Here is a 72,089-nt window from a genome sequence, read left to right as displayed (position 1 = left end):
AAAAGAAAAAGACAAAAAGATTTTTTTTGTAGGTAGAGTAGTAATTTCCCCTTGGTTTTTCTTTGTGCCGCGGTTCTTTTCCAAGGATTTTGTTTGAACCGGGTGTAGCTAGTTTTATTTTTTTAGGAATAGGAGCTATTGTGTTGTGTTTTGAATTGAAGCAATATCTCTTGCCTTTGTTATGCCTTGAGAATAATGAGTACTTTGGTTGTGACGCTTAGGCTCAGTTCTTGACTCTTGTATAAGTACCTTAAATTGTATGATTTTAAATTTGCTTAACTGCTTTGACTAGAGTGTCTTGATGAATCCAATCATGAGTGAGTTATGTGCCATGTGTGTGTGAGGTTTGGGTGTTATTCTGTGCATTACATTTGATGCCTAGAACTTGCCCCGTGTGTTTGTAAAGCGAAATAGTAGTTTTGTTCAGTCTTGGAAGTGATATAGGCATTTCTTTGTTGAACCATATATATATTGTACCCGCCTAATTGTTATGTATCGTAGTTAACCTATTTGAGCATGTAATCCTTTTTCTTTGGCAACCACATTACAAGCCTTATTCATTTGTTTGAATTAACCATATATTTGAACCTTCTAACCTCTCATGAGCACTTGAATTATTATGAACTGTGTAAAAGTTAAAGTGTGGGGTGGATGGTTTAGCTTTTGAGTGGAACTAATGAAATAAGGAGAAAGGTACACTGTTTTGAAAAAGTAAGAGCCACTTGAATTGAAAAAGAAAGAAAAGGAAAAAAAATAGTTGTATTGCTGTGAAAAAAAAAATATTCCTTGATAAGTGGTGACTCTTGATGTAATTGTGCTTAAAGAAGTATGTGGTAATATACATTAATGTGGAGGTGGAGTTTGGTTTGACATAAGTATGGGGTTTGCATGTTAAAGTATATGCATTAAAGTGCTTAGGGAGGTGTAGTCACTCTTATATCTAAATGTATCCTACCCATCCCGCAGCCTACATTACAACCAAATAAAGTCCTACTTGATCCTAGACTGAATGAGCTCGATTAGTAGAGTAGTATACTACGGGTAAGCCTATGGTGCATCTTTTGTGGCATATGAATGTTATTTTTGAGAGTGAGCGAATTCTTTCTATCTTGAGTCCTAAGTGTTCTTAAATTTTATTGTGTGGAACTACTCTCTTTTGTTGTGTGAGGGCACTTGATTCATGAAGGAAAGGTAATATCAATGACCTCTATGTTAGAGTAAGTGGGTGAGTTTTGAATAATGCGTGGTACTTGTAAATCAAATCTTGAGGTGAAGATGTTACGCTTTTGTGCTTTGTCTATTTTAAGTATTCTTGGTGTGATGAGTTCGGAGAATTATTTAAAAAAGGTCGTGTCTATATAAAGTGTTGTTCGATTACTCGAGGACGAGCAATGGTTTAAGTGTGGGGTGTTGATGATAGATAATAATTACGTATTTTAGTTGTTTATTACACTCTAATTTACTGCACTTTAATTGAGTTTGAACTTTAATTGCTAGTGTTTTGCACTAATTGTGTATTTTATGCCTTGTAGGAGTGGTTACGAGCTATATAGATGTTATGGAATGAATTCAAGTGATTTGGAGCTTTGAAGTCTGAGTAAAAGCCCAATGAATTAAGTCGGGATCGTGTTCGGGGATCAACGGATGATAGTTAAGGACGAACGAAGAAACGAGTAGACATATTGCGCACTGTCTAGTAAACTGCACATAACTTTTCGTTCCAACTCCTTTTGGGCTACACAATATATTGTTGGAAAGCTAATTCAAAGGGTTACAACGTTTATGTTTTACATTTTTCCAAATGTCAAACAGAATAGGGTGAAAAACGCGGTCGAATCCGCGGCCGCGGATCTGGCCGCGGATGTGAGGCAGAACACTGGGTAAAATCCGCGGTTGAATCCGCGGCCGCGAACGTCCTGACCTTGAAAAGTTCGCATAGGAGAAGGTATAATTGTTTGGGCCCGACCCTACTTGGTATATATACATGAAAAAATAGTATTTTGAGTATTTTTGACATATCTTTGAAATACCTTTGACATACTTTTGACATAGTTTTAACACAATTTAGACCTAATGAGGCTAAGGAGACTCGGGATTCGACTTAAGGAGGCAAGAACACACTAGGAGTAAGGCGAAGAATTCTTCTACAAGTTTCTCACGTCCTTCTTCCTATTTCTATTATTGGTTATGAATTCTAGTATTGTAGTTATGCATACTATTATGAATAGCTAATTTGTTATCTAGGGTTTTGATGGAACCTTTTGTAGGATGAATTCTTGTTATGTTTTAATATAATTTAGCCTTTGAATTTATCTATTTGTTCAACTACGTGTTTATTTCAGTTGATTGAATGGCCATCGATTGACTGTGCCTATTTATTATGTATTTCTTGAGAAAGGATACATATTTAGGTGGTTGTTGAACAACGTCACTCCTAACGTATGTGAGAAATCAATACTGCGGGTTTAAAGGTAGGTTTAGAAATAACAAAGCCTTGACGTGGTCATAGTGAGCGGTTCGATGAAGCCAACTAGCGTAATTTGAGAGAATATGTCTAGTAAATTATTGTAGTTGCTCGAGAGAGAATTACGGTACCTAAAGTGCTCATGATCAGTAGAGAATACATCGGCAAAATTGTTGGGAATATAGCTGGAAGGATTCCGACAATTAAGAAAATCATAACTCTAGACCTCCTTAATTTAGTCTCCAACCCTTTGTCTCGTTAGTTGATAATTTTACCGCTTTTTAGTATTTGCTAGTTAATTCGTTAGAAATATAAATCTCAATATTTATAATTTTTAAAATTATTCAAACTTGTCTTCTTAGTGATATTAAAAAGCTATAGCTAAGCCTTAGTTCTCTTTGGGATTCGACTCCGGACTTTTAGACCGGATTATATTTACAGCGATTACTTATCCTTTTTAGGACTAGAGTTGGGCATGATCATCTCATCATAATTGATCTAGGATGTTCCAATCGATTATGCCAAAGTACAAAAGTATTGGAATCAATTAGCTTTTGGTTTACGGTAGAATGTGCCTAAATAGCACTAATTCTTGTCCAATACAGGCTACAAGATAAAGATGAGAGTTTCTCAATAACCCTTTTCTGGACAGAGACATTCTTGGTAACGATGAGATATTCAAGATTATTCTTATCTATTATCTCAATATGATATCCATTTCGGCGGATATCTTTAAAACTCAACAAGTTCCTCTTGGGACTTGGAGGAGAACATTACACTCTCTATGATATGTATTGGTCCCCTAGGTAGAGTTATAGTAGTCTTCCAGAGCATTCAATTAGATTACTACTACTAAAAATTGTAGTAACATCTGCCTTACACATACTTACACTACTAAAAATCTGCTAAAAATCGACCAAATATTTTCGACCAACGTTGGTCGGTCAAAAATTGTAGAATAAACTAATTTGTTCTTGTGAATCGAACTTTTAGGGTATGGGTTGAATTTCTTTAGTTTAGTTAGTTTATGTTTAAACTCGTAGTATATGAATTGAAATTTTAGTTTTTAGGATTTGTTCTTGTGAATTGAACTTTTAGGATATGAATTGAACTTTTAAGATATAAATTGGACCTTTTGGATATGAATTGAACTTTTAGGATATAAATTGGTGTAATTAGGAAAAAATAATTATCTTGAATTAACTAAAAAATATATAATTAATTTATAATTGTAGAATAAATTAATTTGTTCTTGTGAATCGAACTTTTAGGGTATGGGTTGAATTTCTTTAGTTTAGTTAGTTTATGTTTAAACTCGTATGATATGAATTGAAATTTTAGTTTTTAGGATTTGTTCCTCTGAATTGAACTTTTAGGATATGAATTGAACTTTTAAGATATGAATTGGACCTTTTGGATATGAATCGAACTTTTAGGATATAAATTGGTGTAATTAGGAAAAAATAATTATCTTGAATTAACTAAAAAAGATATAATTAATTTATAATTGTAGAATAAATTAATTTGTTCTTGTGAATCGAACTTTTAGGGTATGGGTTGAATTTCTTTAGTTTAAATCGTTTATATTTAAAGTCGTAGGATATGAATTGAAATTTTAGTTTTTAGGATTTGTTCTTGTGAATTGAACTTTTAGGATATGAATTGAACTTTTAAGATATGAATTGGACCTTTTGGATATGAATTGAACTTTTAGGATACAAATTGGTGTAATTAGGAAAAAATAATTATCTTAAATTAAGTAAAAAAGATATAATTAATTTATAATTATAGAATAAATTAATTTGTTCTTGTTTTATTTGTATAGATGGAACATCGTACTTGGATGTACAATAGGAATTATCCTAATCGGCGAGGATTGCGGGAGGATTTTGTAGAAGGGGTTGATGACTTTATTAGACATGCAATGTCACTTCCACCATACCAAAGTAAAGGAGTAATTAGGTGCCCTTGTGTCAGGTGCGATTGTATGAAGTTTAAAACACCGGAGGAAGTTAAGCTTCATCTTTATAGGAAGGAGTTTATAGAGAATTACTTTATGTGGACTAATCATGGAGAGATCGATAGTAACAGTGGGATATTTCATAATATGGTTGTTGGTGAAAGTAGTAGGTCGGTGGAGAATACAAATCTTGATTCTAGAATTCAGGATATGGTTGCGGATGCTTTTGGGATGCACTTCGCGGGTGAACCCAATGAAAATGTTGAACAAACTCCTAATGATGACGCAAAACGTTTTTATAAACAGTTAGAGGAAGCTAGTCGTCCACTACGTGAAGGAAGTCCGCACTCTGAGCTGTCTGTTGCAGTTAGATGGATCATATCCATCCATGTCACAGCCACTCAGGTCACAGCCATCAGTATCACATCCACTTGGGTCGCATCCAGCTATGTCGCAGTCACAGGGATCGCAACCATCTTCATCATCGACTCCATCTATTGCAGGCCTTCGCCTGCGAGGCAGTAGCTCTGACCCGCCTACACCGTCTTCACATGCCTCTGATACACATGCTTCGGATGGTGATGACGAGGTAGTACATTATGATCGATATGGCAGGATCATCATAGTCCCTGAGGGAGATGGGTAAGTGTTATTCATTATTTTTGCGTCTATTGATTTGTAACATTTTTACTAAGATATTAATGTATTTTTATTGTTAAATTGCAGGTTCAGGCCGAGTAATAAGACAACGAAAATAATCACCAATGCCATCAGAAAGCTTTATGATGGCCCTTATGCGACTTGGACTGATTGCCCATTCTCATTGAAGGAGCAAATTTTCAATCAATTTAAGGTATAAATGTTCTTTTAAACAGTTTAATAATTTATATTTATGATGTTTTCATCTAATATTTAACTTTTGAAATACAGAGCAAATGTGTATGGGAAGACCGCTATAGTGCGAAAGTGGCTGTAAATTTTCATCATAAAGCTCGTAAGAGATTGGCGGATGGTTTCTCGGATGCTAGAAAGAGGAACAAGAGGCCTGGCTGGTTACTTGAGAATTTATGGAATGATTTGCAAAGGCAATGGCTTACCGAGGAGTTCTTAGAGAGGAGCGAAAAAGGAAAGAAAGCTCGCGCATCCGAGAAGGGAGGCTCCTTGCACATTAGAGGTGCGATCAGCCTAGGTACAATAAAAAGAAGATTGGTACGTAATTGCTTAAATTATTTTACTTTTCTAAGTATATCTATTCTGTTTATTAACTAAATTAATTTATTTTCAAGAAAAGAAGTATGGGCGTCTAATGAGTCATGATGAGCTATTCAAGGAGACGCATATTATGAAGAAGAAGAAAGAGGGGGATCAAGATAGGTGGATCGAGGACCGGGCCTCGATTGCATATGTAAGCTTTCAATTTTCTTTAAGTATTATAATTTACTTTTATAAAAATTTTGAAATACTAATTTAATTTAAAATAATATAGGGTCGCTACCAAAGTAACGTGGAGGAATTCATCCGTAGTCATCCAGCTAGTGAATCGGGTTAGCCAACTCAACCTTCGGACGAGGATGCTGAAAGAATATGGTTGGAGTCTGTTGGCGGTCCAAAATGGGGGAAGGTATACGGGCTTCCTACTAAAAACTTCCATCGCTATAAGTGTGGAATGCGAGGAATAGGGACTTCCTCGCAAGGCGAGCAACTTAATAGGGAGAGCCTCTCCGCTATGCGGGAGATAGTGACAAAGGTCACATCCGAGCTAGAAGCGGCCAAGGAAAGAGAAAGGCTTAGAGATGCTCAATTCCTTGGCATGCAAGCTCAGATCAGAACTCTCCTATCTAGTGGAGCTTTTCTATTGCCCCGATCTCGTGAGTCATCTCCAGAGAGTCGACCCCCACGTGATCGTTCCTCCCGTCCTCCCCGTGATCGTTCTTCCCGTCCTCCCCGTGATCGTTCTTCCCGTCCTCCACAAGACCGTTCTCTATACCGTCTTGTAAATGAAAGTTCATCAGACGGTGATGATGATGTTGTAGAAAACACCCTTTAACTTGGTTTTGAATTTTTATATTCAATTGAACTTTAATTTGTTAGTTTTAAAGTATTTATTGAATGTTTTGGTTGTTGTTGTGTTGTTGTTGTTATTGTTATTAGGTGTATTGGTATGCTGGCAGGTGGTGTAGCTGCTAAAACAGGCATTTTATGCCAAAATTAAACCCAGAAAAACCGACCAAAGTTGGTCGGTTTTTAATAAAATAAAAAAATATTCCAAAATACCGACCAAAGTTGGTCGGTTAATGAACATTGAATTCCCAGAATTCAACATTACCGACCAACTTTGGTCGGTATTTTGCCTGCACTGTTGAGGTTACCGACCATAGTTGGTCGGTAATGTTTAATTTTAGTTATTTAAAAAATATATATTTTTTCAATTACCGACCAAAATTGGTCGGTTTTTTTAAATTTTAATAATTAATAAAAAAATATAATTAATTAAATCGACCAACTTTCGTCGGTAAAATTAAATTAATAAAATATGTTTCCGACCAAAGTTGGTCGGTAAGTACTTAAACTTGTCAGATGGTCGTTTTAAGCTACCGACCAAAGTTGGTCGGTAAGCCATTTCGACTATCAAAATACCGTCCACACTCTAATAATCGCATTTTGGTCGGTAATTGGCCATAACCGACCAACTTTGGTCGATTTTTTTGGTCGGTTTTTAGCGAATTTCTAGTAGTGTTAAATTCGAAAAATATTTCTTTTCTTTGAATATTGTATGAGACATACATGAATCAATTAAAACAAATACTTTTACAATTGAATTTTGATTCTGCTTCGAGAAAATTCCATATTTGCCGCAAACGTAAATAAAGTAGGCAGTTTATTATGCATAAATGAACAAGGAATTGCTATTAAATTCCCTCAAGGCAAAGATCATGTTCTCGTACACTTTATAACCCACAATCTGGTAGGATCAATATCACCTTGACGTCGTTGGAGTAATAAATATTAATTAAAAATTTAATAGTACACGACATTTGTATTCTTACGTATGTGTTCTTAAACACAAATATTTACAAAATGTGCTGCATTATATTTGCCCAATACCATAATTAATTACCAGTTCAAACACCACAATCACAATAGTACATCAATGATAATCACCTTGCTCAAAACAAATACGGTTTCATCTAAGCTTAGCATACCACAACGTTGATGTTGTATCAGCAGCCACTTAATTAAGTAATATCAAATAATAGTAATTATTTACAACGAATACTAGAACTATATTTAATCAAAATGAACTAACACTATCCCATAAAATAAATAATACTAATTGATACTAATAACTACTACTCATGTAAAGAACTATGATTACATGGTGTTTATTCACTAGCTACTACGAATAGGCAAAAATAAAAATCAAATTACTCAATCATTTTTAACCACAGATCCATCACCGATCAAGTGGTTTATTTTTTTTATCAGGGTGCTCAAAGAAGTTTGCCATATCCAAGTGGGTGATGTCAAATTCATTGTTAGAGACAAAATTAGCTTCAGGGCCTTTATTCTTTAGAGATGCTTGATAAAGCTCAACCGAATGTCTTAGTGTACGATAAATATTTGCCCAATGCCCTTTTCTACCGCAACGATAGCATTCAGTTTCTGAACCCTTTGCCTTTCGCTTATCATCTTTCACTTTCCACTTTTGGAGATTATTTTTCTTTGGAGGATGATTAACACCAGAAAAATATCTTCCTTGGCCACGACCACGAACAGAGCCACGACCTTTTTCACGCTTAGCATAATGGGAATACACCTCATCCACTTCAGGCAATGGTGTAGACCCATTGGGTCAATTTTCATGATTTCTCATGAGCAAGTCGTTGTTTCGTTCAGCCACAAGGAGAAGAGAAATCTACTCAGAGTATTTCTTGAAACCTTTCTCTCGGTACTGCTGTTGCAAGACCATATTGGAGGCATGAAACATTGTGAACATTTTTTCAAACATATCATAATCAGTGATACTAACTCCATAGAGTTTCAATTTAGAAGTAATTCTGCACACCGCATAATTGTATTCAGAAACAGACTTAAAATCTTAGAGCCTCAAATAAGAACAATCATATCGTACTTGTGAAAGTGTGACCAACTTTAAGTTGTCATATCTTTCCTTTAAGTCATTCCACAAAACTAGTGGATCTTTGACTGTAAGATATTATGTTTTCAACCCTTCATTAAAGTAATGGCACAAGAAAATTAAGGCCTTAGCACAGTCTTGGCTAGATGCTTTATTTTTATCTTTAATGGCGTCTCTAAGACCCATTGCATCTAAATGGATTTCAGCATCCAACACCCATGTCATATAGTTCTTGCCCTAAATTTCAAGTTCAACGAACTTTCGTTTCATAATATCAATCATAATTAAAAGACAAGAAAAATTAAATCGTAGTCTTCTCAAAGAGTTTCTTGAGACGATAAAGTCTCATGTTGGTAACGTGTAATGAAACATTAAAGAAGAATATTGCAAAGAAAGAGAGAGAATTCTTATTGATTTGGGATGAATTACAATGGAATAGAACCGCTCTATTTATAGGGAAAGAGTGACTTAGCCACCAAGTAATAATCCCTAAAATCTCTCTAAAATATAGATATTCACCTTAAATACAATTCTATTTATAACATCGTTTGTCACAACCTGAAATTTTCCACCGGCGGGACCGTGATGGCGCCTAACATTTCACTTGCTAGGCAAACCAACATTAGAAAATCGTTAAACCAATTCCTTATTTCCATTGAATAAATAACAATAATTAACTAAGATGAAATATAAGAGGTGCGGAATTTTATAAAACTGTATTAATTACTAACACCCGGATCTGGAGTCACAATTCATGAGTATTCTAGAATTTACTACAAGTAATAGTCTGGAAGAAATACAACTGTGTGAATGAAAGAAAATAACAGTGACATAAAAAGTAAACGGGGACTTCAAGGTCTGTGAACGCCGACAGATCTACCTTGAGTCTCCGGACAGCGGACCAATAGTAAAATCTCGATCAACCTGAGCCGGTATCAAATTCATCACCAGAAAGTGCAGAGTGCAACATCGGTACAACCGACCCCATATACAGATAAGTGTCGAGCCTAACCTCGGCGAAGTAGTGACGAGGCTAGGACAAGACACCCACATATAACCTAAACAGTATAATCATGCTAGTGGCAACAACAGTAAATAAAGAAATAATGTAGAAATAATGGGAGGGGAACATGCAGTGGGGGAATACAACATAAAGAGTGAGAATAATGAAAAGACAGAATTAAATATAGCAAGGAATTGAGCAATTAAGACAGCAAGGAAAACTGCATGGGATCACCCTTCGTGCTTTTACTCTCAACCTCACCAAATAATAAATAAGACTGCACGGCATCACCTTTCATGCTTTTACTCTCTTCCTCACAATATAAATAATTCATGCATGGCATCACCCTTCGTGCTTTACACTCTTCCTCACCATTTAAATAAATCATGACCTCACAATATAAATAAATCATACACGGCATCACCCTTTGTGCTTTACACTCTTCCTCACAATTTACAGAATCAATAACAACGGATAGAGAGAAGTTTCACAAACAAATCAATATTTCATCAATGATTACTTTCACAATTTAACATCTCAACCTCGAATCAATATTCACAATTTTATCAACCTTGGTAGAACCGGATACAAGTCTCCCAACATTTCAACAACAACAATAAGTATCGATAACAAGATTTAAGACTACAAATTTGCAAGAATGGAATTTCACTCGCATGCTATGACTCGACCACAACGCATATATGCTCGTCACCTCAACAGAACACATAGCAAATACTCACACAATACCTATTCCCTCAAGCCAAAGTTAGACACGACACTTACCTCAATTTCGCAAGCCACTCACTGCTCAAGTATCGCTTTCCCTTTAGAATTTACCTCCAACCCAATCGTATCTAATCATAATTAGTTTACTATCATCAATTATCGCTAAAGGAATCAACTTTAATACATAATTACAGTTTTCCTAAGTTTTTCCAACAAAGGTCAAAAACCAACCCCGGACCCGCTTGGTCAAAACCCGAGGTTCAGACCAAAATCCATTTACCCATTCACCCCTGATCCCGAATATATAATTGAATTTGGAATCCGACCTCAAATTGAGGTCTAAATCCCCAAATTTCAGAAATCCCTAGTTTCTACCCAAAACCCCTAATTCTATCATGAAAATCTTAGATTTTAGGTTGAAATCTTATAAAATGTAGTGAAATATTGAAAGAAACCAGTTTAGAATCACTTACCTATGATTTGGGGAAGAAATGGTCTTTCGAAAAATCGCCTCTTGTGTTTTAGGTCTTGAAAATTTGGGAAATGAATGAAAATTCCCATCCAAAAGTCATTTTGATCAGCTGCAGGTGTCGCAATTGCGACCTGAGCTTCGCAAATGCGAAGCTCGCAATTGCAATGCACTTCAAAATCCCGTTGCCTTCGCAAATACGAGGAAAGTGTCGCATTTGCGATCACTGAACCTCGCAAATGCGAGTAAATGTTCGCATTTGCGAACCTGCCCTTCCGAGACTCCCTTCACAATTGCGAAGGTAACCTCGCAAATGCGAGAGCTGCTGGCCCAAGCTGCTAATCGCAATTACGATGAAAGCCTCGCAATTATGGACCCTATAATGTTTGCATTTGCGATGCCTGATCTCGCAATTGCGAGATCAGAGGCCTGCAATAGGTTCAGTTATACCAGCAAAATTTCTAAGTTTAAAACATCCCGTGGCCTATCCGAAACTCACCCAAGCCCTCGGGGCTCCAAACCAAACATGCACACAAGTCTAAAAATATCATACGAACTTGCTCGTGTGATCAAATCACCAAAATAACACATAAAACTATGAATTTAGCACTAAATCAAATGAAATTCTCAAGAACACTTTAACATCCATATCTTCTCAATTGGACGTCTGAATCACGTCAAATCAACTCCGTTTCTCACCAAATTTCACAGACAAGTCTTTAATATCATAATGAACCTATACAGGGCTCCGAAACCAAAATACGGACCCGATACTAACAATGCCAAATATCAATCAATTCTTAAAAATAAATAATTTTCAGATTTTTAATTTTTATCAAAAATTCATAACTCAAGCTAGGGACCTCCGAATTTAATTCCGGGCATACTCCCAGATCCCATAATTCGATACGGACCTACCGGGACCGTCAAAGCATGGATCCGGGCCTGTTTACCAAAAATGCTGACCGAAGTCAACTAAAATTAACTTTTAAGGCAAAAATTCTTATTTTCATTAGTTTTTAACATAAAAGCTTTTCGGAAACCTGTCCGGACTGTGCACGCAAATTGAGGAGGGTAAAAATGAGGTTTTTAAGACTTAAGAGTATAGATTCGAGTTCTAAAACATAAGATAACCTTTTGGGTCATTATATCGTTGAAGCACTCCAAATTTATAAGAGATAATAATCTGAGTATTTTAAGAAATAAATAATTTTAGGAAATTTTGCATAAAATTAAGAAGAGATTAAGGATATATAGGAAAAGGAAAATAAGAACAAATAAATGGAAAAGGATATAGAAATAGAAAAGTTACTAGAATAGGGAAGGAAAGGAAATATTTAGCCGAATTGGAGCTTAATTTGAGAAGAATATATCATTTAACTTTTGTCACGCCCCGAACCTTGGGGTGAGACCAGCACCCGGTGCCTCACTTAACATAGCATACCAACTTACGACTGAGGGACTCTGAACATACAATGTCATACTTTGGCCATGGGGCCACATTGCAAGATAATTTGCGAAGCAAAATATAAAACAGAACGAAAACTAGCTTTGACTAAACATCAATATAAAGATGGGCCGACAAGGACGTCATAACTACTACAACTGACAAACTAACAAAATATACATACAAAGCGTACAAACCCAATATGCTGCACTAACTGATAGGATATGTATACAAGCCTCTACCGATATATGTACTATGATCGGAACAGGGTCATGACCTACCCATAACATATATACACAATATGTACAAAAAAACCCTAGACCTGGTAACTCCAAAGGACGTGGAGCTTACCGATCAGGCTTAACTGGGGCAACACCTACTGAGAAGGTCTACCAGTCTGTCTATCTGAACCTACATGCATGAAATGCAACGTCCCCAGAAAAAAGGGACGTCAGTACAAAATAATGTACTAAGTATGTAAGACAATAAAATAACTTAAAGCTGAAAATGAACTAATAATATAATAACTCAAAGTAACTTGGAGTCAAAGATGATATGGAGATATACTTGCTTGCTGATACTGACTCAACTCTTTCAATATAGTAAGTAAAATAAATGTCCGACCCTATAAGGTTCGGTATGTGTAACTGCTCGACCATAGTAGGCTCACTCATAGACGCTCGGCCATACTAGGCTAGGTATCTCGGCTATTCTGGGCTCGCTCATAGGCACTCAGCCACAGTAGGCTCGGTAAATAAATTACCATCAGATAAGAGGTTTTCCAATTGGGGCATGTCTACCGATTATAGTTCGATGGTGGTAAAAATACTGTAATATTGTATATATATATATATATATAGACCCTCTGCTCTCTTGACTGGAAGAAGACAATACTCAATTGAATATAAAGTCCCGATAAGGGAGAATACTGTAACTTATGAGATTAGGATAATGTATATAAATTCGGGAGTATGAACTTCTCTTTATGCCTCGTTATCAAACACATGATAGTTACGAGATCATGCCAAAATGAAGGAAGGGCTTAGCCTTAACATACCTTATCGCAATCTTTCCAATCACCAAGTTGAACTCTCCTCTTTGTACCTTAATCTACAACAACGATAATAATACTATCATTAAGTTACGAAAGGTACAACTATCGCACAATGAACATCAAGCTTATTTTGTATTAAAACAGGTAGCATCTCCCCGATAATCCTTACTTCCTCCAAATTCAAGATAACACCAACAACACAAAAACACAATAATAACAATATATATATACATTATTTTCCAACCTCATATACACCACAAAATACTACAAAACAGCCCAATACACTCCAATCTCTTCATACACAAAACGACCACCGTAGTAGTGTAAAACAACCCGAAAATATTACAACGAATGACCAGCCCACCACCCTGTATTTATGTGGTGTTTCTCCACATCCTTCCTACTCCAAAACTCCACAAAACAGTAGTAAAACATGCAGCCGAACAACAACACAAAACAGTCCACAAAACAGTCTGCTACAAGTGAATAACTCTAACTCACGACTTTCGATCACCGTCCCGTGAGTTCTTACAAATATAGAACGACTTACCATGCATTTACAGCAGATAAAAATATGTGAAAATGATCAGAATACTTACCTTATTCATTGGATAACTCAGCTCCTATCTTGGTTCGTCAAACTCTAGGTTTTACCGCCAATTAGTATTTGAAAGGGAGAGAAATGCAATTAGGGTTTGTGGGCAATTTTTGGAAGACTTTTTGCAGAGCTTATATCTGATTATTATGCCTTATTATCAGTCTAATATATGAAGGAAATAGGCCATTAAAAGGCCTTTTTGGATGACCCGAACTGGCCCAATTTCGGACTCTCATTTAAGCAAGTAGGTGACACACCTACTTGTCACCTAGCAGCTTGCAGAGTCTCACAAAAACACATATATCTCTCTACTACAGTGTCGTATTGATAAGCGGTTCAATGCTCTAGAAACTAGACTCATAGATCTTCAATTTGATGGGTGGAACACCCCATAACTCTAAGTATATTGGGAGAAAATCGCAGTTACATTTGACCCAAAGTTTCAGTAAAACTTATGAACGTAACTTGTGATGACTTTCATCGACTTTTGTTCCACAACTCGCTTGACTTCAAAACATAACACACGACTATCATACGACTAACATAACTCATAACATAACCTCCCTATCATGTTAAGCATCCTAGTCTCACCCCAAAAGTACATGTTATAACATTTTCAACTTGTCGACTTTCAACGAAACATTATTTTCTTCAATTTCTTTAGCTTCTGAACCTTCCAACCCTCTTTGTACTTGTTGTTCATGATCTTCAATATTTGTAACCTCCGAGGTAATATGATTAACTTACTTTATATATTTTGAAAGATGATCTCATTTTTGTCTTACATTAGTTTGCTTACGACGCACTTTTACATACGAAAATATAGGGTGTAACAGCTTTTTTTATATATGGTAGGTTTCAATTACTTTATTTATCCTTTTCTTTTACTACTTCATGCTTTATTTAAAAAAGTTAGAAAAGGTTATAAAAAGTAATAATAACCATATAAAAAAATTTAAATGTACAAACAAAATATTACTCCATTTGATTCAATTTATGTGAACTTTTTCGGAATATAAGGGACAAAACTGGCTAATTTTTAATGTGAATTCGGACATAAAATTTTCAAATTTTTCAAAATAAAATTTACATATTTAAAAATTATAGTACTATAAATCACAATAGTTAATAACTCAGAACATTTAAAAAGTATTTTTTAAAATGTGCTCAAAGATAAATCTATTGGACTTTCAAATAGTAATAGATTCACATAAAATGAAACAGAGATAGTATATATTAATATACATAAACATCTATCTATATATGCAAATACATTTATAGAAAGTGAAAAGTACTTTTTATTTGATGTAGGAATATGACAAGCATCTCTTCCATAATATGACAAAAATAATTTCAGATGAATTATCATTATATTCTAATTAAAAAATTTGCACATGAAAAATAATTATATAACCGCGCAAAACGCGCCCAAATACACTAATTAAGACATATTTACAATAGCTTGATACTCCTTCCGTCCAATTTTAATTGTCGCTTTAGCTTAAAAAATATATCCCAAAATTATTGTCACCCTAGAATTTCAACACTAAATTTATTAATTGTTTCCAACTATACGCTTTTCCCTCAGAGGTTGTACTTTGAGAACTTTGGCTTAGAAAAAGAATCGAAGAATGAAGTCAGCTGGATGTCAGATTTGCGTAATGCGTTATAGTTAAAATTGTAATGTATTGATTTATGTGGGTGTAATCTGATTTTCATAACCAGATTGTATTTTAACGTGTCTTAAATTCATCTAAAAATTACAACTTGCAGATTATACCGTATTTATTTATTTGGGTGTAATCTGAATTCCTTTACTAGATTGTATTGTAACTTGTCTTAAATTCAACATAAAGATTATGGCTATAAATAGCATTACTTTGCTTTCATCAAACATCCTAATTAAGTTCAAAAGTTTTAGCAAATACATATATTTTTCTCAATCAAACAGAAGAAGTGCATTATATTACAAATCATGAATTTTAAGGTTTTAGGAGTAGTTTTTCTTACTATAATTTTTGTAGCAAATGCTGAAACTATTGGTGAGGTGAAAATATCTTGCCAAAAAAAATGTCGAACTTCATGTATTTTCGATCTCTGCTATAGGCATTGTATGAAGCATTGTCTGCCTCCCGTTTCTACTAAGGAACTGAATTGTCAACTTGCTTGTTCAACTAATCGTTGCTCCAAATTTAAAGAAGGTATAATTCTTTTCCTAAGTTTCTTTATTATAATATATAACACGAAAAAATAAGAATTAGCGATGGACAACCTACATTGATAAACAGTAAATATCCGTCGCTAATCCTACTTAATGGCGGATTATTAAAATTTCTGTTATCTACAGATTATTTATATAGCGACAGATCATTGACAAGAAGGACAGTTTTGGAAAATGATAAATATGTCTCCATGAGACCTATAGGTCGGGGGTTCGAGTCGTGGAAACATTCATTAATACTGCGTGAATGCGGGATACTCTGTGCACTGCACTGCCTTTTTTAGATCATTGACGAATTTTATAGTTAATTCCTATTTTTTCTTTTAGTATAATATTTCCAATTAATATAAACTAATTTACATACGTTTAACAAACTCTTGGCAGATGCGAAGCTAATGGGAAGCTGTTTGGATGAATGTTCAACAAAATATTGCAACTAGGATATGTAATGTTATGCTACTTTTTTTGAAAAAAACAAATAAACAAGAAAAAATATATGCTATCTTGATAACTCCCAATGTAAATCAAGATTTATGCTTCAAATGAAATAATACTTTTGACAACTCCATTTTCTTCTTTTTTTTTTTTAAAGAAAATGGTTTGATGTACGATCTGCTGATTATTAATATGATTAATCCAAATTTTGAAATACATTAAAAAGATGTGATGAAAAAGTAAATAAACATGAACAAAAATATACTATCTTGATCATGACTCCCAATATAAATCAAGATTTATGCTTCAAATGAAATAATACTTTTAACAACTCAATCTTTTGTTTTTTTTTGGCAAATTCCTTACCATTTCAATGCATCATTTGCTCTCATTTTTATGACGGTGTTGATTAAACTGGTTTGATGTAAGATCTGCTAATTATTGTTATGATTAAAATAAATCATGAAATATATTAAAACGATATGACGGTCGAGTTAAATAACCATTTTTTTATGGGAATAAAGCTTTAAATATAGAGTTGAGGCGGTTATTCGACGGAGATAATTAGTATAGTTTGATGTAAAAATTGGCAGTGCATATAAATTTTAACCAACAAAAAAAAAAACATTACTATAGTCCTTTAAGTCCCATTCCTATTCCATTCTTCATCTAGATTACTAAGCATATGCTAATAATATTAACATGTTTCAAAAAATCAGAGGAATACAGAACTAAATCAGATGCTTTTGTCAAATATTCAACACATTTTAATTAATATTGCATAAAGACATAATCCTTTAATTTGCTTTAAGTGTGATTCCTGACACACATATAAACAAAAATTTCTTAAATATTCATATTATAAAAAGCAGCAAACGTTATGACATACTTATATTAAATAATTAAAGTAAAAGTTCAAAGCACATGCTTGGCCGGCTTGCCCATTTCTCCTTTTACGCTTTTCGAAATAAATTAAAGTTTATTAGTTTTAAAAAATGATTTAAAGTTAATATTGGTAATAACAAGTTTCACAGTCTAATAATTATAAATATTTAATAAACTTTTTGATATATATGCAGAGCATGAACTAAAGTTAATGGATTCACATAAAATCGTGTCATTTTGGCTAATTGAATTTGATTGTACATAGCAATAAAAAACCTTTTATTAGTTGTTTAAATTAATGAAGTGAAATATGTAAACAGAGATGAAAAGACGGTCTCACTAATACTTATAGTCTTGCATACAAAGTCTTGAAAACTTTAGTTAAACAATACTAGTATGCAGCGATTGAAGTAATTTATAATTATAACAACTTTTTCTACTCCTTTATTATAATAGTAAGACTTGCTTATCGCATTAGTCAAACGAATGACTTGGAAAAACTTAAAAACAATAATAAAAGAGGTGTAGGGATTCACGTCTCATTTGCTGTCTGTGTTTCTCACGACATAAATTGGGAGTTACATAGTTTTTATATGTATTTGATAAGTGATTGAAGTATATAAGCTTTTCAATGGGTCTATCGGACACAAAAATGCACGTGATCAGAGAAAAATTAAGAATTTAAATTTTATGGGTTAAATATTTAAGGTTTTTTACGGGGAACCCATTATTATTTTAAAGTTATGGGTTCATCTATTATTTTTTGTAAGTCTAGTGAATTTTTACACTTAAACTATGTTTACCATCAAAATCGGATAACAATTAAATTTGTGTGTGATTTTAAGGATACGCGGACTAATTTGATACAAAATGATAAATTGAGTTAGATTGAACAAATAAAGATATAGTAAATTCGAACCACGAGAAGAGGATGATTCCATCCTTAGTGAAATATTCACCCTCGATCCAGGCTCACAATGGCCTGTATTAATGAAAAAGTAAAAGAGCTATGAATAACAGTAAAAATAATAGTGTATTGCTTTGGAATGCGTGTTACAATGCGCTTAGTGAATAGTAAGACCTCTTTTATATAGTAGGGGATTCCTACTCTAGGTACAATTCTGTAAAAGATAAAAAATCTTTTGTTTAACTGATTGTCGGTTCTCCATCGATACGTGCCGAGATCCACGTCGTGATATCCGACCGTTCGCGAATATTACGGCCTTCTATTGGTTGTGCTTGATTGCCTGACAACGCTCTCCGAAGTCTTTTGGAATGTGGACTGATCTCAGATTATGATCCCGATATTCTCGAGGGTAGGCATCATGCCCCCGGACTCTAACTTGGTGAGACCCTTGCCTCGATTCTGATGCCTCATCATCATGTCTCGAGTTTTGTTTACCCTATCGGAACTTGGGGTGCGCCATGAGCCCGGTTTTATACGTATAGAGATAGTCCTCTCGTTTCTCGGAGAGGAAGTTTGACGAGAAACGACATGAGCTTTATGATTCCTTCCTCAATACGCCTTGACAATAGCAACATAAAACACAAAATGTCTCATCAGTCATGTCATTATGACTTAAATTGAGTGCCAGTCGTCGGTTGGTTGTTCCTGGACGCGAAGCGTTGCGAGGCCCCTATAAATATCCCCTCATTTGTTCATTTTTTACTTTATGTCCAAACCTCTACCCGCGTGCCTTTAGAAATTCAGTACCCTCTTTTATACTCTAGCATTTTTACCTCCGTTACTCATGATTCCTTAGTACGTTGCAAGATTTTTACTCATTTTCTACTCAAGCCAACATATATGAGCTTTCAATCTTCAACCTTTCATTTAACTTTTTCAAGCATTTTCAGGTAACAATGGCCAAAGCCTCCAAATTCGTTCCCCAAAAAGATGCTCCTTCTTCTTCACGGCCGACCACTAAGACCGAGGAGACCGCCCCTAATATGGTCGTCCTCGAAAAGTCTGCTCCGGGTGCAGCCGCTGTTGAACCGGCACCCGAGCCCCCTGAATGTTCGTCCCAGGGGGATGTTCGATCAATGATGACATCAAGGTTGAAAAACCTTCTTCTGTTCAAGGTCGGTGCGAGGCGGAGTTTCGGTACATCTACTCTATCACTGAGGTTGTTCTCCCTGAGGTTCGAAAGGACTGCGGCTGGACGAATAAGGGTGTAGTAGTTCCCGGCCCCGGTGACAATATCACTACACATGTTGAGGGATATCTAAGTATTTACACTTATCCCTTTATATTGGACCTGGTAGACACGGTCATCTTGGACTATTGCAGGAGGTACGACGTGTGCCTAGGCCAAATTCACCCATAAATATGGAGGATAGTGATCCTCCTCCGATTCTTTGTAAATAAAACCGTTTGATGCACGTTCTCCATCGATCATCTCCTCTGCTTATACATTCCCTGAATCATCGGGGGGGACTGATAAAGCTTGAATGTCGGGCCAGCAAAGCCCCATTCTCAAGAATCGACGAGAACCGGGATTGGGTTTAGAAAGGACGCTTTTCCTGGGTATAGACCACTGACCTGATACCCGCCGAGTGGAGGCCGTTTCGTGAGAAGTGGAACGTATCACGTAAGTACACCTCCTTTCGAACGTCGATTTTATGTTTTATCTTCCCTTTTCTCACCGGTGTTTGCTATGGTGCGTCCCTTGCTCGAGTTCCAAACGCCATCCCTCGGCTCAAGGAGTTGATCAATGGTATTTGTTCTCAGATGCCTTGAGCCGAACGCTCATGGAGCGAGCTCTCGAAGGGCTGCTGGGAAGCCCGTTCTCATAGTAAGATCTTTCTCTCTGAATAAGCAGTTCTAGAAGTTCCTTTTCAGCATTTATGCTCTCATTAACTCTAATCCTTTTGCAGGCTTGCCCAAGACCATCGAACTCAGGCCCTTGGTAGGGGGCGAGGTTCAGCCCGCTGATCCCTTTGCTTCGGGGCAGCCCGGAGACACACCAGAGGAGAAGAAAAGGAGGAGGGCCCCGAGTTCCCCGAGCTTAGAGAAAAAAAAAATCAAGAACGAGGCTGGTTCGTAAACCGAAGGAAACATCCAGCTCCCGAGTGCTTAACTCGGACTCACTCCTCCAACTCAGGGATGATCCCGAGGAGGATGAACGTTTTGTGGTCCATGACACATCTTTCCCCGAGGAACGAGTGAAAGCCGAGGGGGAAATGACGGAAGCTAATCCCCCTCAAGTTCGTGAGGTTGATGCCGAAGTGAGGACCGAGAACTCTCAAGACACTAGCACTTACCCGCCCGATGTTATGGATATTTCGAGATCGCCTTCATTCACAGAATCAATATATGATAAACCCCGAACGACTAAGGAGCGATCTAATGAGGGGGTCCATTGAGCGAATGATCTCCTCAGATGTTTCTTTGACGGTGTAGACTCATCCGCCCTGGAGGACTTCACTAGGTTGGGTGACATAGAGGTCGGCGGGCCGAACTCGAGCCCGAGGTTGATCAATCGGTTTCCTGCTCCGAGCGCGGATCCTAGCCGGAAGCGATTAATTGTTATCACCGTCCCGGAGGATGTCCAGGTTCTTTCTGGCCCCGTCGGAGTGGCTAGCTACCTCTGGTGCCTGGTAACTGATGAAGAACAGGCAAAAATGAACGAGGTAGATGCACCATGACTATTCAATGAAGCACAACAGGTGCTGAACCGGGTTAGGTGTTACATAATGTTTTTTATTTTTCAACTTTAGTTCTTGATGATTTTAATATCTCTTCTCAAATTTGCAGGCCTCGGTACTCCTCCATGAAACCTTCCTCCGGTACCGGGATGAGCTGAGCCAACTTGAGGCCGAAGTCAAAGAGCTTGCCGAGAAGAGATGCATATATAAGATTCTCAGCGAGTAACATGAAGGAGAAGTCAAGAGCCTTCAAGCTGAGTTAGACGCGGCTCAGAAAGAACACGTCGACCTGGTGGAACGGGTACAAATCTTCGAAGTTAGTGATGACGAGCTAGACACAGTGACTAACGGTCAGAATCCGCAGGTTTAGTAGAAGGTTGATTGGGTCAATTAGCGTCGTGCCGAGATGGATGAGGTCAAGGCCATAGACAAAGAGTGGAAAGGCAAAATGGACTAATTGGCTTCGAAAAAGGATACCGCCCGGAGAAGCTGATCTCGGGGGAGGCCTAACTTCGATCGGTGAGGGAGAAAGTTGAGGCCCGGTCCCAAGGAGCTTGAAGCAGCCAAGTTAGTGGCAGACATAACCAGGATCGACGCTGAAGAGATGGTGGCCCAGTAAAAAGCTGATGTTGAGGCATCCCAGGACCACCTGAAAGCCATTGTCGAATATGTGAAGTGGTAGTGTTGAAGGGAGGCGCTCGAGGAAGTTCATGCATGGGGCTTCGATTTATGAGCCGATATCGAAAATGCTATGATACTCGAGGTCGAGGCCAAGAAGTTGGCATACCCCGAGGACGAGGAAGACTCTGAGGGTTCGGATGAATCCGAGGACGGAGAAGACCCTGATGACCCCGGTGATGAGGCGAGGTTCGGCAAAGATCAGGCTTTTTAGGCGCCTTATAGCCTTTGTAAAGATTTATGTATATATAGCTGGCTATTTTTTCCCTTCGGCAATTTTCAAGTTTGTTCCTTTTTGCTTTTTTTTTTTACGATTGCAAAGATCTCGAATGCCTTAGCATGCAATAAAAAGCTGTTGTTCTGAGGTTCAAATAAGGTTCATTTTCAATGTAATTTAGGTTAAGACTCGCGAGGACTTGGCATGATCGTAAGCTTTCCCCGTGGTGCTTACTTAGATTTTTTTTAGGTTATAATTTTGTCGAGGGTAACCTTTGAACCAGTTTAGATTTTGAAGGCCTTATGTTATGGTTACGGATCTCGGACGTCTCCGAGCCGTTCTAGGACGGCAGTAGCCTTTTAAGTTCGGGTGTTGCCCAATGGTCTTATTACCCCGGGGTTCGATAACTCGAGCTGTCCGAGCTTTCATTGGACGACAATCCCCGAGTAAGGGTGATCTCTTAGATCCGGATAGGGGTGTCCCTTTGGCTCAATACCTTCAAGGAATAAAAATGTACTCCCTCCGTTCTAATTTATGTGAACCTGTTTGATTGGGCACGGAGTTTAAGAAAAAATGATGACTTTTAGAATTTGTGGTCCTAAACAAGTCAAAAGGGGGCCCAGAGTATTTGTATGGTTACAAAAGCTTCTCATTAAGGGTAGAATTGTAAGTTTAAGCTAAATTGTTACCAAATTTAGAAAGGGGTCATTCTTTTTGGAACGGGCCAAAAAGGAAATAGGTTCACATCAAATGGAACAGAGGGAGTAGTAGTTTTTTAAGAAACAAAATATTTATTTGCAAGGTAGAAACTTTCTTTCATTTCTGTGCGCAATATACAAGCTTCGTGCTATGGCTTGAGTGGTCTTTGTGGGCATAGTTTATTTGACCGTTTGTCTCTTATAATAAATCCTATCCACCAAGCCTAGACTATTCGAGCACAAAGTTTTTTTCCTTGCTAAAATCATTATCCAAGAGTGATTGCCCCCAGTATTTGAGGTTGATCATAGAGAAGGCTCGGATACTATCGATGTGATCCTTGACTCTGGTCGATAACCAGACTTCAATTCTAAGTTAGCAAGATTTATTATTGCCTCGTTAAAAACCTTGTCGAAAAATCTATTTGGGACAAAACCGGTTCAAGGAAAAGAGAGTGCAATGCGTGCTTTCAGGCCTAAAAGTTGCATCATTCCTTGACCGTTACCAGCAAATGTTAGTCCAATTCATAATGTATGTAAATAAAAGAAATTGATGGTATCGTTTCAAGCGGGTTACGTTCCAGTTGTTCGGTAGTTCATCACCGTTCACTGCTTCGAGTTTGTATGATCTTTTGCCGGTGATCTCGATAATTCGATATGGACCTTCCCAATTTGGTCTCAATTTCCCTTTGTTCAGGTTTCGGGTATTTAGTGTCACCTTCCTCAACACTAAGTCCCCGGCATTGAAATGTCGGAGGTTGGCCATTCGATTGTAATACCTCTCGATTCGTTATTTTAGGGCGGCCAACCGGACGAGGGCGACCTCGGACCTCTCGGCTAATAGTTTCAGGCTCGTACTCATTGCTTTGTCGTTTAACCCTTCGATCGCATATCGGAACCTGAAACTAAGTTCTCCTACTTCGACCGGTATTAAAGCTTCGGCGTCGTAGACCAACGAGAACAGGGTGGCCTTAGTGCTAGATTTTGAGGTCGTATGATGTCGGTCAACCTCGTTTTGAGGTTTTAAAGTATGGATTTGTTCTTGTAATCCGCTTGCTCGTTCCCACTAGGGTGATATGGTGTTAATATGATCCTTTTGATCTTATGGTCCTCGAAAAACTTGCTCACTTTACTTCCGATGAATTGCTTCCCACTGTCGAACATGATTTCAGCCAATATTCTGAACCGCCATATTATGTGGTTCCAAATGAAATCAATAACCTCATTCTCCCGATTTCTCAAATGCTTGGGCTTCCACCCATTTAGAAAAATAGTTAGTCATAAATAACATAAATTGAGCCTTACCGGGTGCCAATGACAGGGGGCCGACGATATCCATTCCCCATTTCATGAATGACCAGGGTGACAAGACTGAATGCAGCAGCTCCCCGGGTTGATGCCTATATGCTCTTCGAACATCCGATTTACTAGGCGTTGGTAAGTGCCACCGATATTTTTTAGTCCGAATAGCATTATGTTATAGCAGTAGGTGATGTAATTAGTGAAAGGATGTTTTTTCCTAGTCACCCGGGTCGATCCAAATTTAGTTGTACCCGGAGTAGGCATCGAGAAAGCTGAGAATCTCGTAGTCGGCCATCCCATCGATCATGTGATCGATGTTTGGTAAAGGGAAAGAGTCCTTGGGGCATGCCTTATTTAAGTCTTTATAATCTACAGACATTCTTAATCTATTCCCCCTTTTAAATACTACCACTACATTTGCTAACCAATCATGGTACTTAACCTCACTAATGGACCCTATTTTAAAGAGTTTAGATACCTCGTCTTTGATGAATGCATGCTTGACTTCGGATTGGGGCATCTTTTTCTGTTTGACCAGGTGAAACTTTAGGTCCAGGATCAGTTTATGAGTAGTTATCTCCTACGGAATCCATGTCATGTCGAAGTGGGACCAAGCGAAACAATCTATGTTAGCTATAAGGAATTAATTGAGTTTTTTCCTGATCTCGGGACTTAACCCCGTGCCCAGGTATACCTTACGATCGGCAAATGCTCGATCAATATGACTTGCTCCAGTTCTTCGACCGTTAATTTGGTGGCGTCAGAATCATCGGGGGATATGAAAGACCTGGCAACTCTGTAGTCGTCGTCCTCACCCGTCCCCTGCTTCTCCGATTAGGGCGGGGCCAATGTCGGTAATTGCTATTTAGTTTCTCCCTTGGTGACCAAACCCAGATCCTTTGGTGTGGAAAGTGTGGATATCGGGACTACCTCGTTGACCGCGAACATCTTCTTTACGGCCGGTTGTTCTCCGTAAATTATTTTAACCCATCCTAGCTTTGGGAATTTCAACACCTGGTGCACTGTCGAAGGCACTGCCCTCATGTTGTGAATCCATGGCCTCCCAAACAGAGCATTGTACCTCATGTTTCCTTCGATCACATAGACCTTTGTTTCCTGAATGGTTCCGGAGGTGCTCACCGATAATGTTATCTCTCCTTTAGTGGTCTCGCATGCCATGTTGAATCCGTTTATTACTCGGACTGCAAGAACGATTTGGTCTTGCAGACCTAGTTACTCCACGACCCTTGATCTGATGATATTGGCTGAGCTACCTGGATCAATTATCACACGCTTAACTCGAGATTTATTTATGAGTACAGATATTACAAGTGCATCGTTGTGGGGCTGCACGATGCCTTTAGTGTCCTCATCGTTGAAACATAAGGTTCCTTCTCGCATGTAATCTCGAGTTCATTTTTCCCTTGTGATGGATACTTTAAGATGTTTTAACATCGGTATCTGGGGTACGTAGACCCCACCGATGATCATGTTGATGACATACTGAGGTTCCTCCTGCTCGATCTGCTTACTAGAGTCATTGTTCCTAAAAATGTTTTTGGCTTGATCGCTCAGAAATTCTTGGAGATGTCCGTTGTTGAATAACCGGGCTACTTCCTCTCTCAATTATCGCCAGTTTTCTATCTTGTGACCATAAGTGCCATAATATTTACACATTAGGTCCCTTTGGGATGGATGTCATGACCCCAAATTCCCTCTGTAGGAGGTCGTGACGGCACCTAGTCTCTAAGACTAAGTAAGCCTATCAATGCGGAATAATTATAAATATCATAAATAAATAAACTACAATTCAAATAATTACAACTCCCAAAATTCGGTAGAAATAAGTCACAAGCTTCTAAAAATTTATTCTCAATGTTTCTATGTATCAAAGTCTAAAGAAAAATAAGGAAGCAACATAAAATGATAGAAGGGGACTCCGGAGTCTGCGGACGCTGGCAGATATACCTCGAAGTCTCCGTGCGCAGGTAACTCACTGACGTCTACACTGGTAAGATGTACCTGGATCTGCACAAAACGATATGCAGAAGCATAGTATGAGTACACCACAGCGGTACCCAGTAAGTACCAAGCCCAACCTCGGTAGAGTAGTGACGAGGTGAGGTCAGGCCCTACTGGAGAATAGATAATGACATGGAAAAATGTTTAAAAATGAATCAAATAGTATGTCACATTTAATGACACCAAATAATTTCAAATAATATCTCGACTTACCTCGACTTGCTCCAATTTAATCAAATAGTATGTCACATTTCAAATAATGACACCAATCTTAGGGAAAATGTCCCCCACACAAGGTTAGACAAGTCACTTATCTCGACTTGCTCCAATTTAACCAAGTAGTATGCTTTTTCCTTGATTTTTTAATTTCGGTCGACTCGTATCTAGTCATAATTAATTCCCTCGCATGTGCCATGCAGGTGCGGCATTTCCCTCGCATGTGCGACCATTACCCCATAGTACACTTGTGCATCTGCGCTTGCTAGGCTCGCACCTGCGATAGAATTTCCGCAGGTGCGAATTCAGCATAGGGCAGAACATCAGCTATTTCTTCTAAGTCTGAATTTGATCCGTTAACCAGCCGAAACTCACCCGAGGCCCCCGGGACCTCAACCAAATGTACCAACAAGTCCTAAAATATCATACAAACTTAGTCGAGCCTTCAAATCACATCCAACAACACTAAAACACGAATCACACATAGATTCAAGCTAATGAACTTTGAAATTTCTAATTTATACAACTTACTCCGGAACCTATCAAATCACGTACGATTTATCTCGAATTTTGCGTACAAGTCATAAATGACATAACTGAGGTACTCAAATTTTCAGAATCAGATTTCGACCCTGATATCAAAAAGTCAACTCCTAGGTCAAACTTCCCAAAAATTTAACCTTCGGCATTTCAAGCCTAATTCCATTACGGACTTCCAAATAAAACTCTGATCACGCTCCTAAGTCCAAAATCACCATAGGGAGCGGTTGGAATCATCAAAATTCTATTCCGGGGTCGTTTGCACATAATTCAACATCCGGTCACTATTTGAACTTAAACTTTTAATTTTTCATCAAAATTTCATAACTTAGGCTAGGGACCTCGGAATTTGATTTCAGGCATACGCCCAAGTCCCAATTCACGATACGGACCTACCGGAACTATCAAAATACTGATCCAAGTCCATTTGCTCAAAATGTTAACCAAAGTCAACTCACTTGAGTTTTAAAGCTTATTTTAATCCTTTTTTTCACATAAAAACTTTCCAAAAATTTTTATGGACTGCGCACGTAAGTCAAAGAATGATAAATAGTATTTTTCGAGGTCATAGAATACAAAGTTAATTATTAAATTTAAAGATGACATTTAGGATCATCACAATGGATCAGACTGTAGAGGTCGAGGCCACATAGTGTCTTTGATGCGTTCGATGGCAGCAGTATTGACGTTGAAGTTGTATTCCGATAACCTCGACACTTCCTTGGGCCCGACGGGCCTGTCAAAAACACTTTTTCTCATGAGTCCCTAGTTATTTTGACCTCGATCACTCCTTCTTTCTTTTCTCATGGGGTTCCGCCCGGACCCATTACCTCTTCGGTCTCCATTTTATGGTTGATATCGATCCATATACGATATTGGTTCACGATCGATGTCTCTCTTGGATCGGTCAATAACACTGACTGGATAAATAGACCCCGAATGGGCCCCAAGATGATCATCTTCGACCCTAATTATTGATTGATATCGGTTATGTATGCCGACCCAAGTTACGGCCAGATATTTTATCAAATTTTGCTTTAACTACTGCGAAGACAACGAGCTTCGAGTATTGAGTCCCTAGGTGAAGGCCTGAACGACCCAATCATCCGACACCAAGAGCAGGTCCATTCGTTCCATTTGAAGTTGGGACACGAGTTCCCTGAGCATCTCATTATCTATCTATTTTACTTTGAAAACGTGTGACTTTCTGGTCTCGACCTTGATGGCCCCAGCGTGTGCTTTCACGAAGGAGTCTGCAAGCATAGCAAATGAGTCAATACAATTAAGGGGTAAGTTGTGGTATCATAGCATAGCTCCCATGACGCACATGTAAGAGGTCACATACTCATTTGGGTCGGTTGTTCCGTTGTTTTTAGGAATCTCGGGCATGCGAAACTTCTTTAAAATTGGCTTCGGTGATGCGCTCGGAGGAAAAGTCTTTTGAAAAAACTTTTTGGAATCCAAGTCATTCAATATTTCTTGGTACTCCTGGGATTTGATCGACCCTGGAATTATAGGTCTCCACCTTTTTGTCAATGGTTTCGATTTTATTTTTCCTCGATTCTACCTGTTTTGTCAATTCCTAGAGCATATTTATAATCTTGGGGTTAGACCCCGGGCTCGGCGTCACTCGACCTTTCTACCACCAGTTCGTTTCTGCGAGAGATTACTCGGGGCGGCTCTGGCTCGACCATGCTAGGGGCGTGGCTCTGGTTCTGCAGCTGAGCTATCGCTGTCTGTTGAGCCTGTAGCATTTTGAAGATCACTCACAAGTTGATCATGTCTCCTCCAACATCATGTGTATTTTGGATTATCAATCGAATTCCCCCGTGGACGCTTTTTTCGGGTCGGTAGGCAAATTTGCATTGATGGCCATATGTGAGTTGGCATCAATTTGGTCCGCGGCCGAAATTCCGTTGGGATCGATAGGGGGAACCTCATTACTGGGTATTACATTGTTGTTCTCGCCATGGTGACCGGACTCAGCGTCCATATTCAGAGGGGTACATTAGGAATTCGATATTTTAAACTTTGACCTGAAATTCAAGACACTTCAAAGAACAAGTGTAAAATAGGGTGTGTTACAGAAGTTTGTATCAAACTGGCACTATTATCCTTAGCCACACGGTGGGCGCCAAATTATTTACCCTCAAAATCGGATAACAATTATATTTATAAGTGATTTTCAGGATACGCGGATTAATTTGATACAAAACGATAAATTGAGTTAGATTGAACAAATAAAGATATGATAAATTCGAACCACGAGAGGAGGAGGATTCAGCCTTAGTGAAATATTTATCCTCGATCCGGGCTCACAATGGCCAGTACTGATGAACAAGAAAAAGAGCTATGAATAACAGTAAAAATAATTATGTATTGCTTTAGGATGCGTGTTACAATGTGCTTAATGAATAATCAGACCCCACATCCCCCCTTTATATAGTTAGGGAATCGTACTCTAGATACAATTCTGTAAAAGGTAAAAAAAAACTGTTTAACTGATTGTTGGTTCTCCATCGATACGTGCCGAGATCCATGTCGTGATATCTGGTCATTCGTAGATATTACGGCCTTCTGTTGTTCGTTCTTGGTTGCCTAACAACACTCACTGAAGTCTTTTGGGATGTGGACCAATCCCGAATTATGACCGCGATATTCTCGAGGGCAGACGTCATGCCCCTGGACTCTAACTTGGTGAGACCTTTGCCTCGATTCTGGCGCCTCGTCATCATGTCTCGAGCTTTGTTTACCCTATCGGAAGCTGGGGTGCGCCATGAGTTCGGTTTTACCCGTATACAATTTATACTTTGTGTCGAATGTTATAGGTTCAATTAAACCCATTACTTTGCACGTGGATAAGTTCCATTATGGGTTATATAAAACAATATATTGCCGGTAGCAATAAGTAACATGGAGAAGTGCCGAGTGTCGTAGCTAAAAAAGATTGTGCATTTAAAAGATATATAAAATTTTATAGAATAAGTTTTTAAGTACTAATATTTCCAACAACTAAATGTTGTAAGATAAATTAACAACATCTAGTGTATCTTTTATTTAGAAATAGATTTTTACGTCATCTATTTTTAGAGCCTATAGTTTAGTTTAGTGAATTTATCAAATACTCTTTTCGTTCCTCTTTACTAGCCCAATATTGGCATTGCTCTCCCCTTTAAAAATTATTTATTAAGAGTTTATTTTTATTATATTATCTCTATTAATGATAATTAAAATTTTATTGACAAAGCAATAATCTGTAACAGAACTTCTAGCTCGGCTGTTTTGTCGGAGAGGGAGAGAAAGGGAAGGAACATGTAGATGAACATAACATGTACTAATATTTTTTAGATTCTCCAACTTATTAAAAGAAATAAAGTAATACTATTGTTTACACGTACTAAGTAAAAGTACTTATCATAATGTATAAAATAATATACGCTATTGAATTGCGGCCTAACGTAATTGAAATGATCTATGGACTCATTTAATAAAACTTTCAATTCTTGACATTGAAATTTAATCTATTAATTTAAATCTTTAATTCGCTACAAGTTTAGAGTATAATCTTAGCAACTTATAAATGCTTAGGCCAATATTCTACTTTTTACTTCCAGAGTCCATAAGAATTGTCAATGTTGCTTGTCTTCTAGATATTTATTCTCAAATTCGATATCCAAAGTATATTCGCTAATATATGCCTTTCCTTTCATATGAGTTTTCTTCCATTTTCCTTGTTTTGGTTCTCATTCCAACGTGATAGAAAATGTGCACTCTTTAGTATATTCCAAGCAATGAGAAACACAAGTCATTAAAGCAATAAGGAAGAAACAAATTCACATATTAAAAGCATTTTAACAAAAAAGAGATATTTTTGGTGGGTTTGCTATCTAGTATATGTTGGGATCAATAGATTGGTGAATAAAAAATGGAGAGAAGAAAGTAGAGAGAAAGTGAGTTCCCTTTTACTTTGGAAAGAGCAAGTGTCCCTCGTTGGCGATGGAAAGAAAAGTAAATGTGATTATGTTGAAAAAGTACTTCTCTTTGTCTGAAATGGGTTGGAAAGAAAGTAAGCTTCGCGTCGTCGTCGTCGCTCGCTCGGCTCGGCTCGGATTCGGATTCGATTAAAGATTGATTGATTAATCTTTTTGGACAAAAATTATTTTAATTATTTAATTAATTAAACGCGACCCAATCCGTTTCTTCCCCGGATTATTTTAAATCCTTTTTCCTGGAATATTTCAAACAGGAAACGATCCCACCTGTTCCAACATGGTTGTCAGAAACAGAGCAAGAAAATGGCTATAAATATGCCTTGATCCCAAAATCTTTCCTTACGAAATTTTCTAAGCTTCTTCACCTTCTTCTGTACAATTAAAATTCAAGTGTGATTTACAGCCTTCGAGTGGTTCATTGTTTCACCAGTGTTTTTGGTACCAATACACTGGTGAGTTAAATCGTTCTATCCTTGGATGATAATATTCCAGCACCTCGGGTACCTGTGGGGAATAGTTTCCCTAAGGACACACTGTGCATTCAGTGGGCTCGATTTTATTCCGAAATTTTATTTCAGATTCAACTTCATTATTTCGATATTCTGTTACTGCTAATTTTCTGTTTTTGTTTTCTGTTTCAGAAAATTTACTGTTTCATTATTTATTATAGTAATACAGATTGACTAACAATCTTAAGAAAATTATTTTTTATATTGTAATCTGTATTTTATTTTTAGAGATTAAAACTTGTGTGGTTTTCTACTCCTTCTAAATTTTTCTATTTCTCATTTGAAGATATAAAAACTTAATCGAAGTATTAAAATTCAGAATCGATTTGAAGAACATAAAAACTTTATCGTTTCTGTGAAACAATATATATTAAATGTATTGTTGATCATTAATTACAGTAATGTTTATTGTTCTATTGTTTGCCATTAATTGAACTCTTCTGTTGTTGACACTGAGAAATAGCAATTGACAATGAAAATCCTTTTGCGGCTGTTGCGGCAATGAAGATAGCCTCGTCAAGCCAAACAATTGCGCCATCGGCCGAGAAATCGGAAAAATTTTCTGGAGCCAACTTCATAGGATGACAGCAAAGGGTGTTCTTCTGGCTTACAACGCTTGGTACGCAGAAATTCACCAGTGAAGACCTTCCAGTGCCTGTCGCCGACATATCGGACAAAGAAAAATTTATGATTGTTGAGGCGTGGAATCAGGCAGACTTTCTTTGCAAAGGCTACATCCTAAGTGCTTTGGAGGATAACTTGTACGATGTCTGCAGTGCTATGAAAATTTCGAAAGAATTATGGGACGTACTTGAGAAGAAGTACAAGACTAAAGATGCATGCTTGAAAAAGTTTGTGATTGCCAAGTTTCTACACTATAAAATGATAGACAACAAAATCGTTGGAACTCAACTTCAAGAGCTTCAACTTATTTTTTACGATCTTATTTCTGAAGGTCTGATAGTAAATGAAGCATTTCAAGTGGTTGCGGTGATTGAAAAATTGCCTCATTCGTGGAGAGATTTTAAAAACTATCTAAAGCACAAGCGCAAAGAAATGAAGTTAGAGGATCTTGTGATTCGTCTCAAGATTGAGGAATACAACAAAACAGCCGAGAAGAAGTCTCGTGGAAACTCAACGATTATGGGAGCTAATATCGCTGAGGAGACTGCTCCAAAAAGTAATAAAGAAGTGGTCTTCTATACAGACTAAGGAGCAGAACAAAAAATAATTCAAGGGCAACTGCTACAATTACAGAAAAGCTGGTCACAAAGCCCCAGATTGTCGTATAGTGGAGAAGAATGATGACATTAATGATCTGTGTGCAATGCTTTCGGAATGCAACCTAGTTGAAAATCCTGAGGAATGGTGGATTGATTCTGGAGCCACTCAACATGTTTGTGTTGTCAAAGAAGTATTTGTGACTTACTCTACTGTTTGTCCCGAAGAAGAGCTTTCCATGGGAAATATTGCAACACCCAAGATTGAGGGTTATGGGAAGATATTACTGAAGATGACTCCCGGTAAGGTGTAAACGCTCAACAACATTCATCATGTTCCTACTATTAGGAAAAATTTAGTTTCAACTTCTTCAATTGTTAAGAATGGATTCAAATGTGTATTTGTATCTCACAAAGTTTTTATAAGCAAGAATGAAATGTATTTTGGAAAGGGCTACCTCACATAGGACCTTTTCAAACTCAATGTAATAGTTATTGACAGTATTAATAAAATTTTAGCTTCTTCTTATTTTTTGGAGTCAAATGATTTATGGCATATTTGTTTAGGATATGTCAATTATAAAACCTTGCGGAAGTTAATTAATTTAGAAGTATTGCCTAAATTCGAGTGTAATAAATCAAAATGTCAAATATACGTTGAATCTAAGTTTGTAAAACATCCATATAGGTTTGTTGAAATGAATTCAAATCCTTCAGACTTAATTCATACTGACATTTGTCATATGAAGTCAACACCATCTTGTGGTGGAAAAAAATATTTTATAACTTTTATTGACGATTGTACTTGATATTGTTATGTTTATTTGCTTAATAGTAAGGATGAAGCAATTGAAGTATTTAAGCAATTCAAGAATGAAGTGGAGAATCAATTGAATAAAAAGATCAAAAAGATTAGAAGTGATAGGGGTGGAGAATATGAATCTCCGGTTGTAAAAAATAGAAATATATTCCGAATATGGAATTATCCATTAAACTACTGCCCTCTACACACCTCAATCCAATAGAATTGCGGAAAGGAAAAATCGTACATTAAAGGAAATGATGAATTCTTTATTAAAAAGTTTCGGATTACCGCAAAGTTTGTGGGGGGAAGCTATCCTTACAGCAAACCGAATACTCAATAGAGTACCCCACAACAAAACGTAATCTATTCCATATGAAAAATAGAAAGGAAGAAACCCAACTTGAAATATATCAAGGTGTGAGGGTGTTTAGCAAAGGTACAAGTACCTTTATCCAAAAGGGTAAAAATTGGACCAAAAACTTTGGATTGGGTTTTCTTTGTATGTGCTACAAATAATAAAGCATGTCGGTTTTTGGTTTAGAAATCTGATGATACCGAAATTCAAGTTAATACGGTAATTGAATCAGATAATGCTGAATTCTTTAAAAGGAACTATCCGTAAAAAACCGAATGCGAGTCGTTATGTGAAAGACCTAAATGACCACGGGAAGAACCAAAGGAAAATACTCCAAGTGAAGAGGATCTAAGGTGTAGCAAACGTCAAAGAACATATACTTCCTTCGGACCAGATTTTGTGACATTCTTGCTTGAAAATAAGCCTCAAACTTTCAAAGCAGCTATGTCATCTTCTGATTCAACATTTTTGAAAGAGGAAGTCAACAGTGAGATTCAATCAATTTTGGATAATCATACATAGGAATTGGTTGATCTTCCATTAGGAAATAAGAAAAAGGATATTTAAACGAAAAATGAAAGTTGATGGCACTTGATTACTTTTACACTTATTCACCAGTAACGAGGATAATATCTATTAGGGTGTTAGTGGCACTGCGGCCGTGTATGGTCTTGAAATCCATCATATGGATGTTAAATAACTTTCTTTAATGGGAAATTGGAGGAAGAGATTTACATGGAACAACCTGAGGATTTAGTGGTTTCGGATAAAGAAAAGAAAGTCTGCAAACTTGTTAAGTCGCTTTATGGACTTAAACAAGCACCCAACAATAGCATGCCAAATTTGACCAAACAATGTTGGCAAGTAGGTTTAAAATCAATAAGTGTGACAAATGTATTTACATTAAAAACAGTCCATGTCATGAAATAATTATTTGTTTATATGTTGATGACATGTTGATAATGATCAAAAATATGGCAGATATAAATGCTACTAAGCGCATGTTAGCTAGCAAATTGGACATGAAAGACTTAGGAGTTGCTGATGTGATCTTAGGAATCAGAATTCTTAACACTACACAAAGTCTAGCATTATCAAAGTCTCACTACATTGAAAAAGTACTTGACAGGTTCAAGTATTTGGATTTCAAGATTGCCAAGACTCCACATGACGTGAGTTATGCACTTCAAAAGAATGAAGGTAAAAGTGACTCACAACTAGACTATGCAAGAGTATTGGAAAGTTTAATGTAAATCATGAATTGTACGCGCCCAGATATAACATGTGATATAAGCAAACTGAGTTAGTTTACAAGTAATCCCAATCAAATATATTGGATGGCAATGAAACGAGTTTTGGGGTATCTTAAACATACCCAAGATTATGCTTTGCATTATAACAAATATCCCTCCATGATCGAGGGATATAGTGATACAAATTGCATCACCGGATCATCTGAAGTTAAATATACGAGCGGATATGTTTTCACAATTGGAGGTGGAGCGGTGTCTTAGAAATCATCCAAACAAATGTGCACCGCTCATTCTACAATGGAATCGGAATTCATAGCTTTATACAAGGTCGGTGAAGAAGTTGAATGGCTCCGAAATTTCTTGGAAGATATTCCATTTTGGCCCAAACCTTTGGCACCTATATGTATATATTGTGATAGTCAAGCGGCAATAGGCAGGACATATAGTGTTATGTATAACGGAAAATCTCGTCACATATGATGGAAATACAATATCGTTAGATAACTACTCTCTAGTGGTGTTATCATGATTGACTACGTAAAGTCAAGAGATAACGTGTCAGATCCACTTACAAAAGGCCTATCTAAATAGGTAGTTGAAAGATTATCCAAGAAAATGGGGTTAAGGCCTGGGACAAGTCATCATGGTGGTAACTCTACCTAGCAGACTAGAGATCCCAAGAGCTAGATTCAAAGAGACCAAACAAAGTTATGAATGACGGTTCAACATTGTCAAATGACTCAACCCATTCTCGTGATGAAGACAATGTTCAGAAATCAGGGTAAAGCATTAAGGCTTTTTGATGAGCCAATAAAGCTTAAAGCTTTTTAATGATTTGCTAAGTCTGGCAAGAAATGACCAGATAGTGTGTCCATAGGATTATACGTTTAGAAAATACATATGTGAGTGTGAAGTGTAAGCCGCTTCAATGGGGAATTAAAGTAAAAGGCTCATTCTCTAAGCACTCATGAAATCAGGCTTTGTTCATGGCTGAAACGAACACAACTGTGAAAACCATAAATGATTAAGGGTTGATTGTGTGACTTATATTGTCTAGGTATACAACAAAGCTCGACGATTCAACGATATAAAATCTACCGATTGACCGAGTATATCCGATATAACGAAAAGTTCAAAGGAAAACCTACTTATCGAGATGCAATTAATCCTTTCATGTAAATCACACACTCGTCTGTGCATTCCTTTGTCTTATAGTCATTCCCCATTCATGTGGGGTATTGTTGGGATTAAAAGATTGGTGAATGGGAAATGGAGGGAAGAAAGTGGAGGGAAAGTGAGCTCCCTTTTTCTTTGGAAAGAGCAAGTGTCCCTCATTGGTGGTGGAAAGAAAAGTGAATGTGCTTATATTGAAAAAGCACTTCTCTTGATGTTGAATGGATTGAAAAGAAAGTAAGTCTCGCGTCGTCGTCATCGTCGCCGCTCGCTCGGCTTTGGCTTCGGATCGAATTTGGTCAAAGATCGATTGATTGATTAATGTTTTTGAATAAATTTTCTTTCAATTATTTAATTAATTAATTAACGAAAATTCAACCCGGAATAACCCAGGACCCGCGATGCGACCTAGTCCATTTCTTTCCCGAATTATTTCAAATCCTTTTTCCTGAAATATTTCAAATAGAAAATGTTCCCACCTATTCCAACATGGTTGTTTCTAAAAGGTTGCAAACCTTCTAAGCTTCTTCTCCTTCTTCTACACAATTAAAATTCCAGTATAGTTTACAGTTTTCGAGTGGTTCGCTGTTTCATCAGCGTTTTTGGTACCAACACTCCGGTGAGTTAAATCGTTCTATCCTGGGAGGATAATATTCCAGCACCTCGGGTACTTTAGGGAAATAATTTCCTTAAGGACACACTGTGCATTCAGCGGGCTCGATTTTATTCCGAAACTATATTTCAGATTCAGCTTCATTATTTCGATATTCTGTTACAGCTAATTTCCTGTTTCAGAAAATTTACCGTTTCACTACTTATTATACTAATACAGATTGACTAAAAGTGTCAACAAGGCAATTATATACAACAATTTACTATCTAAGAAAATATATGTAACTCCAGTTCTTTTGTTTTCCTTTTATTAATGATTGTCCCTAATTAACGTTTTAATTAAATAATAATCAAATTATCAATTTGTAAAAAAATTGTTTGCACCACAATACCCTTACTCCACCTTAATGCTAAATAACTAATGATTTTCTTCAATTTAAAGTTACTTTAAATTTTGTAAATAGCCTTTTCTACAATCTACACCAGATATTCGTAAACGAATGACATAAAGTCAAATAAAAGCATGGTAAATGAGATTTGATTAAACAAATATTTGTTGGTAAAGTCTAGAAATGGTTGCTAAATATTGCTGCTTTTACGCTGTTGTTAATAAAGTAGTACACAAGTCAACAACTATTGCACGCAATAACCTTGCTGATAGGTTATCAAAGCGTATTCTAGTACCCAACCCACACGCTATAAACACGTACCACAAAAATTTACTCAGGCCAAAGCATGCCTACCTGATTTTTGGCTAATTGGTTTTGTGGCTAATAAAAATTTATTTTATGTCAAATTATTATTTTTATAGGTAAGCGATCTTTGTAGCCTATATTTTCAATTAAATTTGCAAAGGTTATGTTGAATCATTTACTCAAAAGTTCTACAAAGTAGTTGTTGTACGGACTATGTCGTACGGAACAGAGTGTTGATTAGTCAAGACCTCGCATGTCCGGGAGATGTGAGTCGCAAAAATAAGAATATTGAAATGGATGTGTAGACATATTAGGAAAAATATGAATAGGAATGAGGCTATGGACAAGGTGGAAGTGACCTCAATGACGGATAACATGCGTAAAGCGAAGCTAAGATGGTTCGTGCATTAAAAGGGAGATACATATATGCTCAAGTGAGGAGGTTTAAGAGATTGGCTATGGTGAGTCCAAGGAGAGGTAAAGGTAAGCCGAACAAGTATTGGAAGGATGCGATCAGACAGGACATGACACATCTTCATCTTACCAAGAACATTACCCTTGATATGTGGACGTGAAAGTCGAGTATCGGAGTAGTAGTTTAGTAGCTAGTCGATTAGGGTAGTAGTTCACTCAGTATCATGTTGTTGTATGTTTAAATGATATATGTTGCTACATTAATTTATACTAGTTAATATGATTTGGGGAGTACAAAAAGTCGGGTTAAAATTTGATAGTATTGTTACGTGTCCAAAAGTAGATCTTGTTCATAAATGTCACATTACTCAATTCTTTATATGTCAGGCCGCTGATCGATATATGGCTCTCTACCATTTCTCACTTTCTCTGCCTTTTGTCTGTTTAATAGATACATAGAGAGTTGAGACCACATGGTTTAAGCTGCTTCTGGTCCCCCTCTTGGTCTCATTAATTTATTTCAACCGATGTCCACTAGCAGATTTGGAGTTTTTATTAATTCCAATTAGTGTTGTATACGCTCATTTAAAGAGGGAAAAAACTGTTTTTTATTAAGATTTTTATTATTTTCACAACTCAAATTGAAAGAATTTTATTTATTTTATCACAGCTCTCGATGGAATAAATAACAACAATCCAGTATAATCTCACTAGTGGAGTTTGGGAGGGTAGTGTGTACGCAGACCTTACCTCTACTCTGGGGTAGAGAAGCTGTTTCCGATAGACCCTCGGCTCCCTCCATCCAAGAACTCCCCACCTTGCTCTTGGGGTGACTCGAACTCACTCACTCTTGATTGGAATTGGATGTTGCTTACCACTAGAGCAACTCACTCTTGTCTAAACTTTTACGGTAACAATGCCTAATTATTTAATCTGGTCCCTTGGATTCTCGTCTTTTATTAACAATTAATAATAACGTATCTAAAATTTCTAGTCACTGATTTATAGCTTGTTTGGCCAAGCTTCAAAAACCAGATTAATTTGTGAATGATTTTTTTTTTATGTATTTTTTTCAAAAGTACTTTTTTGAGAAATATTTTGCGATTGACTAATTAATTTGAAAAACAGTTATGAGCTATAATTAGTATTTGGTCAAGCTTTTAAAATTGATTTTATGTGTATTTTTCTCAAAAGTACTTTTCAAAAAAATATTTCCGGAAAAAAGCTATTTTTTTCTGATACTCCAAAACTGTTTCTGCTTCAACTCAAAAGTAATTTTTTTCTCCTAAAAACTTGGCCAGATATTTTAATTTCAAACAAAAAATATACTTTTGACTTTGGAAAAGTTTTATATTTGTTCCTTATATAACTGACATTAATTTTATAAAAACAAAATTAATGTCACATATTCACATGACTGAACGTGATACGTCAGCTCACAGATGTATAGTAGTATGTGGCTGTTTTGACCATTTCTCGGTTTCTCCGTCTTTTGTCCGTTTTGTTTAGATGAGACCACATGGGTTCAACTGCTGGTTCTAGTCCCTGTCTTCTTCTCCTAATTTTATCTGAAAAGTCTCTGATTATTTGCCAGATCCTTTATAAACAATTTATCAGAAGAGTATTTAATACTTTAAGCCAATGCATTGAGTGTACCCATTGTGTTTTTTATATATATATATATACATATTTTAATTTTATATGTATAGTTATATTGTTTATTTGTTAAAGTCTAAGGCTGCTTTTGTGGTTATCAACTCATTTTTCATTACTTGTACAATGAACCCCCTCCGTTGTTTAATTAATTCTACCTGTCAGATTCTTTTCCTTTTCTCACTTTCTGTTTTTCTTTCTTACGGTCGGTTCACCAAACTTCTCAAATTTACTCACAATAATTTTTTTTTAAAGTATTTTTAAAAAAAATACTTTTATTGAGAATTGATTTGTGTTTGGCTAATTAATTTAAAAAATACTTTTAAATAGTAATTAATATTTTGCCAAGCTTTTGAAAACTGCTCCTAGGTATATTTTTCTCAAAAGTACTTCTCAGAAAAGTACTTTTGGAGAGAAGCTACATTTTTCTGCTTCTCAAAAATTATTTTTACTTCTCAAAAGCACTTTTTTCCTTTTAAAAGCTTGGTCAAACACCTCAATTTTTAGTCAAAACTACTTATGAAAAAAAGAAAAAAAAAATACATTTGGCCCAAACAAAGTTTGGCCAAACAGGCTATTATTCTTTTCGGTGGTTTTTTTTTTACACAAGCCGCGTTCAAGGAAACTGTTTGGGTAGTTTCACACACAACCAATAGAAGAGGCTGAAGTTACCCCGGAAAAAAGTAATTTTACCTTCCTATACACTATTTGAAATCTTATTACCCTCCCTACTCAAGTTTCAATTTAATTACATGGTCATATACAATTTACCAATTATATACAAATAAATTTTTAATTGAATATCTCTTTATATTAAAAATTAAATAAGGAATATCAGTTATTTCCTTATCCCTTTATACTTGCCCATTCTCTCTCTCTCTCTCTCTCTCTCTCTCTCTCTCTCTCTCTCTCTCTCTCTCTCTCTCTCTCTATATATATATATATATATATATATATATATATATATATATATATATATATATATATATATATATATATATATACCCTCATTCTCTGATTTCTTCATTTGATGTTCTCTGTTTTTTTATTCTTTCTTGTTGTATAGAGTTTTAATGGAATTCATCAATGAATTTCAATCGTTTTAACTTAGTAATTTCTTTTCATGTTGCACAATTGATGTTCAAATTGAAATTGTCAATCAATAAATTTTGAAGGTGTTTGACTCTCCACCATTGACACCCATTAAAAATTTTTGAAATCGAATTTGGATTTTCAAAAATCATTATTTGAGGGTGTTTTGGTGAAGATTAGACTTGATTTTGGCTGAATTTCAGATTTAAACTCAAAGAACACATGACATACAATGTACTTACGAAATTGTAGCAAAGTTGTAGTATAATTGTATGTAATTGTATTCTGTTGTAATTATATTTTTTTTATTTGAATGTTGTATGAAAGTTAAAAAATAGTTGTATAATGTATGAATCGTTGTATAAAATTTGTATTTAAGTTATCAATACTATCTTTTTATATAAAGTTGTTGATATGTATCAAAATTGTATTAAGAGAGTAAGTTTTGATTGGAATTTTAGAGAAGAAAAAGCACACACCACAGACAAAATATATACAAATCAGATACAAAATATATACAAAAGACATATTGTATAAATTTTGTATTAAAATTATATTTAAGTTGTATGATATTGTAGTTGTATTTAATTAGGTAGAAATAATGTATGAAAGTTGTAAATAAGTTGTATAATATAAAATTAGTTGTATAAAATTTATTTTTACTATGTATGTTGTTGTAGATATTCAAATTTGCATTAAATTTGTACGAATTTTATTTTTAATATGTATATTGACGTACCATATATTGTCCTTAAAGATAGAGATTTTATGTGTTTAGTTTGAATATAAATATGAAATGAAGTTTAGATTCAGTAGAAGTTCTGTTTTAGATTATGCTAATGAATAATTTTTGATTCCTTGGGAAATATAATTCTGACTCGGTCCTATGTATTATATAAATTTTTCTATTATATACAAACTAAAGGACGAGCATTTGTTGATTGAGCAAGAACAATATTTGGATAATAGATTTCATAGTACTCGCTTTGTTTCATTTTATATGGTATCGTTTCCTTATTAATCAGTTTTAAAAAGAATGTCAACTTTCTATCTTTGAAAACAATTTAATTTTAAACTTCTCCATTTATCTCCAATAACATAATTTTCTAGCCACAAAAATCTATGATTTGTTTACGACCAATATATATTCTCGAAGTTCTAATATTTCCATCACAAAAACCGACATCACATAATTTAACTAGAAAATAAATTGGCAAAATTGTATATATTTATGGGTTGCAAGTACAGTGAGACTGTCAATTTTAAATTATATCTGTGCAGAGTAGAAAGGCAAAGTGGAATAAAAAATAAAAGAGATTACCAACTTCTAATAGCTGAGGCTTCACTCTTTGATCGCTTTCAAGCAGGTTTACGATTGGTTTAACATATGAAGTCAAATAGAATACAATTACTTTTTTTTTTTTTTTTGGTTTTTTTTTTTGAGTCTACTTTGGAGAGAAATTTGTGGGAACTATCCATGAAACTAACTAATACTCCTAGTAAGTGTGGAATAGGATTATTTAGCAATTGGTTTTCAACTGCACTGCATTATAGAGCGCTATCAGCTTCGTAGTATGTAGTTCAAGAAACGGAACTGAAATGAAACTGGTGTTTTAGTTGAATACGATATTCTTCGTGGAGAATTTAGTTACTTGATTTGTTTTGTAAAAAATATTGACTGTTGGGAGTATCTTTGGTCCCAATATTCCGGAGAGAAAGAGGCGAGAGAGGAGAGAAAAAAAGGAAGAGGGTGTAACTAAATCTCTTGATTGAATGCACTAATAATGGATTGAGAGCCTTTTAAGGTGAATTGTATATAGTTTGTAAGTAATCCTTGTTTATGGCGGGTAATATACAAAATTAAAATAATTTTGATAAATAAATTTTAAATATTATATATGAACGAAAAAATCTCAGTAGAAGAGGCTGAGATTTTAGGGAGTTATCCTTTTGTATGAACTTTGCAACCGTTTCACTGTCACATAGTGTTTAAGGTCTTGTTTACACAACAATAATATACCTAATATAATTCTACAAATAAGGTCCGAGAAGCGTAATGTATACACAATCCTTATTTTTATTTTGTATAGGTAGAGAGACTGTTTCTGATAGATCATCGGCTCAAGAAAGAAAAAATCACTACTATAAAGTATTATTTTAAGACTTCATTGAAATGTACGCACAAATATGCACAATACATTCAGGGGCGGAGTTAGTATAAAATTTACGGAGTTCCGTTGAATTTAGTAATTTTGGTTCAAACTGTATATTTATCTTAAAAATTCATTAAATATATATAAATTATTAATTTAAAACTTTGTAACTTAGAAAAAATAAAATCTCAAACTCATTAACTTCAAATCATGGTTCGGCATATGCCAACAATAACCTTATTGCATTGTACTATAGTGTCATATCAATCCAGAATTATAATTGCCACTCCCACTCCACAAAGCTATAAAAGCAATATGACCCACCATTCCTTGATTGATGGATGCCAAATTGATCAGTACACTCTACCGTACCCTTCCAAATCCTTTTACTTCTTCATTCTTCTTGAATCTAGAAACAAAAGCATATGCTAATAATATGCCTTTTGTAGAAAATTTAAAGGAATCACATTTCCTTTATCCCAATGTCAAGAAAACACATATCAACATTTTGAATATTTCAACATCAATAAAGTAAAAGAACAAAAGTTTATCACACCCTTTTACAAGAACTTCCATCAAGTTAGAAGTTAAAAACTATAACCAATGGATGTGGAGGGATCACCCTTATATTAGGGCCCGTTTGGCCATTACACAAAGATTCAGATCAGTAAAGAGGAAAGGATGGAACTTTGTAACTATAATTTCAAACACAAATACATGCAGAAATTTTCTTAAAGATCCATAGCATTATAAAAGCAGCAAACTTTATTACATAGTAGTGCTTCTCTAAACAAAACTGAAGGATAAAAGGCTAAAAGCACAAATACTTCCCTCTCTCCCTCAACCTTTGATATTCCAAAAACATATAAAGGTGGGGAAAGCATGGAATTTTTACATATATAGCCGCAAATTTTTCTTTCTTTTTATTTTCCTCATAATATGTACAGCACAAGCATAAGCACAAGCACAAGCTTAACAGATTTGCACTATTAGTAATTAATCATCCACTGATCTTGTCTCTCCTCCATTAATTACCCATTGGTGTCCTGCATTTAATAAATAAAAATCTAAATCAGCTGGAGTTGATCAAAAGTCAAACTAAAATAAAAGCAAAAAAAAGAAAAGCTAAAAATACACACTTAGCACTTGTTCTGCTGAAAACCTTCTAGAAACATCCTTACAGATCATTTTCCTCAACAAATCCTTAGCTTCAGGCGAAACCGACCTGAAATTCCTAGTGGGAAATCTCAAATTTGCCCTTAAAACAGCCTGAAATGTCTCAGTCGGAGTTTCGCCGTAAAAAGGAGGAACTCCGGAAAGCATAATATACAAAATAACACCGGCGCTCCACACATCCACTTTCTCATTGTATTCTTTACCCGTTAAAACCTCCGGCGCCACGTAATACGGCGTACCCACCACCCCACTCATCAACCCCCCCTCACACCCAACAAACCACTCCGCAGATCCAAAATCAGCCAACTTCAATCTGTCCTGAGAATCAAAAAGGATATTATCCGGCTTAATATCGCGGTGGGCCACCCCCATTTTGTGACAGTGATTAATCGCGGAAATTAATTGAACCAGAATATTAGCGACGGCGCGTTCGGATAACGGCCCAGTGGAAACCCGCTCGTAAAGATCGTTGTTAGGGCAGAGGTCGGATACCATGTGAAGGAAGTTTTCATCTTCGTAGATTTTGTAGAGGTGGAGAATGTTTGGGCTACCGGAAAGGAGCTGAAGAATCTTGGGCTCCTTGTCGAGGCACTCACGGTCGGTGGAATCGAGGAGGAGGGATTTTTCGATGGATTTACAGGCGAAGGAATGACCGGTGACCGGAGAAAAGCAGCGGTAGACGGTACCGAATCTACCACGGCCGATTTCTTCGCAAATTTGGAAGTCGATTTTTAAGGCTTGGCTCATATTCTCAAGGCTTGATTTGATTTTTTGGGGGGTTTTGTTAAACAGAAGAGGTTATATTTATAAGAGTAAAATACCGAATATTCGTAGGTAGGTTTTACTTGAAGGTAGAGAAATAGAGAGAGAGAGAGAGAGAGAGAGAGAGAGAGAGAGAGTTATTCAATGGGATGGTTAGTCCTTTTTTGTACGTATATTTTTATTTGTGTAGTATACTTTAATTGATCGTAACAGTTTAAATTAATTACTTGATTTACTCTAATTCTATGACTAGTTGACTACTATGTGTTGTAATTTGAGTTGGTCTCACTCTCCAAGTATAATTTTATAATAGAGAATTTTGTACGCTATTAATAAAAATAACATATTTATTGCATATAGTCGTAATTAATTGCAAGAAAAAAGAAATTGGAACTCGCTCCGATGTGGACTTTACCTTAAATAGTTTTACTCCATATTTTTTAAATTAATAAAAAGTTTATAAAAATTTATACATATTATTATTGCTAAATAGACCTGTGTAAATTAATTTTTGAATGTTATAAATTTTAATTTATTTTGTGTATTTTTTGTATTTTAAATTTGTTTAATATTTATTAAAAATAGTTGAGGCATGACTCGCGACAAGGACAAGACACGAGGCGTACTGCATGTCTTGGTGGAATCATTTTAAAAGTTAGTTCAATTTTCATCGACCTTAAATTCTAAGTACTCCATATCTTGAAATATACTTTTGTTATTATTTCGATGGGTTCTTTTGCTTCGATTTTTTAAATTATTTTGTTATTATTTTTTTTATGGCTTTTCCATTACCATATTACTTTTAACATTATTACGGCTATGTTTTTTTTGAGTTGAGGAACTATCATAAATAATTTCGTTACTTTCACAAGTTAAAAGTAAAATATAAATACATACTCCCCTTCTCGTGTGATTTTACTAAGTTTGTTATTATTACTGTAATAAATATTAAATAATAAAATTTAAGGGTATGAACACGAAGATTATTTTCTATACAATCAAATGGTTTAGTGACTTCATAGTGTAAGCAGTTAGGTCATCTTTTATCTTCGGCACAGTTTTGTATGTTATTGGCAAGAAAGTGGACTTCCTTTTAATTAAAGAATATCCTTTTTTTCTCAGGTATAGTTTGTATGTTAACGGCAAGAAAGTGGACTTACCTTTAATTAAAGAATAGTAATTTCAGAACTTCGGATTTCCTCTTTTTCTAGGTTTATACTTTAAACCTGTTATATTGTTGTTGATAGAAAAAATCTATTCCCAAAATCCATACTTAAGCAAGATTCAGTGTCAGTTCACTCCTTAGTTTCTACATTATTAAATACTTTATTACTTATTAAAATCTTTTTTATAGTAAATACCTTTCCCATTTGACATAGCTCTATATATTGACTATATTCTTGATTGTTGGTGTACGTGTGAATTATTTTCTTATTTTATGAGTTAAGGAACTAATTCTCCTTTTAATTAATATGAGAACTATGACGTTCGTCCACTTAATAATGCTAATATTATATCATAATATATATCCTTGTATAAGCACTTCAAATAAAATAAAATAATACCTGTATTAGCACAGTCGTGATAGAGATTGAGACGAGACATTCAATCAGCAGCTAATAAATATAGTTAAACCAACCTTTTGCTAGCAATAATTTTTAAATTTTCTCTTATTAGTAGAAGATTCCATAAAGTGTGTTAGAGAGATAGACCTAATTACAAACCTTCCTAAAAATTAGTACTCCATAGGGGTTGCATATTATGGGCAGATGCAGAATGTCAGTTACAGGTTTATCTGAATCCAATAATTTTAACTTAAATCTTATACATGTATTAAGAAATTATGAATCCCGAACTTGAACGAATAAAATTCAAATTTTGAATTCGCCTATATTACATGTTCTATTAGAAGTTTTTGATACCAACGTTCAAATTTTACCTTAATTACAAGAAGTCTGCTTTCCTCAAAATTATTTTAAAAAAAAAATTAAAAAAAAATGAATGAATATATCATACTCGTGGAGTAGATAAGATTACAAATTGAAAGATACTTATTTGTACAATTAGAACAGTTTGAGGGATGAGACAGGTGTTTATTAGTTGGATAACAACAAAGTGGAGTCAATTATTGCAAAGGCCCAAAGGAACAATGCTAACTTTCGTCTCGAGAAAGTTTGATTTTCATTATTTTGTGTTTCCAGAATTGATCTAGAGGATAATGGCAAACTCTGAACTAACTTTCGCTTTCTTAATTATATTTTAATAACATAGGAGTATTCATTAACCAAGTGGAGTATTAGAAACCATATCCATCTTTGTTATTCCCTCACCCAAGGGCGGCATTAGGTGGGGAAGAGATACAGCCGAATTTCTTTCGCCGAAAATTACACTGTGTATGGTATACATAAGGTTAATATATATATATATATATATATATATATATATATATATATATATATATATATATATATTAGATGTTGAATCTCATTAATTTCTTATGTGGGATTTAGTTTTTATTTTTTGAATTTTCTTAGTAAAAATTCTGTTTCCGTCACTGTCTCACCCGACTCCTCCAGCTGAGGCCTCAATATTGTTGATGGACATCTGTTTCTGTTACAATTAAACTGGTGAAAATGGTCTTAAGGAATCTTGTGATGTATTATAATCTATGCTTAAGCTCCCTTTTTAATTTTTTTATTGACAACTTTGATGTATTATTACAACAACAACAACATACCCACACAACGAGGTCTTGGGAGAATAGTATATACGCATACCTTATTCCTACCTTGTGAGGATAGAGAGGTTATTTTCAGGATATTATAAGTACCACGTTAACAACTTTGTATTCTATATTAGTATGACCTATCTTATTTATTACTTCTAGAACTAAACAAGGAAAATTGATTGGCTCAGCTAGTATTTAATACCATGGATCGTTTTTGCACAATTAGGACTTGAAAATATCGTAAGCCAGTTCCTTTTACCTTTTATTTTTTTTTACTTTTATAATCGAAAGATAAATTTAATATTTCACTTGTTTGAGTGTCGCAAAATCTAAAAATTTATTACTCTAATAAAGGAGAATGATTGCAATAGGTTAATGATATACAATTATAGTCCAATTGTAATAATCTTTGGATATTATATTTAAATATTCATATAGTTGAATCCCGCAATTTTGAATTTACATATCGTTTATGGAATTCTTAATTTTAATCGGAATCACAACTTTGAAATCCAAATACTTGAATTTTTCAAGTACCATTTAAACATATGTAATGAGATTGAGACAATGCTAGACCTTGAAGTGTCCTATGGATTTTAATTCCTATAATTAAATCAGCAACTCTTGAATCTTTCATATCAAACTTGCTATCAAACATACACTTAGTAGCATTTATATCTGCAATGTCTTTGCTCATTATTAACATATCATCAAAATATAAACATACGCGATTTGGAGTGTTCTTAACGTAAACACATTTATCACACTCATTAACAAGTCGCCACACTTTTTTTTCTTTTTCAGGAATTATGAACCCTTCAGGTTGTTTCATATAAATTTCTTACTCCAAATCTCCATTTAAAAAAGTGTTCTTCACGTCCATCTGATGGATTTCAAGGCCATACACGGCGGCTAACCCTATTAACACTCGAATAAATGTAATCTTCGTTACCGGCGAGTTTGTATCAAAGTAATCAAGACCTTCTCATTGCAAAAATATCATAAAGGGAAAGATTAAATCACGGAAAAAGAAAATAAATTTGGTCCAAAAAATTTATCAATCAAATCAATTGACCAAAACCGAGCTGAGCGAGCGACGACGTGAGGCACCACTTCTTCTCAACCCTTTAAGAGCTAGAAGATGTGCTTCTATATATAAACACAAGAATTTTCTTTCCATCTTTCGATGAGGGACAAAGTGCCTTAGCAAAAGAAACACTTCAAACTTTACGTTTCGCTCCAAATCTTTTCCCTCCATTTCCCATTCACACTTCTTTATTTAGTTAGATAAAAACCCAATATTTAATACGTCCTTTATTTTAAAAAATAGACATATTACTATTTAGGGAGTTAAACATATTTTTCTTTGATCATATTTTTTACAAATAATTTTTAAATATTTTGAATCGTTAATTATCATGATTTATATATCTTTTTATGTAGCTTTCAAATATGTAAATTTAATTTTAAAAATAAAATAAAAAATCTATATCCGAATTTATATCGAAAACTAATCAATTTAACATTAGTACTCCGAAATAGAGGGAATAAATGTTGAACTCCCTTTTAAAGAAAAAAATGCAATCAAGCATAAAACCACACCTAGCTATTCTTGTCTGCTTGCTTAGTATTGTTTGGCAGTACCAAAATCATGAAATTTCAACCACACAACCCATAAAACGAAATGTCGATCCTTTTTTCGAAAATTTAATGCTCATTTGTTCCTCGTTTATGTTTAAAAGAAAAGAATTATGAATGGATAGTAAACTGACTCGATCAAACATATTTTCTCAAACATTTTAAGGCAGAGTTTCAAATGTAGCCCACAGTATTTCACAAAATCTTCATTAAATTCAACAATTTGCTATTTTACTAGTAATAGAGTGCCACTTGCCACCAAATGCCAATAATGTGGGGTGACACAACTTGCACACTCCACACTATACTAATATACAACTCAATTTCTAGGTTGTATTTCCTTTAATTACTTTTAGAAAGGATTATAATACTCCCTAAGTCTCACTTTAATTAATTTTTTTACCTTTTTTTTAGTTTATAATAATTAATTTTTTCAAATATCAAGAAAGAATTTAATTTCTTTTTTCTCAAAGTGACCTTGGAGTAAAGAATCTTGAAGTATCTATTATATTTTTAATGAACAAATTATGGTGAAAATAACCAAAAATAAAATCAATTAAAATGGATATATCAAAAGCATTCTTGATTACTCATCAATAATAGAGATTCAAGGAATCAATGCATCTTGTCGAGTATCACCTCAGAATACTTTTTATTATTTAATAGTATGACTTTTGAAGCCGTCCATTTGAAAGAGTAAAGACACATGGCCAAGATAAGTACTTTTGTTAAGTGAGAAGGAAGTGAGCGAGTGACACTCTGAAATAGATGTTTTACTAGTAACTATTAAGTGTTAATTAATTAATTAATTAATTAATACTTTGTTTTCTTATCCATTGGCACATATAATTTCATTTTATATTGCGCTTAGATTCTAATCAAGCTTTGTCTTCTAATGCACATGTTATTTTGTTAATGACATAAAATAAAATGAATAATTGAGAATATCAATTGTTTCGTCATCAAAATGTGTGATTGTAGATGTGTCCTTTTGCAACAAGTGAAAAGGACCTCAAAACATGAGATTGGAATATACTTATTCAAGTGTTAAAGATTCAATGTATTCAAACATAAGTAGAGTATAGATTTGTGCATAATTATTATTATGTCACCTAAAAAATATTTGTAAATAATTATTTATAATAAGTAAAATTTATTCACTTAATAGTTAAGTCATACAACTTATTATAGTAAGTTATTAAATTACACTATTAATGTAAAATTCGTTATGCTAGCAGTTTACATAAGTTAAATTCTTTTCCAAGTCGGCTATTTTTCTTTTCTTTTTTTAATGGGAGGAGGCAAGTAATCGAAATTTAGTCACTTTTCATGTAAAGATAAATTTGAACGAAAACACTGTTCAAAATTCGGAAAATATGACAGCATAATATACTGGAGTTCAAATTTTTTACATGTGAACTTCCAGCATAATATGTTAGAAGTTCTTACACAGGTGTTCCAATCTCCAGTATATTATACTTGAATTTTCGGTGTTGCAGCAAAATAGTGGCTATTTTTCAATGACTTTGCGAACGCTGGCTATTTTTCAATTATCAGTCCAAAAACTGGCTAGCCGTGCTATTTTACATGACTCACATAAAACCTTGTTTAATCATCCCAGATCACAAGATAGAATAGTTAAAAGCCCGAACATTTAAATATTAAGTAGGTTAAATGGCATAGGAATACAAGTATTATATGATATAAGGGAATCCCCTATTTGGAGTTTTAAATTCTTGTGTTGATAAGGCTTTTAATATTTTCGTTGTTAATCCAAGATATAATGGTTCTTTAATTTGCCAAACTACTTATAAGGACAAAAAAAAAAAAAAAAAAAGACATAAGTACAAGAAGAAAAAGAAAATAAAAAGAAATGGAAGGTGACATATAATGGAATATGATGCATTTTTAAGCCTCAATTATGGATCCATTCCTATGTCGCTTGTGACTCAGCTTCTGCTATAAGAGTGAGAAAGCAAGACTCTTCTCTTGATGTAAAAAAGACAAAAGAGGCAGTTTTATCTGTCTCTGATGTCCTTTTTAAAAGTGATTGATTGAATATATCAACTAGTGGTAGGTTCAGTTGTTTAAAAACCTTTTCTTATCCATCATACTCGACGAAACATATTTTCTGGTCCGGAAAAAGGCCGCGCTCTAATAAAGTGTATTGTAGCCAGTATATTATAATGCAAATATCAGTACTGATTTTACAGCTTGATCTATAAATTATACAGAGATAACTTTATTATTACTCCAAGGATCCCCTTAATTTATATTATATATAATCATATATAAACTATATGTATTAGATAAAAAAATAAACAGTAAATTCGATCGACTTTTTCGTAGTTATGCACTTAGTTCCACAATGTTGTAAATAACTTGTGCACAACCAACAATGGAAAACATATCTAGTGGAAGTCTGGCAAGTGTGAGGCCTCTTGGGTGTTGTCTGCTAGAATGAATAATATATATTTAATCATAGCCCAAAGTCTGACACAAAATGGTAGTGTTTAGTTCACCGTATAAGAAAAAAGGGCAAATGGTCAAATATATCCGTATATTTTTAAAAATAATATAAAAATATCTCTCGTTATACTATTGGGCTATATATACCCTTCCCGTCATACTTTGAAATAAATGTACTCTTATTTTGGATGAAGTGCCACGTGGCAGAACCAGATTAAAACGGCTCATTTCTTCTTTTTTTTTTTACCCGATCCGTTTTAAAAAACCCACCACCCGACCCGTTTTAAAATTTAGTTTTTTCAGTTTTTTTAAAGTATATATTTTGTAAAAACTGGAAAAAAAGGAATTTACGAAATATATATTTTTAAGTCTTTTCAGTTTTTTTAAAGTATTTTTTTTGTAAAAACTGAAATCTGAAAAAAAAACAAAAAAAATAAAAAGACTCTCCTAAAGCAGTGGACTACATATATATTAGTTTAAAAAAATAAAAATATTTTACAAAATTCTTTTTTTTCTTCAGTTTTTACAAAAACAAATACTTTAAAAAACCGAAAAAACTAAAAAATATATATTTTGAAAATTTCTTTTTTTCAGTTTTACAAAAAAATATATTTTTTAAAAATGCTTTAAAAACTAGAAAATATATATTTTGTAAAAACTGAAAAAAAAAAATTGCAAAATATATATTTTTCAGTTTTTTTAATTTTTTAAAATATTTTTTTTTGTAAAAAAAAAAAAAAAATTTACAAAATATTTTTATTTTTTTAAAAACTAATGCATATGTAGTCCACTGCTTTAGGAGAGTCTTTTTTTTTTTTTTAGTTTTTACAAAAAAAAATATTTTTTTTTAGTTTTTACAAAAGAAATACTTTAAAAAAAATTAAAAAGACTTAAAAATATATATTTTGTAAATTCTTTTTTTTTTTTCCAGTTTTACAAAATATATGTTTTAAAAAAACTGAATGTTAAAAAGGGTCGGGTGGTGAATTTTTTAAAACGGATCGGGTAAAAAAAAATGGGTTGCTTTCATCTAGTGCTGCCACGTGACACTCCATCCAAAATAAGGGTATATTTATTCCAAAGTATGACGAGAAGAGTATATATCGCCCAATAGTATAACGAGGGATATTCTTAGACCATTTTTGAAAGTACAGAGATATATTTGACCCTTTGTCGAAAAAAAAATAATCTCTAAATAACTAATGTTGCGCGTAGTTGGCTGCATAAAAAAAAAATCTCATAGGTACTGCAATGTTTGGTTGACTAAAGTAAATAATACCCATATTAAGTTGTACTATATATAATATGCGAGAAATAATGTGAAATAAAAAATACATTTATTAGCAAAAAAAAAGATTATTAAACTATTGAAAGAAAAAAAAATACCCTTAAAGTAAATAATTACTACGTAACAATCCATTCATTATTAATTGCCCCATAACATCCTTAATCAATAAACATCGTATACTTATCGTACAAAATTTTTTTAGACAATAATTCTTGCATAATTAGTATGTGAACCAAATGAATCTTAGGTACGCAGTTAGTAAATTTTGAAACAACAATAATATACCCAATAAAATCCAACAAGTGGGGTCTGCACAAGGTAATATGTACGCAAACTTTATCCTACCTTGCGAAGGTAGAGGGGCTATTTCCGATAAACCATCGGCTCAAAAATAGTGAAGGCTGCAACATTTGAAAATTGATGAATATTCCTAATCCACATCAATGTCACACCTCTTATATCCCACTGTACCAGATGGTATTCACAAGAATCTTAATTAATTTTATTTTCTGGGAAAGTAAACTTAGCAATAATGCATGAGAGAGTCACTTTCCTCTTTTAAATAAGCATCAATCAATAATGCATGAGATAGTATATTGTAATCAATTAAAATTTAAGAAGCATATACAGACAACATAGACCTTTAACCATACAAAAGAATTACACCTCAACCTATTGTAAAATAAGTATATTAGAAACCAAAAATTCCCAGCATATTTTCTACACATAATCTCACTGGGAAGAATATGTCAAAACAAGTTACAAATGAGATGAAGAAGATGATTGCCTGTAGTTAATAGCTGAAACTAAAAAATTGAAACAATCAGCATAAGAAACATACACTCCTATTCTTTGGTGTGTTCCTTTCTTCATAGCCTCTAACGAATGATCTAATCGATAGATGCTCGGAAGCATATGTCGTGAAGGATGCCAAAATAAGACCACCTGCCACCATCAAACCTAACCTGCGTAAAAAAGCATATACATGTATTATTTCACTATCCACCGCGTTAAAGTTTTTCTAGTGCCTAATACCAAGAAGAGGTCTCCGAAAGACCTTAACGAACGTAGAGAAGCTGTTTCCGAAAGATTCTCGGCTCAAAAGAAGTGAAAATGAAGCGATAAACAGACAGTAGCAACAATCAGGTAATTGGACATGGCCACAAATGAAGATACATGCAACAACAGATATCTAAGAATACGACACTATAAAAATAGATTCAAGTCTTGCCGGAAATAATGACACAATATGAAATAGAAAAATACAAGACTAATACTAATACTACTGGGATGTCTAGACGAAACTCTAACTGTCTGTCAACCCACAACCCTAATCCTCGACCTCCACACCCTCCTATTGAGGGTCATGTCCTCGGTAAGCTGAAGTAGCGTCATGTCCTACCTAATCACCTCACCCCAGTACTTTTTAGGCCTCCCTTTACTCCTCCCCTGACCTGCCATGGTCAACCTCTAACACCTCCTAACCGAGGCATCAGGGTCTCTTCTCTTCACATGCCCGAACCATCTCAGCCTCGATTCACGCAACTTATCTTCTATAGGAGTCACGCCCACCTTGTCCCTAATATACTCGTTCCTAATCTTATCTCTCCTGGTATGCCCACACATCCATCTCAACATCCTCATTTCTGCTACTTTCAACTTCTGAATATGAGATTTCTTGACTGACCAACACTCGGCTCCATACAACATGATCGGTCTAACTACCGCTTTATAGAACTTGCCTTAAGTCTAGGTGGCACATTCTTGTCACACAAAACACCATACGCGATTCTCCATTTCATCCATCCCGCTCCAATACGTTGTGCGACATCCTCGTCGATCTCCCCGTTACACTATATCACAGACCCAAGATATTTGAAACTATCTGCTTCACGTCCACTTCTGCTTCATGAACCCCACCACTAAACTTACATTCCAAGTACACTAAACTATCCTTGTATAACTATCACACTATAAAAGTCAATTTTTGCTGGAACTGATTTTTACGTTATGTTATAATATATGTACTCTATAACAGCACTTCATTATAGCAGCCAACAAGTATCGGAACAAATGAGACTGTTATAGAGAAGATTGATTGTAGTTTAATCAGCTAATGGAGAATAAATCAAGGAATTTAAGAATAGACCTGAAAACACAATGCTGCATAGTCATAAAAGATGGCTTACATAACATCCAAGCAATGTTGTTGAAGCTTTGACATTATTAGACTATGTAGTCTAACACGAATGATTGCTAAAGCTTCTTTTAGGCTTATTAGCCTTTACAACGACATATTTGAAATTTTGATTCACATTAAAAGCCTTAATTTACTTAGGGGTCGTTTGGTATATGGGATAAGGATAATAACCTAGGATAAAATGTTTGATATGGGGTATTAGCCAATACCGGGATAACTTTTACACTAAAATGATGGAGTTGGTTATCCCATATAGAAGGTGGGATAACTAATCTCATGGGATATCCCGCCTCATGGGATATCCCACCATTGTACCAAACGACCCCTTAAGGGTCGTTTGGTTGGGAAACAAGTTATCCCATGATTAGTTATCTCGGGATTAGTTATCGGGATAAAAAAATACTACAATCCCGGAATTAGTTATACCACGATTTTATCCCAACTAAACATGGGATAAACTCATCTCAAATTTAATCCCGGAATTAATTATCCCTTATCCCTCGTACCAAACGTGCCCTTGGTGTCTTCTCACCCAGTGGACTTAACTCATAAGAATCATCTCAATATATCTTTTCCTTCTAATTCATGAATGAGTTAAAGATGTGATTAGATGTCCATTAAAATAATCAAGTCGCAATAATCGCATGTTATAAATTCATATCAAGCTTATAACTTTACACATAATTAAAAGATTCGAGCTTTCTATTGAAAGCAAAACCACAAGGCAGGTAAACAACAAGCAAAATCATGTCATTCAAATGCAGCACTAAAGACATACAATTATTATTAGACAACAACCAAATGACACAAAATTGACTGAAATGCAGAAATCCTGTAGAAAGTACCTCAAAAATAAAGAAGTGACTCCAAAAATACCAGGCAATGCAGGGGCTGCAATGGCAAGAAATGCCATCCCTAACCCATAGTACCACGCTGCAATGTCACAACATGATTGCTGCCGCTGATGACCTACAAAGCAACAAAAGGCCAACAACAATGAAGCAATTCACCAATAAATTTAGTAAAATAAAATTCAATATTTTGGTTAAGCGAACAAACCTTTTCCAGGTTCATAATCCAAAGATACAGGATGAGCCAGAAATTGTCCAGATTGATTTACCGCAACCCTTCCCCACTGATACACTAAGTGCAAATAACTTCCAAACAAGAGGAAGAAAAGTGTAAATGTCCACTCATACATTAAGAGGAGACCGATCCATGGCATTACTTGGCGTGGAATGATTAGAAGTGGAAGGCCAAGGGACACCAGCGCAGCAGCAAAACAGCAACAGACAGATATCGCACCCAGAAAAGCAGGCACCTTCACCTGCATACCATTTGGGACTGTTTATCATTTTAAGATTATGTGAGAAAAGCAACATAAGCTTATCAAAAAGTGAGTAAAAATATAATGATAGAAATCTGGTCAACAATTGTGCAGCCAAAAGATGTCAACTATGAAAGTTATCATTTAAGGCCACCCTGCATTGTAGGATAGCAATTTATATTTTTCCAATCCCATAGACTAGTGAAAAGTAAGGAGCAGAACTTAATCAGGATGTTTGACGACTCTAACAACTGACGGGAAGAAAAAGAGGTACCGGCTGGTTGGAGCTGATGGAAGCTGGCGGAACAGAGGCGTAAGCTAGGGCACCTCCTCTGACCTTGTAGTACAGTTGTCGGATATGAAGCCATCGTGATTGTGTCTGCAGAAGCAATCTTTTAGAATTATATTCAAACAATTGACTAATGTTTAAGTAATAACTCTTGTTGACAACACTAACCTGTAGGAAAGACCGATAGTAACAAAATGCTATCAGAACTAACGGAAGCAAATAAAGAAATTTGACAAGAAGTTCATCTCTGGAATTTTTGCCCCCACCAGTTCCAGGTAGAGATTCTTGAAGTTGTACCCTCACATTCTGCAGCACAGGCGAACATAAGAAAGTCACACAATCTGGTTCAGGAAAAACCTTCTCGAACCATCAAAGTAATATACAGCAAATGCAGGAAAAAGACAACCATATTTGGAGAATGCAAAGTGCATTTGCAACAGCTGGGGAAGAATACCTGCCACACATCAACAGGTTTTAACAGCCAAGAAGTCCACCAATCCCACGGTTTAAGCGGGCCAAGTGTGTAATGAATAACTCGGAGTTCCTTTTCATCCACCATCCACTGCAGATAGGTTAATTAGGAAAAATAAAGGACAGAAGAAGGAAGATGGCAACATTAATGCACTTCTGTAGTTCTGTTGCTTAAAAGTTTCAAGCATTTGTAGTAAAATAAGTTTCTTCCAAAAAACCTACTGCAAACAATTGACTATAGTTCATCTAAGATATAAAACCTTCTCATTTTATTTCAGCAGGAAAAAGCTTTCGCTATCCTAGACATTCTTTTTTTTTCTTTGGGATATGGTAACCCCCCTCCCCAATCCGCAGGAAGAAAAATCCAAGGAGTCCACTCCCCCCAAAGAAACCAGGAGTAAAAAAATGATCGTTTTCCACTTTGCTCCACTGGGAACTCGAATCCCCAACTTTATGGTTGAATGTGGAGGGTACCTACCATTAGGCTTTTCCTCCCTTGTCTTTGGCCATCCAAGATATATTCATTGATTACCTTCTATTAGTACTATAATGCACATTTAGAAGCACTTTTTCCTAAATGGTTCGTGCAGCTTTCTCCAAAATTTCTCTTTCCATGGAAAGATTATTCTACACATAAAATATGGTGATATGAATCAATCAAATTGCAGAAATTGTTGATAACTAATACGCATGATTAGCCCAGTACATAACCCCATAATCATCTTTGAATAGCTTGACATAAATTGGACTAAAACATTCATAAGATAGCTGCTTCAAGATAAATTGCCTGTAGAAGACAACAAAGCCCAAGGGCGGATCTATAGTGTCGCAGATGAGTTCACATGAACCCAATAGCTTTCGCCCAGACTATGTATATATATTAAGAAATCTACTAAATATCTATAAATATTTGACTGTGAACCAAATTATTATTGAATATTAACTTGATGTTATTGTAGGAACCCATAAACTTTAAATCTTGGATGCGCCACTGACAAAGCCCACATATCATAATAATACCTGGTACATGTAATGGTGGGAGGTAGCACGTATCTAGTGGAATAGTTGAGGTACGTGCAAGCTGGCCCTAACACCACCATCATTAAAAAGAAAAAAGATACAACAAAGCCCACTGAGTAATATAAATTGGAAAACTGAAGTTTCCGCTAAGGTTTGCAACGTTGCAATACTACTGCAGCATATTCCAATTCCATGAAAGTCAACCTTTTCTTCTTTTTCTATATCTAACAAATTAATCCTTCCCCCAAGAGTTCCTAACAATTGTATTTTGACCAGATTTTGATCAAAAGCTAAGGCCTAAAAATCCCACACCCACCCAACTAAAAGCATACTCAAAGAAAAGCAGTCTCTTGAACCTAAAACATACCTTGTTAGCAAGCATGTAGAGGCCAACATCTGCATTGTAAAGAGTAGAAAGTCTCTCCATTTCAGGAACCTTTCTAGAATTTAAGACATCTGAAGACAAATTTGGCTCGTAAACATGAGCATTAGCAAACCCAACATAGTAGGAGTTGAGAAAACCTTGATCACCTGTTAGCAACAGAATGCACCAAGAGAATCAACATTCAGTGTCAAAACAAAAACCACAGAAAAATTATGTGTAACGAATTATAAATATATCTCACTGAAATTTTTGGATGATAAAAGATAATCAAAATCTTTCCATACAAAGATGCAAAGACAGCATATAACCTTAAAACCGAAACAGCACACAGCTAAACCATACCTCCGGTGTAAGAAGGCAAAGTGGTCACCTTGCTCATCATATCATTAAAAACTTTTTCCGATGGCTCAATCACCATGACTCCAGAATTCAGTCTCTCAGAATGTTTTAAATTTGCACAGAACTTTCCACATTTAAACAGATCTTCAATGCTTTTAACAACAATGGTATCAGCATCAAGATACACCACTGCCAAAGCAAGGGAGAAATTGCAAGTTAAGGCCTACAATTCAGAAAACCATATGCATTTTGCTTGACATTAAAAAATATATAAATAAGTAAAATATCTCTTTAAAATATTCAAGTAATGAAACAAGCTACACTCCCTACCTTCCCCACACCCATCGCCCCTTTCCCCTCTAACAATGTATAAAAGAGATAACTTAGTTGTGGAACCCGCTACCCACATAGCCTCAGCAACAAACTTGGTGGATTTAATTGCTCGAGCCACCTCTCATCTAAAATAAAAATTTGTGAAAGAGCAACTTGTTTCCCTTTCTCTCTATACTTGCACATATATTCACCTGAATATTTTACTCTTTGTACAATTACATCCATACTAGGTTATAATCTATATACATGCAGCTATTATCAGCTTTAAGAACAGGTTGATGAAATGACTTCGGAAGTAAAAGAATAAAACTTGCAAAAAGGAAAACCGAAATAAATAAGACCACTTGTACCATCCATAATATAACAAGGACATAGAGTGGTGGAAAATTGGAAATCATCAAGAAGACGACAAAATTCACCAAGACAAAGTTGAGAAACGCCTAAGAAAGTTCAAGGTTCTACTTTACATCCCTTTCTTCCTTTAGCATTTAGGTTGAAGTTCCGATGCATTGAATTACCTTTCTTGTAACTGGTCATGTTAAATACTTTTAGCTTTGTATAGACGCCCCAAAACCTCTTCGGCCTCACTTGATTTGGGTTTGCCAGTAAACTAATTTTCTCCACAATCCAACCATCTGCCTGCAAGAAAGAAACCAAACAATACAACCATTTTAACAGGAGAATTAAGCTCCACTTAGAAATATCTTAGCAACAAAAAAAGATTTGGACCATTACATTTAAGGATAAGTGCTATAGAACTAAAATGACCATGATCAGGACCTGTAAATGAAAGCTCAATAAAGAACAACAGCTACAACTAAGACTACTAGAGGACTTCATCCAGGCAAACTAAATCACAATTCTCGGCACCATTTTTACAATTTTCTTTTACTGTCTGGAAAGTAATTTAGCTGCCAAATAGAAAAAAATTTGTAATTGAATTTGTATACATTAGAATCTATCTTCAAAATAGACCCAGTTTACTACTTCTAACGATTGAGCAGCAGTCAATTTATATTTTTGAGAATGATTTTAACATTCACTCGCTTATTGGACCTTGCATCACCGATAAAGCAATTAACTTTAGATTCACCAATTCACACTTTAAGAAATACCCATGAGGATGTGAATTTCGTTTTCCAACAATTTATGCTTTTGGGTCAGCATGCGTACACCACATTAATCCACAAGGCAACCTGTACAGCCCAAAAATGCAAGTGACGGGTAAACTCGCCCACCAAAGCCAGGTAGATGGGCTTACCCTGAAGTATTATACAGGGGATTCGAACCCAGAATCACCAAGTTGTCTCTTATGGCTCAACTACTGAGGCTCCTCTAGGAGAGGAAACTTAAGTTATTCTAAATAAGCAAGCACATAAGAAAATTGAATTTATTGGTCCTAGAACAAATAACAACTAACTTTACATTTCCAGCTCAAGCTTCCAAAAAACTACCCAAAAGGAAGTAAACTCCAACTCTGCTTGAGTTATTCGCATAATTGAGCATCCAAAACTGCTCCAAATGAAGCAGATTGAGATCATTCATATAGCCGACTCCAACTAGTTTGGGATCGAGCATTATCATTGAGGGAACTTAAGTTCTATGATTCTATCCACTGACGTTGTACAAAGTATCTACACAATCAGGCCGCTTATTAGGTAATTGCAGTTAGATATCTTGATATGCATTAATTGGTTTCTAATTAAACTATTAACTAGCCTGCTATCACATGTTAAAATTAACCTATAACTTAAATCCTAGTTGTTGTACTAGTAGTAGTGAACATATACATATAACTGAGTTATTTTCTCAATAAGCAAGCACATAAAAGGGTAAAAAAAAGAAAGGTGAATTCAAACAAAGTACATCATATACATACCAAGAGGAGCTCCTTAGCATATTGAGAAACACCATCAGAGACCAAAACAACCATATCTTTAGTGGATCCAGTATCTCTAATTGATTTTCCAAGAACCCTAACTCCAAGCAAGAATTCATCTCCATACAAAAGGGTCACATATGCTTCCTCAGATTTACAAGAAGCTCCAATAAAACAATCACATAACATAAAAATCAAAAATAAAAGAACCCCTAATCTTGAAAGACTGACTTTCATGATAAAAAATGAATCTTTCTTCCTTTTTTCAAAGAGAAATGGAAAGGGGATCTATGTACTGGGTTTTTTTCCGAAAGTTCAAAGGGTTTTTGAATTTTTATGTACTCCTATAATGTATTTGTTCGATGTGTTAATGGTCTTTTTTGTCGTCTCCTTTTGGCTGTCTTTTTGGAATGTAGGAGTTGTAAACCGTCTCAAACGTGCCCAAAAAGGATTAAGGAAATTGCAGCGAAAAGGGAACAAAAAAAAAAAAAACATAACAGGAGAACCCGCTTTCCTCTTGTACAAAAATAGAAGATACTCCAAAAGATGCCCTGCCAAATATTGAAGTAATTAGGTCATTGATTCAAACTACGGTGGAAAAAAAAAATAATTCGAACTTGTTATAAATAAAAATATCTATCTTTTAGATAATTTTTAGAGTTCGTTACTTTGTAGCTAAGTCACTTTTCTTATAGAGGTTTTATCTCAATGTAATTCATTCCAAATCAATAAGAATTCTCTTTCTATTTTTTTTGTACAATACTCTTATTCTTCTTTTATTATTTTATAACACGTTATCAGCACGAGTCTCTAATTTCCTATTAAAATTTAGCCAATTAATACTCGTCTTTGAGAGCTTGATGGTACCACCCGCGGCTGAAATCAAGGTATTATCTTTCTTATCCATTATTGTATCTTGGTTTCGTTAGTTATGATGGTTGTTGCAATGAAAAAAAATATGACTCTTTTTGCGGAGGAGAAGGGTTCATTGTCTGTGATTAGGTATATTTTCAATCCCTCGTGAGTTCTGTGGCTTTTAATAAGTTATGTTATATATGTGGGAAAATATAGCCAAATATAAATGTATACGGTCAAAATCGGTTAGTCCTTAGTACGAACTGTTCGAAATGGTAATGCATTGGATCGAAGATCAGGTTGAGGTCTGAAGTCAGGTCATCAAGCTTCGAGCCCTAGGGACCGATCAATGTCGAGCTCGATATCATTATCGAGCTCGATATCATTATCGAGCTCAATATCATTATCGAGTTCGAATCCAAATCGAACTATGATGAAGTTATCGAGCTTACGAGGCAGAGACCGACCAACACTGTCCCCGAATCAATACAAGGTTCCGAATCAGAATCGAGTTCGAGTCAAGATCAAGAGCTCGAGTCGATATTGAGCTCATAGACAAGAGTCGTTGCAACCGCACTAAGGGAGAGAATCCTGGCAGGAATTATGGAAAAGTTGATTTATCATGGGTCTCCCACTATGTATTTTTAATTGTATCTAAAGTAGAATCTCTCCACTATAAAGGGGTTGGTTATTATTTCTGTAGATTCGAAGTTTTTACATACATTATAACTGAGATATCATACACTCCTATATTGAATAGTTATCCTTTTTTAGCTTCATAGATTGATTCATCTTGCTTAATCTATAAATCATCTTCTTCCCAACTTTGCTTATTTTTCATTCTCTACAGTCAACACTCATATTTCTATTCATTCTTACGATTTGTGTCAAGTTATACCACATACCCTTAGAACTACGTACAAATTTAACTCTATCCGTTTTTCGGGTAAACAGTTTGGCACCCACCGTGGGGCTAAGGATAATAGTGATTATTTGATACGAATCTACAAAAACACACCACTTTACGCTTATTTTCGGGAGTACCTTTGATTTCGGATTATCAACGACGAGCTCTCAAATTAAATGGCCTTACCTATCGACAACGAAGCTGGCCTTTAAGGTGAGAACAACAATTTGACGCCTAGGGCTGGAATGTCGTTTGTCGACGCCGTTAGAGCTCGAGTCAAAGTCAATTGCTCCATAAGAATAGAAACAATGTAAGCAGTGGCGGGGTTTAGGGGGGCAGAAGGGGGTTCACCCGAACCCCCTTCGTCGAAAAATTATACTGTATATATAAGGCAAAATCTATTTTTTACCTCTACATATTAAGTTTTGAACCCCCTTGACACAGCCCAACAGTGTAGCTTAGTGGTCAAGGGGGTTCAAAATCTTTGAAATGTCATAGATTCAATTCCCACTGGCTACAATCTTTTTTTTCTTGAACCCCCTTCGTGGAGATCTTGCCTCCGCCACTGCATTGAGGCAAACCTACATTCTGAACATGGAAATAACATTCATGATGGCACTAAATCTGCAGCTCGAGATACCCATAACGTCGAAGAAAACGGCGTCAACTTGCGTATGATTTTCGAAATGTTACAAGCTCAACAGGCAGCAATAGCTCAGTTGCAAAGCCAAACCCAGATACCGAGCAGGCCGGAGCCTAGTCTACCCCGAGAAATCACCCACAGAACGGAATCAGCTATAGTAAAGTCAAATGAATAAGAGTCGGGGATTAATCCCGAAATTGCTAAGATGTTCGAAAAACTGACCAAACGAATAGAATAAGGAGAAAGGAGGATCGAAGCAAACGATAAAAATGGTGGAAACATATAACTCCATAGTTGATCAGATCTCGGGGGAACCACCGATACTGAAGAGCTTAGATTCCAAAAAATTCGTACAAAAGCCTTTCCCCCCAAGTGCGGCTCCTAAACAGATCCCAAAGAAATTTTGCATGCCTGATATTCCTAAATATAACGGAACTACCGACCCCAACGAACATGTCACCTCTTACACATGTGCCACTAAAAGAAACGACCTGGAGGACGATGAAATCAAATCCGTATTATTGAAGAAATTCGGTGAAACCCTATCAAAGGGAGCAATGATATGGTATCATAATTTACCATCTAATTCTATCGATTTATTTGCTATGCTTGCAGATTCCTTCGTAAAAGCACACGCCGGGGCCATAAAGGTTGAGACCAGGAAGTTGGACCTGTTCAAGGTAAGACAAAAGGATAACGAGATGCTAAGAGAGTTCGTATCTCGTTTTCAAACAGAACGAATGGATCTGCCACCAGTCATAGACGATTGGGCTGTTCAGGCTTTCACTCACGGTTTGAACAAACGAAGTTCGACGGCTTCACGGCAGTTGAAGCATAACCTGATCGAGTACCCACCAATTACTTGGGCCGACGTGCATAATCGGTACCAGTCAAAAATTAGAGTCGAAGATGATCAGTTGGGTTCTGAACCCGCTGCTAGAAGGGACATCAATCGAGAATAAGGTCCGATTAGGGATCGATACCGACCATATGATGGAAACCACAGGATCAATGAATCGAGACGTAACCCGGGATAAAGCAATAAAATGAGTGATCGAGGTCAAGGGTCTCGGGGTCTGATGAACAGAAGTGGGTTCGATAGGTTTATCGGACCTAAGGAAGCACCACGATTATCGGAGTATAACTTCAGCATCGATGCATCCGCCATCGTATCGGCTATCAAACGCATCAAAGACACTAAATGGCCTCGACTCATGTAGACCGATCCTGCCCAGAGAAACCCCAATCAAATGTGCGAATATCATGGCACCCATGGCCACATAACGGAAGATTTCATGCAACTAAGAGATGAGGTAGCTTGTTATTCAATAAAGGGCACCTTCGAGAATTTTTAAGCGACAAGGCCAAAAACCATTTCAAAAATAGGGATTTCGGTAAACAAAACGAACAGGAAGAACCATAACACATCATCCACACGATCATCGGTAGCATCGATATCCCTCGAGGGCCGGTGCATAAACGCACTAAGACATCGGTTATACGAGAAAAGCGACCTCGAACTCAGGATTACGCACCCATAGGGACCTTGTCCTTTGATGATGAGGATGCAGAAGGAATCATGCAACCTCACAACGATGCACTGGTAATATCCGTACTTATGAATAAAACTAAAGTTAAGCGTGTGTTAATTGATCCAAGTAGCTCGGCCAACATTATTAGATCGAAGGTTGTAGAACAGCTCGGTCTACAAGACCATGTCGTACTCGCAACCATGGTTCTAAATGGATTCAACATGGCATGTGAAACCACCAAAGGCGAGATAATTTTGCCGATAAATGTGGCCGGGACCATCCAAGAAATGAAGTTCCGTGTAATCGAAGGCGACATGAGATACAACGCCTTTTTTGGAAGGCCATGGATCTACAATATGAGAGCTGTACCTTCGACCCTCCACTAGGTTCTTAAATTCCCAACATCGGAGGGAGTCAAAACAGTGTAAGGAGAACAACCGGCCACAAGAGAAATGTTTGCCGTCGAAGAAGCAATTCTGATATCCTCACCTTCGTCAACAAAGGGGTCGGACTCAAAAGGGGAACGAGATGCCAAATAGCAATCACAGACGTCAACTTCTACCCAACTAGAAGATCAGAAGATTGACGAAGATGACGAGCAAAGGATCCCTCGATCTTTCGTGGTCCCCGATGATTCCGATGCTACCCAATCAACGATCGAAGAACTGGAGCAAGTCGTACTAGTCGAATATCTGCCCGAACAAAAGGTATACCTGGGAACGAGATTAACCCCCGAACTCAGGAAAAAGCTTATTTGATTTCTTGTTGATAACATAGATTATTTTGTTTGGTCCCATTTAGACATAACAGGGATCCCACCGGATATAACGACACATCGGCTAAGCCTGGACCCTAGGTTCAAACCGGTGAAGCAAAAGAGAAGACCCAGTCCGAGGTAAAACACGCATTCATAAAGAATAAGGTAACTAAACTTCTCAAAGTAGGGTCCATTCGGGAAGTGAAATATCCCGAATGGCTAGCCAACGTAGTTGTAGTCCCTAAAAAAGGGGAACAAACTTAGAATGTGTGTAGATTACAAGGATTTAAACAAGGCGTACCCCAAAGATTCTTTTTCACTACCTAACATCGAATGCATGATCGATGCCACGACCGGACACGAGATCCTTACTTTTCTCGATGCCTATTCCGAGTACAATCAACAAATGAATCCGAAGGACCGAGAAAAGACTTCGTTCATCACCAAGGATGGAACCTATTGTTATAATGTAATGCCCTACGGGCTAAAAAAATGCAGGAGCTACTTACCAACGCCTAGTAAATAAAATATTCGAGGAATAAATTGGTAAATCAATGGAGGAAACAATCGGGATTTTAAAGAAATACAACATGAAGCTCAACCCCGAGAAATGTGCTTTCGGGGTCGGTTCGGGCAAGTTTCTTAGCTTCATGGTATCGAATCGGGGGATCAAGATCAACCCCGATAAAATCAAGGCCATCAAAGGCATCACCGCCGTGGACAGTGTAAAAGTCGTGCAGAGGCTGGCGGGACGGATTGCTGCCTTAGGCCGATTCATTTCAAGGTCATCGGATCGAAGTCACAGACTTTTCTCTCTACTCAAAAAGAAGAACGATTTCACCTGGACCTCAGAATTCCAACAGGCATTAGAGAAATTGAAACAATATCTATCGAGTCCACCACTGCTGCACACTCCAAAGGCAGACGAGAAACTTTGCTTGTACTTGGCAGTATCGAAAATCGTGGTAAGTGGTGTCCTAGTTCGAGAAGAGCAAGGTATGCAATTTCCCATTTATTATGTAAGTCGAACCTTAGGGGAAGCAGAAACTAGATATCCGCACTTAGAGAAATTGGCACTTGCACTAATAAGCGCCTCTAGAAAGTTAAGACCATACTTTCAATGTCACCCCATATGCGCATTAACCACTTACCTACTTCGTAATATTTTACACAAGCCTGAACTATCAGGCCGATTGGCTAAATGGGTCGTCGAACTCAGTGGGTACGATATCGAATATTAACCCCGGACGACCATCAAGTCTCAAATTTTAGCGGACTTTGTGGCCGATTTCACGCCAACCCTCGTACCCGAAGTCGAAAAAGAACTATTGTTGAAATCGGGTACATCATCGGGGGTATGGACACTTTTCACAGATGGGGCTTTGAACCTAAAAGGGCCCGGGCTAGGCATCATCTTGAAGCCGCCTACGGGTAGCACTATTAGGCAATCTATCAAAACTACTAGGTTGACTAACAACGAGGCCGAGTATGAAGCCATGATTGCAGGTCTCGAGTTAGCTAAAAGCTTGGGAGCAGTAGCCATTGAAGCCAAGTGTGACTCTTTACTGGTGGTAAATCAAGTAAACAAAACCTTCGAAGTTCGAGAGGATAGAATGTAAATGTATTTGGACAAACTACAGGTAACTTTGCACCGTTTCAAAGAATGGACTTTGCAGCATATACCTCGAGAACAAAACAGTGAGGCCGATGCACTTGCAAATTTGGGATCATCGGTCGAGGAAGACGAGAACAGCTCGGGGACTATTGTTCAACTCTCGAGGTTCGTGATCGAAGAAGGTCATGCCGAGATAAATTCTACAAGCTTAACCTGTGATTGGAGGAATAAGTATATTGAATACTTAAAGAATGGAAAGCTCCCATCGGACCCTAAAAATTAGAGGGCCCTGCGAACCAAAGCTGCTCGATTCACATTGACTGCAGATGGAACATTATACCGAAGGACATTCGATGGACCATTGGCAGTATGTTTAGGTCCAGGAGACACCAACTACATCCTACGTGAGATTCACGAAGGTACTTGTGGAAATTATTCTGGTGCCGATTCATTAGTCCGAAAAATAATCATTATTATTGGATCGACATGGACAAAGATGCAAAGGCGTTTGTTCGAAAATGTGACAAATGTCAAAGGTTTGCACCGATGATCCATCAGCCTGGAGAGAAACTTCACTCAGTCTTATCCCCATGGCCATTCATGAAATGGGGAATGGATATCATCGGCCCTCTGCCATCGGCCCCAGGTAAAGCTAAGTTCATTTTATTTATGACTGAATATTTCTCTAAATGGGTTGAAGCACATGCGTTCGAGAAAGTGAGAGAGAAAGAGGTTATAGACTTCATCTGGGATCATATCGTATGTCGATTTGGGATACCCGCCGAAATAGTGTGTGACAATGGGAAACAATTTATCGGCAGAAAAGTGACAAAATTCCTCGAAGACCACAAAATAAAAAGGATATTATCGACACCATATTTCCCTAGTGGGAACAGACAGGCCGAATCGACGAACAAGACTATCATTCAAAACCTAAAGAAACGGTTGAACGACGCTAAGGGAAAATGGAGAGAAATCCTACCCGAAGTTCTTTGGGCATATCGAACAACATCAAAATCCAGTACGGGGGCAACCCTGTTCTCCTTAGTATATGGCTCCGAAGCCTTGATTCCATTCGAAGTCGGGGAACCCAGTACCAGGTATCGATATACAACAGAAGAGTCAAATCACGAGGCTATGAATACTAGCCTCGAACTATTGGATGAAAAATGAGAAGCCGCTCTCGTCCAATTGGCCACCCAAAAGCAACGGATCGAAAGATACTATAATCGAAGAACCAATCTTCGGCATTTTAAAATCGGGGACTTAGTGCTAAGAAAAGTCACCTTCAGCACCCGAAATCCAAACGAAGGAAAATTGGGTCCGAACTGGGAAGGACCATATCAAGTACTCGAAAACGTCGGTAAGGATCCTACAAATTCGGTATTATAAACGGCAAACAACTACCAAGCAATTGGAACGTGTCACACCTAAAACGATACTACTGCTAAGGTACAACCCTCCCATGTTTGTTTATATTTCAAAACTAACCTTGCAAGAGTTCAATCAAAGAACAAGGATAGGTCTGAAAGCACGCATTGCACTCTTTTTTCCCTAGACCGGTTTTATCCCAAATGGGTTTTTCGGCAAGGTTTTTACTGAGGCAACCATTGATCGTGCTAACTTAAAATGATTTAATAGTATTCGAAGCCTCTTTACAATCAACCTCAAATACTGGTGGGGCATTACCCTCAAATATATCAAGTTCGATGCAAGAAAGTTACTTCATAACAACAGGGTTCCGATAGGAAAAATTATAAGAGCCAAATGGTCAAAACGAACCATGCTCATGAAGATTGCTCGATCCCTGGTACAAAATATAAACACATGTATAACAACATAAAAAGAAACTTATTTGCCCATATCTCGTGTCTCACAACTCGTCCTCTATTTCATGATCTATTATGCAAACAGGCTCAAGCCTCAAGGGCCGATGATTACCCCACAAATCGGGGACACTCACTCGACCATTAAGCCTACGGGCTACATTACTTCGAGTTCGAATCACTCGCTCGACTAATAAGCCTACGGGCTACATCATCTCGAGTTTGAGCAATCACTCACTCGACCATTAAGCCTATGGGCTATATTACTTTGAGTTCGAATCACTCGCTCGACTAATAAGCCTACGGGCTACATCATCTTGAGTTTGAGAAATCACTCACTCGACCATTAAGCCTACGGGCTACATTACTTCGAGTTCGAATCACTCGCTCGACTAATAAGCCTACGGGCTACGTCATCTCGAGTTTGAGCAATCACTCACTCAACCATTAAACCTACGGGCTACATTACTTCGAGTTCGAATCACTCACTCCACTACTAAGCCTACGGGCTACTCTTATTTCGAGTTTGAGCAAACACTCACTCGACTATTAAGCCTACGGGCTACATTACTTCGAGTTCGAATCACTCACTCGACTACTAAATCTTCGGGCTACTCTTATTTCGAGTTCGAGCAAACACTTACTCGACCATTAAGCCTACGGGCTACATTACTTCGAGTTCGAATCACTCACTCGACTACTAAGCCTATGGGCTACTCTTATTTCGAGTTCGAGCAAACACTCACTCGACCATTAAGCCTACGGGCTACATTACTTCGAGTTTGAATCACTTACTTGACTAATAAGCCTACGGGCTAAGTCACTTCGAGTTCAAAGCAATCACTCAACTCGATTATTAAGCCTATGGGCTACCTTATTTCGAGTTTGAGCAAGCACTCACTCGGTTATAAAGGCTACAAGATCCAAATTCGATCAAATTGCCTAAAGCCTTATGAAAACCTTCATAAGGCATGAATGAAACAAAATCTTCTCAAGGCAGAGAATAAAATAGAGGCGAGTCAGAAGAAGAGATCTTTATATATACAAGAATATTTATAATGTCCGAACAGGACGCTGCACAAAAAATCAAAATGAAAACTAAGGGCTAAGTTCTTGGTTATCTACGAGGGCAGTCTCTTCTCCATCGGGCTCCTCCTCGCTCTCGGACCCACTTTTGCTCCCATCATCACCATCATCATCATCACCATCATCATCATCATCGGAAGCCAAGGCTTCAGCATCGACTTCAAGCTCTTTAGCTCTTTTTATCTCTTCGGTGAGATCGAAACCTCAAGCATGGATCTCTTCGAGGGTCTCCCTTCGAGATCGGCATTTAGCAAGTTCAGCAACCCAATATGCTCGAGTGTTGGCGGTCTCAGCTGCCTCTCTTGCTTGTACCTGAGCAGCTTCAGCATCCGCCCGATAGACGGCCACTAATGCATCCGCATAGGACTTTGCTTTTTCGGCATCAGATTTGGCCTTGGCAAGTTCGGAGGCCAACCGAGCCTCGAGTTCCTCTATTCTTCTCGCTTGAACCGAGCTCTTCTCCTTCATGCCTTGAAGTTGGCATGCAGTCGATGACAATTGGGCCCGAATAATTTCCTTTTCTGTAGCAAGACGGTCCATGCCATATTTCCATCCCATGGTCTCCGCCCTTATTATATCAACTTTCTCACGAAGTTGCCCGATCATCTCAAGTTTCTGCTGCAGCTGTGAGATCGAAATATTAGCCTCCAATCCTGAATCAAGCCCATGATTTCTTAATATTATCATTACCTGCTCTGTCAAGTTGGTCTGGTCTTGATGAGCCTTGGCCAACTCAGCTCGAAGGCCTTTGATTTCTCCTTCTCTTTGCCCGAAAAGAAGTCTGAGGGCGTTCCTCTCCTCCGTAACCCATCGGAGGTCGGCCTCGAACCGACGCAGCTCAACTCGAGACCGAGAACATGCTTCTTGATGAACTGCCACGACCTGCGAAGAAAGAAGAAAAGAAGTTAGAAAAGAATAGCAAACATAAAAGTAATATCAATGAAGAGAGTTAAAGCTTACCCGATTCAGAGCTTGCTGCACTTCGCAGAAAAGGCCCGATACATCACTAGGGCCAACAACGTCCTCGACCCCAGTAAACAAATCACAGAAGAGGTCCTCCCCTTCATGAGACCGACTTATCTCGAGGGCCCCCAAAGCTTGGGCTTCTCGAATTGCCAGTTCGGAAAAGGCAGGGAGAGTGGGCGAGTCTCTGATTACTATTGCTCCAAGCGACTCGCTTGGGGCATTCTCCTCAGTTCGGAGAACTTCAGGACCGGCCCCTTCCGATATACCCACCGTTTGTTGACTTCGGTGGGAAGCATCATCGATCTCTAATGATTTGGGGACTCTTTCCGAACCTTCCTCCGATATCTCCTCAGTCTGAGGCGGAGCTTTATAAATCACTATCGATTCAGCTGCCTTTGGGGCATCGATGGTTTTCTTCATTCGGGCCACCAGCACGGACCCGCCATTTTCCTCTTCTTCGTTTTCAATCCTTAGATGCAGAACTAATTCTACGGTCAAAGGAATGGTATTCTTCCTCGGCTTACGAGCCATCCTCGCCTTCGGTTTTGGATCTTTGGAAGCGGAGGCCCTTTTTCTCTTATTATCCTTCACCGGCTTTGGATCAGAGGCCGAAGCTTCTTCCTCGATAGATGTGGGCCTCAAAACCACATCTTTGCCCACACCTACATACAGGAATATTGATTTAAGTATATGGAAAGCATCTCGTTTGAACTACCAAAGATACGATAAAGAGGCTCACCATGATTTTTGGCCTCCCATCGGCCCTTTGACAAATCACGCCACAAGCGCTCGGCATATGTGAAAGTCGAAGCTAGTTCACTTACCCAGTTCTTGAGATCGGGGACTGCATCGGGCATCCAAGGAACTGCTGCATCACAAAAAGGGGGATATCGGTGAGAAAATAAATGAAAGGGCTAAATAGTAGGAGATAACAGTAAAATTACACTTACGCTT

General features: G+C 36.4%; 2 protein-coding genes across 2 annotated transcripts; both read right to left on the bottom strand.

The window, feature by feature from the left end:
- Nucleotides 1-43,496: 43,496 nt before the first annotated feature.
- On the bottom strand, nt 43,497-44,664 carry LOC107827983 (phosphoenolpyruvate carboxylase kinase 1-like). The gene is made up of 2 exons (XM_016655264.2): nt 43,784-44,664; nt 43,497-43,690 (listed from the first exon to the last, which is right to left on the bottom strand). Exons 1-2 carry the CDS (start codon nt 44,565-44,567, stop codon nt 43,641-43,643), a joined length of 834 nt encoding a protein of 277 aa, XP_016510750.1. The 5' UTR covers nt 44,568-44,664; the 3' UTR covers nt 43,497-43,640.
- An 8,630-nt stretch (nt 44,665-53,294) lies between these two features.
- LOC107828075 (inositol phosphorylceramide glucuronosyltransferase 1) lies at nt 53,295-61,543 on the bottom strand. The gene is made up of 10 exons (XM_016655358.2): nt 60,949-61,543; nt 59,588-59,708; nt 58,740-58,925; nt 58,380-58,543; nt 56,976-57,083; nt 56,690-56,827; nt 56,507-56,611; nt 55,965-56,232; nt 55,751-55,874; nt 53,295-53,670 (listed from the first exon to the last, which is right to left on the bottom strand). Exons 1-10 carry the CDS (start codon nt 61,183-61,185, stop codon nt 53,529-53,531), a joined length of 1,593 nt encoding a protein of 530 aa, XP_016510844.1. The 5' UTR covers nt 61,186-61,543; the 3' UTR covers nt 53,295-53,528.
- Between the last annotated feature and the right edge of the window lie 10,546 nt (nt 61,544-72,089).

The sequence above is a fragment of the Nicotiana tabacum genome, chromosome 23 (assembly GCF_000715075.1).
Source record: "Nicotiana tabacum cultivar K326 chromosome 23, ASM71507v2, whole genome shotgun sequence".
Taxonomy (NCBI): Eukaryota; Viridiplantae; Streptophyta; class Magnoliopsida; order Solanales; family Solanaceae; genus Nicotiana; species Nicotiana tabacum.
This window is presented reverse-complemented; position numbering and strand designations above follow the sequence as displayed.

Excerpts from the sequence above, each read along its gene's own strand:
- LOC107827983 (XM_016655264.2), bottom strand. The coding sequence starts at position 44,567 with ATGAGCCAAGCCTTAAAAATCGACTTCCAAATTTGCGAAGAAATCGGC. Across the intron at positions 43,691-43,783 it reads TTCAGCAGAACAAGTGCTAA|GACACCAATGGGTAATTAAT; the intron begins GTGTGTATTTTT and ends TATTAAATGCAG.
- LOC107828075 (XM_016655358.2), bottom strand. The coding sequence starts at position 61,185 with ATGAAAGTCAGTCTTTCAAGATTAGGGGTTCTTTTATTTTTGATTTTT. Across the intron at positions 58,926-59,587 it reads CATGACCAGTTACAAGAAAG|TGGTGTATCTTGATGCTGAT; the intron begins GTAATTCAATGC and ends TTGCTTTGGCAG. Across the intron at positions 53,671-55,750 it reads GTCACTTCTTTATTTTTGAG|GTTAGGTTTGATGGTGGCAG; the intron begins GTACTTTCTACA and ends TTTTTTACGCAG.